General features: G+C 48.6%; 2 protein-coding genes across 4 annotated transcripts; both read left to right on the forward strand.

Annotated features, from left to right (window-relative positions):
* The first annotated feature begins 35401 nt into the window (after positions 1-35401).
* On the forward strand, positions 35402-42022 carry A4GNT (alpha-1,4-N-acetylglucosaminyltransferase). The gene is made up of 3 exons (XM_064517181.1): positions 35402-35522; positions 39437-39886; positions 40826-42022. The coding sequence occupies exons 2-3, from the start codon at positions 39482-39484 to the stop codon at positions 41435-41437; spliced, it is 1017 nt and encodes a 338-aa protein (XP_064373251.1). The 5' UTR covers positions 35402-35522; positions 39437-39481; the 3' UTR covers positions 41438-42022.
* An 845-nt stretch (positions 42023-42867) lies between these two features.
* On the forward strand, positions 42868-60704 carry DZIP1L (DAZ interacting zinc finger protein 1 like). 3 transcript variants are annotated; one of them, XM_026100584.2, is made up of 16 exons: positions 42868-43351; positions 48057-48611; positions 49443-49596; positions 50297-50421; positions 50835-50996; positions 51283-51420; positions 52035-52097; positions 52573-52713; positions 53983-54013; positions 54864-54914; positions 55040-55173; positions 56488-56680; positions 57405-57630; positions 58519-58694; positions 59172-59311; positions 60389-60704. In XM_026100584.2, the coding sequence occupies exons 2-16, from the start codon at positions 48108-48110 to the stop codon at positions 60557-60559; spliced, it is 2409 nt and encodes an 802-aa protein (XP_025956369.2). In that variant the 5' UTR covers positions 42868-43351; positions 48057-48107; the 3' UTR covers positions 60560-60704. The 3 variants fall into 3 exon arrangements, with proteins under 3 accessions (XP_025956369.2, XP_064373148.1, XP_025956370.2); XM_064517078.1 differs by lacking the exon at positions 42868-43351 and adding an exon at positions 45210-45641; XM_026100585.2 differs by lacking the exon at positions 42868-43351 and adding an exon at positions 45211-45641 and having other exon boundaries at positions 49512-49596.
* The last annotated feature ends 244 nt before the right edge of the window (positions 60705-60948 follow it).

Here is a 60948-nt window from a genome sequence, read left to right on the forward strand (position 1 = left end):
CATGTGATAGTGCAAGTCCATCGCCGCTATCACCCTGCTTTTGCCAAAGGCGAATTTGGCCCCCAAACTCCAACAGGCCCAAGCTGGCTCGCTTTCCCCATACTGAGACTTAGCCGTTATTTTCTCCTTACTTCCAGCTGTGTTTACAGTCACAGGATTTCTTACTGCTCATGAAAGTCACTCCCAGGGTGAAATCTGAGTTTGTAAATTATTAAAATGTTATCAAGAGCATGCAGACTTGCCCATTTTTTTCTGTTGGTGAATAAGCTGATGTATAATTCAATTTTTCCCCCACAGTTTCTTCAGTAATACTTAAAAATCACACACACACATGCACAGATTCAAACCTTATTTCCATTTATTTAGAAGTCTCTTTGGGCCAGAGGCTTTATATTCCTCTCTTTCTGTACAGTGCCAAGCAAACTTAGGGTGTTGTCATAATATGAATAATATATAACAATAATAAATTCAGAATTCTTAGTTTCTGAATGTATCTTCATAGCAAATTATTTTATACACTTATTTCTGGAAGAGAAAAAGCAAATGAGAGCAATATATGGGACACAATCATTACTGTTCATTATTACATAGGGCAGGAACCAATACTTCTAGTTACAGTTTTCTGACAAACTCCTCTACAAAAACTTGCTTATAATTTTGCTGGATTTTAATTCTTTGGACTGAAACTTCCTTGGCTAGGTGCCTAGCAGGATTCAACTTCTCTTGAAAAGTGAAGTAAGCAAAAACTTGTTTTTTGCCTGTCACATTTAAACAATTTTACAACCTTGAGAAGTTTCTGTGCTCCCAGGTGAAAAAAAAAACATGATATTTTCGCAGAGCAGTTGAAATCAAGGACAGTCTCTTGGTGTCCCCAGGGACATTCACCCAAATTTAGTCAAAATCAATAGCTACTGAAGATATCAGTTTTAAATGCCTGTTGTAGAGAGTTGTTGGAGACTGGAAGCTAAAACCTCAGAGGCTGGGTTATAACCAGAGGAGAAAAGCGATGCGAGAACCAGAATGAGGGAGAGAGGGCTGAAGGACAAAGGATTCAAGGTGGGTTGGAGGTGGAAAGGAGTCAGAGGGGGTTTGGGAAATGGCAGCGGGGCAGGAGGTTGGAGAGGGGAGGAGGAAGCCAAAGAGCACGGCTGGGGATGAGGAACGTTTTCCAGGGCATGGAGAGAAGCTAAGACGGGATGAAGGAATACAGGAGAACTGAGACGGGGCAGTGCTGTGGGCCTTGTGCTGCGAGGACGGACCTGAACCCGGGAGCCCTCAGCCGCTGCGAGGAGTGGGAAGACCTGGCAGACAAAACTGTTTTCCTCCCTCCAGGGACTGGTCTGCAAGGAAGAAAAATCACCTTCTTCTGTTTCTCTTCCATGGGCTCAGGGGGATGCATTGGGAAAGCAGCACAGCTCTATGAATTGGAAACTGCTCTTCCCACCTCCTGTTTGCTGGATTTCTAAGCACACGCACTACCTGAAGAGAGAGTGATACAATGAAATATTCAGAAGTACGAAATGAAGTTATTTAGGCTCCTTCCTTAGGCAACATGATGTGAGAGAAGCATTTCTGGAGGGACACATCCTACGAAGCCATCTTCTTACTTTCTAGATGTGAACAGGCTTTTCTCCACTGAAAACTACCTGGCACTGGATATTCGGCTTTCAGAGGGCTCCAGCTCTGCATGCAGCATGAAGATATCCAACCCTGGGCCTGCAGAAGTGCTGAGCATTTCCAATTTTAAATGAGGTCTGCTGGAGCTGTGCTTTGAACCAGTTGCACTAAAATTGCAGGGAGACCTGATATCTAAGACAGCCAGCTGGGCAGACACGTGTGAAATCCAGGCTTTGCTTTCTCTGGCTGATCCTTCGCTCTTTATTTGGTTTATCCTTCCTGTTCAACAGGTAGCTCCAGCATATGTTTACCACGCACTGTCCATACCCTAACCCAAGGTGCTTCAAATGGTCATGTATTCCCAGCTCCAGGATGCAGACACGTTCAAGGTGTTCTCCCATGTGTTTCCTCTGCTGCCATGAGGGAGGATTCCCTCCCACTGGTGGCATTTCCCCTGTCAGAACTGCCCTTTGATTTCTACCCCAAAAATCCTTCTAGCTAGTCAGCCTCATATTTATCTGGGACCTGTCACGGAGCTCATACTATGAGGTTTTCAGTGATACCTACTTTGATATTATTTTCCCCAGAAAACTGCTCTAATTCAGTCACTGCAACTGTGCAAGCTTTCATTAGGTCATCTAGCCAAGGAAGTGGTTGTGGCTTAGGAGCTGCGGTTTTCTCACCATGACTAAGATTTTCTTGTGCTCCTAGACCTTCCAGGCAGGCCAGCAAGCGTTTTGGCTGTGCACCCTCAAAGGACTGATACACACACTCGGTCGCTCACTTCCTGAGCCAAAACAGCATCCTGGTGGGAAGCTGAAGCATTAGCAGAAGCTTTCCCCATTACACATCTGGCAAGACTGGCACTTTGGGAGCATCAACAACATGCTTATGTGCAAACGCTACCCAAGAACACGCTTTATGGTGAAATGGAGCTTGCTAAATGCTCTCCTGTGTTCTGCTTAAGAGGCCCCCAAACTGCCAAAAAAGCTCACCAGAAGGTGTGGACTGCTCATTGGCATATGGCAGCGTGATGTTTGTGGTAGAAAAAAGAAGTGGGAGAGGAGGATATATGATGTTGTAATTAATTTGAAAAGACTGGTATCCAGCTAGCTGAAGCAAAGAGCACCCGCAGGACAGTCAGTGAAGAACAGCTCCCAGGTCAGACTGACGTTTTCTGTCCTGTGGGCCCACATTTCTTATAAAAATTGGCCTCTAAATCCAAATGAGAATTCATAATCAAAACTGATGCGAAGATGAAATTGTTCGTTGTCTCCATCAACAGCAATGGACACCACTATTAAAAACAAGAACTGGAGGATTTTCTTTGCTCTTTCTAATGGAAACCAATCTATTGAGATGTTTTCCACATTGCTGAGATAACAAATACGCTTTTTACTGCTTCTCCCACCCTGGTTCTCCCTTTCCCGTCTCTTCTTAATGAATCTTCCAGTATATGATAGGGACTGCAAACATACATCACCAGCAGGCTTGGACTTGAAACTTATTTTCCTAAAAATGTATCCTTTTGACCTAAACAGATATCTCCTCCTAGTAATAGACTGTTATCCCATCAGCTGGACTTGCAAGAAGAGGGAGACAAATAGCATTAATGCAAGCCATTAATTGCCTTCCCATTTCAGGCGAAGGCGAACGCGAATGCAGACTCTATCTAAGCATTTAATTACAAGCAGAAATTGCTTTTCTCTACCAAACATAGAAATGCTAAAACACACTAGCTATCTCTTATGAAAAGAGAGTAAATATTTTTGCAACCATGTCAAATTTTCACGTTTTTTTTTTTCACCCACTTGCTCCCTTTCTGTTTGCTAGTTTCTTGGCAGCCAGAAAAAATAATTAACCGGAACAATATGATGCAGAGCGGCATCACAAGCACTGAAGTTGTTTAGCCTAGAGAGAAGAATGAGAAGTGATTTGATTGTGAAGGATATCATGAAAAGTAATAAGAATATACTGTCATTTCCTATAAGCACTGGGGATGCTCAGCTGGAGTAAGGTCTTCAGTTAAAACAAAGTGAAGACAATATTTTTAACTCGGAGCCTGGTGCTGGCGTGGAGAATGAGGAAGAAACTTGACTAAAATTCAGTACGCACCAGGAGCAAGGGCTGCTAGCACCCTTTTATATTTCATCGTTGAGTAATTTCTGCTTGAGGTACGAAGCTGTTACATTGAGGCCTGTCGTTCTACTTACTGTTCAGAAAAATGCTGATTTATTGCTGTGGACTTGCCTGCAAGTCGTTGTTTACTGTGATATCTGCTTTCCAGATAAACGGATAAATTGGATAAATGGGGGTTGTTCTTTATGTGAAGAAAGCCTTGTCAGTAAACATGCATTATTGCTGTGATTAGCTCAAGGAATCATATACATTTTTCATGCTTTCCTAGTTCCACACTTCCTTTAATTCACTCCTAAAAGTCCATCTGTTTAAATGAGCTTGTAATGCCCGCTAATCAATAGTTCTCGTTCCCGGGCTGCTCAGAGTGATTCTGCGGGGAGCGGCGGGCGCGACGGCTGCCTGGGAGCCGTGGGACGGCGGGGGGAGAGGGGCTGCCACGGCCCCGCGGGAGGCCCGCGGCTGCCCCGCGAGCGTGTGGGAGAGCTCCAGCACGGGTCTCGTGAGCAAATCGCTGGTTAGCCTGGGGCTCGACCCCCAAATCCGGTAACTAATCACTGCCTGCCCACGTCGGGCTTCTCTGTGCCACCGTGCTGCGCTCCGGCGGGGCAGCAAAGCTTCGTAACTCCCTGGGGGCCAAACCCTTGCGGATAGCCCCAGGCGGTGGGACCTGCTGGCTTTAGGGCAGCCTTGATGGGACGCGAGCCCCCCCGGACCTGCGCGGGGGAGGGCCAGGAGGACGGGGCAGGAGAACAAATTGTCGTGCCACCACGAGGGCAGGCATGAGCGGGCGTCCCCGCAGAGCCCCTTGGGGTGGCAGCTCCGAAAAGGCTGTGCTGCGAGACCCGCCTGCGTGCAGGGCAGAGTCACGGGGACGCAAGCTGCCCCGCACCTCCCCGGCAGGGAAGCTGCCCCGGGCGGGCGGTCCGGGCTTTTGCAAGCTGGTGAGGACGGTGGTTCCCTGTCGAGCCTGCTTTCTGCCTGCGGTGCCCCGGCCCGGCACAGGATCGGCCGAGACACCTGCTCCTTAATTGCTGGAGCATCTGCCTCGCACTGGGAGCAGAAGGCAGCGTGGTTTATTTTGCAGGCTTTTGGGCTTGCTGCAGATGGGGAGAAGCAACCCTGCATCTCTCCACAGCCAGTTTCAAGAGCAATGCAGAGGCTTCGACTGGGTGCTACTCCCCCGGTCTGCACACAAACAACCCTCCTTTGCTCCAGCTGAACCTGCAGAACCTATAAAAAGATCAAGCCCTGTTTACTTGAGCCTTTGTAGGGACTTTTGCTGTTTCAAAAGCACTTATTTGTCATGAAAGGCTGATCACAGAGGTGGTTACTGCGGGCTGGAGGGCACTGGGCTACTGCTGAAATATGCAGCTTCCTCAGCATGAGAACAGGAAAGCTGGTCTCAGCTTTCCAAAGAGGCAAAAATTAATCTAATGTGACTGCAAACCTAATGAGAACTCATTTCTTTTTCCATCCCAGTTTGGGGTTGCTAATACCGTGGGTGTTTGTACAGACTTAATTGAATGTCCTTGCTCTTTGAGGAGGCATACGTTTTGCAGAAGTTTGTAGAACGAACAGAGCAGTTTTGGAGACCCAGACCCTAAATACAATCTTGCCTTTGAATTAGAGAGCTCGCGCATAACGTTTGCCTCATTTGTTAAATGCCTGGTTTATTTGCCTACTCGAGCTCATCAGTGCAAATATTTGCCCGCTCTCGTCACACTCATTAAAGCTTTTGCATTTCATCTGGAAATGAGACGAGGCGATTTTCTTTTGTGCACATGCCACAGTTTGTGTTTGTTTGCGCAGGATCCGTGCGCCCAGCCCTCGGCTCGTGCCATGTTTGCTGAGCTGCTCGGCTGAGCGGCGGATTTGCGCTCCCGCGAGCCGGGCTGCGCGGGGACCAGCTTCCTTGTTTGCTCTGCTGCTCTGCTGCGTTCGAGGACGCGTTCGGATGTCATCACACCGACACCGCGCAGGGGCACGTGTGGCTTCGGCATGGACATACGCTCCCTGGTCTTTCCAAATGAAGTGGATTTGGTGACAGGTGAGGGAGCCTGTCGAGGCAGTTGTGCTCTCCCAGGAGGCCGTGAAGGGAGCAGAGCCCAAATTTGAGTTTAATGCAACATGACTGAAGCCATTTCCCTTCTTGCTTTTCCTGGTACATGCAGAAATGTAGAAAGCAAACCCAAATATCACCCGAAGGCAGAGCACTGCGAGTGAAATTCAGGCTGCTATAAAGCCTTGGCATTTCTCTGCTGGATAGGTCTTATTATATTCTTGCAGAGGGAGAGGGGAAGGAGAAAAAGTCTTTGCTCTGAATGTTTTATGCTTTTCCTCCCCTGAAGCATTTCATGTCCCTGCTCCAAACTCCAAACTTGTTGCTGGGGGGTGGCGGGAGCAACCGCAGCGTCACATCCTTCTTCTCCAAAGGCCAAAGAGGTGCCAGCATTGTCACTACAAGCACAAGGGACTATTTAAATGCCACAGCTCTATGTGACAGTCCCGTTGCCTCTGTGTGAAGGAGGCAGACAGATGGACGTCCCAGATGCAGCCCACACAAGCAGCCAGCTCTTTGCACGGTACCATCAAAAGCCGAGATGCCTCTTGTACTGCACCGCAGCAGGTTCATTCTTACGCCCAGATTTAAAATTGCCTCCCTGGTGCAAAAGAGCCAATGCCTCCCTCTTTGGATGGGATGCTGCATCCCTCGCACCTTCCCAGCTAGCACAGGAGGATCTCTTCCCCCTCAAACAGGTCCTGTGGTCTGCACAAGGCCAGGCTGCCTTGCACGGCTCCCTGGCCAAGTTTCTGTCCATCTTTCCCTCCCCAGGAGATTTTGCAGCCTGCAGACGCTACTGCAAGGCTACGGGTCACCTTTGGTGCAAAGTGTAGGAAGTCCAAGCCCAGGTGCATTTTCACAGAGCTGGTAAAAATAACCGACGTCATAGGAGCAAATTTTCTCTCCTGGGCCACTAACTTGTTGCAATAAGTACAACTAGTCTGTAGCAGAGCATTCCCAAAGGTGTCATTTCTCAACCCAGATCTTTTAAAGAACCAGTTGCACTTTGAAGAGAGAGTCCATTTCCCCCGCAGTGTCTGGGCCAGCATAGATCTAAGGCAATACAAGATATAAGGGACTTTCTGATACCTCTGAGCAGCTGTTTGAACCCTAAGTCCAGACAAGCGAGATTCCGGAGCTCACTGAGAAATGTTAATTCTCTCTCTAGTGCTAAAGTTTAGCTGGAAAAAAATTTAGAGGATTTTTTTCCCCTTGTGTTCAAGCTACAAGCATTCCTTTCTTTGATGTAAGGTTTAGCTAAGAATAATTTACGAGGCAAGAAGTTTGACTCAGAAGATACTTTGAAGCTGAATAGCTTTTTTTTCTCACTTTAGCAAAACCAAAGCACAATAGCAAGCCATAACATTAATATATCCCATATAAAGTTTTAAGTGTGTATTCATTTAATCCCTTTACGGCTTTCTTCTCGTGACTGTGTGCATAAACATTTTGCAAGGGAACCTGCTCCGAGGCATTCCCCCCTGCCCATTTCCTCGCTGGCGGTGGGTGCGTCTGCCACGCTGGAACAAATCAGTGCTTTGCACTCCCTGACCTCAGCAACATTTCTTAGAGAAGAAATACTGCTAATATCATTTCAGAAGGTGAACTAAGTGATAACAGCACCATTAAAACGCGGGGAGGGAAGGCAGACAAGTGCGTCCACTCCCGTCCGCTGCACATCTGCTGACTCCGCGCATGCACGGCACGAGGCAGACTCCTTCCCTCTCCCTGTCTCCGCTAAAGCAGCGTCTGGAGCCACCACCTGACTTCCTCCGCATGCTGCTCACGTAGCACGCGCGTTATTTGTCTGATTTCTCCGCAGTCCCTCCCTGGCCTCTCTCAGCTCCACACCTCCAGACTTTCCGTACTTGCCCCCCGCTCCCCGAACCCGGTGACTCTGGTTTTCCTTCCCCAGGAGGGCTCGCACCAGGCTGCAGAGCGTTTGCTCCCACTTGACCAGACAGGCACGTGTGATATGACCTGCAGTCCCCTTTTCTCCTTGGTTTGCCCCCCTTTTCAAAGGATTTTAGCATCTCTAGACCCTTTTATTTATTGCTCTGATATTTGCCCTCAGTGCTAACGCTCCCGGGGACGTTTTTGCTCTTGGTGCAGCTACAGGAGCAATTTCTCCTTACAGAGCTGCTGTCCGTCCATCACCCTCACATCCACCTCGGGGAGCTCATGCAGAGCCCCACCAGGCTTTTCTGTCACATCAGGTGCTCTGAGACCTGGCTGGCACAGTGGCAGCTCCCCTCCGCATGGCCCAGGATGGTCCCCACGTGCAGCCCCTTCCCCCCCAGCACCAGCTTCAGCTCCTGCTACCTGCGGCTGCATTAGCCCAGAGCCCCCTGCTCAGAGCTGCACCTCCAGCAGGGAAGGCATCTGGAGAGTGCCCACCCCCAGAAAAACACTCCCCCATCCCCACACTAATTAGAGAAAGGCTAATTAGAGAAAGATTTTCCCCTGAGATCCCCAAATCCTTGCCCAGGGGGCCCCCTCCCAAGCACCCCTCTTGCCACTCACTTCTCCCAGAGCCACCCAGCCCTGGGCTGCAAGCTTGTATAGCAGCTCTTCCTAATTAGCTACTTAGGCACAACCGGGGAGCTAACGAGCCCCTGTATTAACACCCTCAGGGCTGCTGGTGTCTGATTCAGCTCCTTCATTACAGGCCCCTGTGGAATCTTTTTTTGCCTCCCTCTTTCCTTCTTGTTCAAAGGTACTTTTTGTCTTTAAGGTAAAAGGAAGCACTTTCAGGAAAACAATCACAGTAGCTAATTTTACATTGTTTACCAGGCTGAAGTAAAGGTAGAGCATCTTTTTTTCATGAATGTCAGCTGGGGCTTTTTGGATGGAGCCCCCTGATTGTTTATTCACGTTGCAGTGTAATGTCTGCAATGGCTGGGCATCCCTTCAAACTTTTGTTCTTAGTCTAAGTCATCCTGGAGGAAAAAGAGGATTCTTCTGTTAGTCCTGCTGCCAAAACATCTCTGCAGAGGCACTTCAGAAATGGCATCTTCCATGAATGCTGCATTGAACCCGATACACTATTCTCCATTCTGCAGAGAAAATGTTACACAGACATGTTTTCAGAGCTGGTCAGTACAGTGAGGACACGACTACTCTTCCCCTCAATCTGCAGTCTTTTGGTTATCCTCCATGTGCTGAGATTTATGGCTTGTGACTGACTCCAGCCAGAATTTTCTGCTAGTTTTGGGGCCAGCTCTAAGACAAAAGGCTAAAACTGGGAGGTCACGGGGGTCTGTCCTCTGCAGTGCAGGCCAGCTGTAAGGACTCGTGTTGTACTCTGTGAAGGTGATTTTAATCTGTAGATTGAAGCATCACTGTGTAACAATTGACTGCATTAAATGTGCTTCACCTTTTGATTATGCTTAAAATGAGAGTGAAAACCTCTTCAAGATAAAAATCTCTCTTTACAAGTCCCACTCTCCTGAACACTGGAGACAGGCACAAATGGGAGAAGAAATCAGCAAAGAGATTTCTTCAGACATGCAAGAAAAGTTTCTGAGGCAAGCCCGTGATGTCTGGTGTCTGCCATGGCCTCTTGGAGTTATTGTGGCCAAAAAGATGGGGAGCCACTGTTTGTACATTGGTTCAGTGGGGGTAAATGTGGGAGTCCTGGAGGAGGAATACCCCCAACAGGTGTGGGTGGGTGGCTATGTAATGTTCACACTGGTCTGACAAATCACTGCCTGGACTTTTCTGTTCCTTTTTGGTGGCTTTCCTTCAGTTTTCACAAGCTCAACATGCACTACCTCCTTTTGAGACGGTCCTGAGAGCACATCTCCCATGCTTGCTGCTGCTTCCATGGCTGCTGCGGGATGAGATGCCAATCCTGCTTACATTCATATTCCCCATGCATTTCCTAAGCCTTTCCCGCCTGCCTCGGCAGGTAATCTTTAAGTGACCATTTGGGGATTGCATCCAAAAAAAACCCTAGTTGTTATGCAGGAGCACCAGAAGTGCTTCTAGAATTAGCAGCTACTCCAGGTTGCCCTGTTCATTTTGAAATGTGCCACTTCAAATCCCTTCAAGGGCCTGATTTGGGAAGTAAATGGGATTCAGAGCAGGTGAAACATTAAGTAATTACAAATTATTGGAACACTTCATGTTATGAAAGCCCTTCAAATAATTTTAAATTACTTTGTACTAATTGTGATCAGTGCTCCATTCATTTTCCAACCCTCTTCAAATGACAAGTCATGGTATATTTTGGGAGCTGGAACCCAGTGCTTGGTTAAAAAAAAAAATCCCAAATTTCTTTTTGGATTAATATGCTTCTGAAAAAGATCAGAAAAACCTACTTACCAGTTGCATTTCACAGGTACTTCCATATTGCCTGGAGCAGCATATCAAAAACAAGGCCAGTGTATACAGATGATGCCCCTTGAGCAGAAGATATTCCCCAATTATACCACTTGGGAATAATTCAAAAATTAAGATGGAGGATTAGAGTAGAGAAGAACAGGCAAGTGTGCTCCTGGCAAGAAACGCAGATGTAACTGGAGTGTGGGAGAGTGCAATAGACACTCTACTAGGGCATCCTTCCTCCAGGACACGCAGGAAAAACTTTCTCATCTCTGAGCCAGCACCAGACTGCAGGCACCAATTTATTTTCCATTCTAACTTGTTGAAGAGCTGCCACGGGCTCCAGCATAGGCCTCCGGGAGGTCAGTGCTGCTGCAGACTGGGCTTAGGGGGAGACGTATTCATAAGCCCCTGTTGCTGGAGGAAATATTTTGGTTTGGGTGGAGGCCTAGGCACCTTAGGGTTGTGAAAGATTAGTGCCTCTCATGGGTGATTTCTTACCTGTCTGGTGTCTCTTCATCTTAGAGTGGGATGGATCGTCATCAAAATCATCCCCAATGAGCTGACTACGGAGAGCTGGAACTACGTGAATGCACATGACCCACGGCGTACATGAAACTAATGTAAAAGCTGACCTAGAAAATAGTTTAATTTCCCCTTAAACTAATAGCATACATCTATTTTTACTATCCCAACTATTTAAAAGCGTATTATCAATCAGTAATAATGAGAATAAATCATCATATCTGATGAATGCTTGAGGAAATTTGTCTTTAGGTAGCACGCATGCAGACAGCTTATGGAAACTTGCACTCTAAACTGGAAGGGTATCGGCGGTTCATCATCTTAAGTAGAGCGCGTTCTTACCGAGTAATAGAAATCTAAAAATCCTAAGCAAAACCATGCAGCTTTTTGTACAGTTTTGTTAGTTTTTGTCGAGAATGGCAACAGAAGAAAGACTTACTGAATCCCAGTGCTCCCAGCTCCTCACCTTGCCTCTCTCCCAGCCTGGCCTTTCTCTGCTGATTTTTCAGTTCCTAGCTTTCTGGGTTTGACCATATATCTGCACCCAACCCTGCAGTGCCACAAGGATGCTGTTCTCCTCTGCAAGGCCTTAGCAGTAATGAGTACTTGGCTTCTTGTTTAGCAGTAAAGATCTGACTCAGGCCATATTATTTTTACCTCTAGTTATTTATTTATATGTTTTTAGATGTTTTTTATGTGGTGCTGCATCAGATGTGTTATTCGTGTCCAAACACACCTCAGGGCTCTCTAGAAGGGCCTTGGCTGGAATGTGAAAGCATCCCTTTGTGCCCACCAAAAATGTTAGTGGAAATCATCTCGGTCTGGGTCTTCACACCTCCCTGCACCTGGAGAAACCTCCTCTCCCTCCTGCTGCTGCTCCTCTTGGCGGTTATGCAGCTCATTAGTCATTCCTCTCCCTGTGAAAATGCCGAGGGCTTATGAAGTTAATGGCTTGAAGTACCAAGCCATGTTGATAGGCTCCTTAACATCTCCTCGGGGAGGCTGAGTTCAAACGCCTGAGCCCCTGCATCTGGGCCCTAACTCATGGTGTGGAATGGAAACGAGTGACGCCCGTTTGCTCCTTTCCCAAGTGAGGTCTTCAAGGCTGAAAGAGGTCCAGCTACCGAGCAGCGGTGAGGATATCTGCTGAGGGACCAGCCTGCTTGTGACGGTTGTGTGGCTGGATGTGGCTGCGTCAGATGTGCCGTGAGTGAAGCGTGCCAGTGCTAGAGCCATTCTGAGCACTGTGAATGAGCTGCCTCTTTGCTCTCATGATGTAGCAACCCCACCAAGCACTTATTTTAAAATGTCCTTTAAAGAAGGCATTTAGCAGGATGTTTGTCTCACGAGCTGTATCCAGAACAAATAGTAGTGATGGCCCAGGCAGGCTTTGCAGGTGCTCAGCTCTCATTTGTCTTTTCTGCCAGCGCTCCATGAGGCCCATGCCCAGCTGGAAGCAGCAGGTATTTGTGGCAGGGCTGCTTGTCTGAGTTTGTAGAGAGTCTGAAACAATAATGCTCAGATGTGAGCGGCCTTCATCGGCTGGCCACCTGGAAGTACCAGCTTTAAAGCAGATAAAGCAAATGCTTAAATGTCCCCCTTAGCTCTCTTGTTGCTAGACTAAATGTGGTCATATGAAGAGAGGTGGAAAAGACGCTCAAAGTAGGATGCAAGGAGGGACTGCAGGTCACTGAACAAAAATGGAGAGAAAGAGAGAAGAAAGGATAGAGACAAAGCCAGGAAGAAACAGAAATAGAGGTGAAAAGCAAGGGAAGCAAAAAGCAAAAATAGGGTTTCAGAGAGGAGCCGGTTACATGGGCGGATGGAGAATGATTGCACTTAAACATTTGATCGCCCCTAACAGACGTCTTCCCTGATACTAGCACAAACTTCCTCCATTAACATTGTTTGCAGCTCTGCTATGCCTTGAAGGGAGAAGACTTCATTTTTATTCTCCCCTAAATGTCTTAATTAGAAAAGCAGCTGCAGAAGCAATTTTGCTGACCAGTTCTTTCAGGCTGTTTTGGCCAGCCAGCTGCTGCCAAATCCAGCGCATGAGGGCCAAATTCTGCCTCCTTTCTCTTACCGGTGGCAGTTGTTGAAACCTCTCCCCTCCTCTACCTAGTTGCCAATTTTCCCAAAGCTTTCGGGACCTTAATTATCTTGGAGACATCTTCTGCATATCACAAGTTGGTTGGAATAGGCCGCAGTTTAGAAAGGGTTAGGGGAGATAACGGAGAGAGAGCCAGCCAGCCAACCTCATTTTCTTAAGAATCCAGGCTAAAAATGTGGGGGAGAAACAACACAAAATTGGAAAATGTTCTAATTTACTAATTACAATAACAATAAAACTAAATCATTAAAAAAGAAACAGTTAAAGTTGCAAGCTAACAACTGCGTAGATAGTTATCGGTAACAGCATTTACAAAGCCCAAGTTCTCGAAAATCACGAAAAGGAATAGCTCAGGATATCATAAATTTTATACTGCTCCCATAACAAACCTGCACACGCTATATAAGAAAATGCATATTTCATTACCACTCAACAGTCTTAACTCCCATCCAGACTACAGACATTCTTTTCTGTATAATTTTATAATATGCACACAACTCAAAGCCTCTTTGTAAAAGAAACATAAAAATGATGCATGCGCATATTAAAGACTTGTATTTATCAGTCTCAAATGTAAGTTCACGTACACGGTTAATGTTATCATAAATCAGCAGCTCTCTCTGTTAAACCATATATGCAACCTTATTATCGAGAAATGCTCTTTGTGAACACTAGAGCAAGTAATCCAACCATCATCTGAAAAAATATTTGTTAAAAATATTTCCTATCAGAAGGAATCACTCAAAGGATATATCATGAAAGCAACATAAAAATAAAATCCACCAATTAAAAATATGCAAGGACTTGAGGCTCAAGGAGACGGCATTAGGAGGGAGAAACATGTATTTCATATTTAATAAGAGCAGTGCCCTTAGCTAGCCGAACTCCTCAGGTGGGTGCTTGAGACTTTGAAGCTCCTCCATAACATCAGGGCAGAAAAGAAAGTTCTGTCAAAACAATTTTTGATGAGAAAACTGGGTTTTCAAGCACAGCAGTAACTCCCTTCCCTTCTGTTGAAAATGTATTTCTTAGATTTTAGACCAAAAAAAAAAAAAAAAGTGTAAGAGCATGCCCTGGAGCCTGCTGCTTCCTCACAGGATGAGGATGGGGCAGAAGCAGCAGATTGTCCAACTTTGCTCTCAGGGGCCCGTCGCCTGCTTCTCCCACTGCCCCAGGAGGGCTCTGGCCGTGGTGAGCAGGCGAACCACGTCTCCTTTCCATCCCGTCCCCACTCCAGCTAAAGGTTAATGCAATTTTGACGCTTGCATTGAGGGAAGAGCAGCGCCCCGCAATCTGAACCACAGCCTCTTGCTAATATTCGGTGGCTGGGTGACTAACAGCTCATTAGTATTGAAATTGGTTCATACATAGTTCACTTGCAATTTAGGCTCCAATAAGCTTCCTATTTAGACTCCGCAATGCTTTGAATTTATGCCCAGCTGAAACCTGTTACAATGCTACTGCATAGACATGCAATTTCATAGAGAGATAAGATATAGATCTGCTGTACTCTGGTGATTCTCTTTCACAAGTGTACCTTGTCAGTCCATAATTTGATATTCTTCTACCGTTTCGGGGGGGGGGGGGGGAGGCCCTTTAATTTAAAAAAAAATCACTTTTCACCCCTTTGTTCTGTAATGACACAAATAGTAAAATGTTCAGATTACATCAGGGAATGGAAAAGCCCCATGGAGAAAAGAGTCTGACAAAGGCTTCATTTTCAGGTAAAATTGCATGGGGCTTGGGGCACTGCATACACTCAACGATGTTTTTTTTTCCCCTGCCTTTCATCCCCATGCATCCCTCTGAATGTTAATAGATTTTTACATGGGGACATTTAAAAGGACTGCAGAGAAATGGGGTTTTATCCTCTGTAATGTTTTGCAGAAATCTCAAAGCAATTTACAACTGTGAATAATATACAAGTAGTTTGGTGAGAGTGGGGCCAGCAAATCAGATGCTGACTCCAGCTGCAGCTCACATCCTGCTATAAAATCAGTTTTAATCAGGGTGCTTTTTGGTAATACTATGTATACACACACACACACATATACATATATGATTTTTTTCCTAAATCCATCTGATATTCTGTACTCTTGCCTGGATACCCATCAGAGACAAAGTGAAGGGGTTATTCCTAAAGATGAAGTCCTTAACAGGACTCTGCCAGAGGATGGCACAGGCTGGTATTTGAGAAGTGCCAGACCAGTGTTGTGTATCAGGATGCCATGCAATGAGGACAGGCTCTGCCCATCTGTGGAAGCTAGAAATGGCCTGTACAGAGCGTGTACGCGAATCTTCATTGGATTCAAGGGGAAACACGTGCCTGGATGTAAAGTGGGAGAATCATTTCTAAATAACACCTGTAGGAACTAGCGTTTTTGGTCATTGATATTGGCAAGGCACCAACTGGAGACAGCGTTCCCAGGTTTGTTTGCCCGGAAAATAAATATCTAGCAGTGGCCCTTCACCTCAGGCCACTGTGGCCAACCTTCAGCACCGAAATTCCCACATTCGCCCCCCCCTCCCCCCCCGTAGCTGCAGATGAGGGAGTGTTTTAAACAAACAGCAGACGGATGTGCAGCCAGAACCATTTATAGCCTAGAATAAAGGAATAGCCCATGTGAAACCCTGAGACCAAAACAACGTCTGAAGCTGGGTTTGCAGAGTGAATAGCAAGAAATGTGAAAATGCACTGCATGAAACCCAAAAGCCACTTTGGTTTGATTGCCATGGGAAGGGTTTGGGGACTTCTCATCTTGCAGCAATGAAATTTATTGTGTAGAGCCGCTTTTCAGTTTGCGTCTAGCTATAATGTGGACTACTGGATTTCACTTCAGATCTACGCCCTCTCCAAGGGTTTTCTCTGCTCCAGGATGACCAGGAAAACATCAGACAGATGAGTGGGTCCTTCGCATGGAGGCAAAGTAGCCAAGAGCTTGTTAATCTTGGTTCTAAGCCACTGTGCAGGATTTGGGTAGGACTGCAAATGATTTCAGCTCTGGCTCATTAGGAGAGTTCATCCTCCTTATGTCAGACTGAGTCAGCCAGGATCACCCCAAGCTGAGGACATTTTGGACTCAAGTAGGAGATCTACGCTGGGACGACATGAAGCAAGAGTCTTGACTGGCTGGCTATTGTACATGGTCAATGGGAAACGCAGCTGGTGCCAGTGGGAGAGAGGTGGATCACGGGGCCCTGGTTAGGGGGCTTCGTGTGCCCAAGAAATATTAGCCTGTCCAGGCTGTTTTTCTCCGTTTTTAGCTACAAGTCCTAAACTGCATGGTCTGTAAAGGCAGCTCCCCATGCCGAGGCCCAGAAGCCACGCTGTGATAAATTCCTGTGGGGCACCGGCGGGAGGCCACAGCCCTGCCCCAGGTCTTGGCACAGCAGAGGGGGAAGCACCCGAGGTCATTAGAGCAGTGTCTGCCTGCAAGGTCCCCCTGCTAGGTGCAGCTGAGGCACTGCAGTGCCAGAAGCTCTGTATTATAAGCAGCCTCTTTTTCTTCTCCATGTACAGCTCTCGATTTAAACCTTATCAATGCCGCTAAACTTTTTAATGTATATCAATTGGGTAAAGTTCACAAACAAAGCAGGGATCGATTGCTAGAATAATAAAGTATTGATCATGTTGATGCTAACCGATGAACCTTCAAATCAATAATGAACACAGATCACATTCACATAGCACATTCAGTTACTGTTAACTCAGTGGCACGCTCCTTGGCACGGCAGATGGGAAGGGAAAACCATTTCATATCACCACATGTTTTGAAAAACACTGTAGCAGGTACTGCTGAGCAAATACATTTCTCTAGGCCCCAAGCTCTTCTCCTCAAACACTCTCTGCATTTCTCTCATCACCCTTGTAGCCTTTTCCAAGCCTGCTCTAGCTGGAGTTTCTCTCTCAAATGTCGGCAGGGAGACACACCCCATTTCAGAGAGAGTCCTGCCTGTGCGATGTATGAATATTTGCCTACTGCCTTCAGAAGTTCCTCATCTGATATGTTTGAGGACTGCATTTGTGGTTTCATGGTAGGATCACATCAAAGATTTGTCATCCTAGACTAAAAACCTGGTCTTCTGCTGTCAGGTTCCCTGCTTAAAGCAGATATTTTGGCTCTGGGTTCCCAAGAGAAGGGGGACACCGATATTGGTACTACTTTTGATTGCACAGTATTGATTGCACCTGTACTATTTGGTACAATTGTGTATAAACTGGACTTGGATAGGTGTAAGATGGGAATCAGAAAAAGATTGCTAATTGTGAGGCTCTGTAGGTGGGGCTGCTGAAGGAAAGCCTCAACCAGGCTAGGGTAGGTTTGACCACCGTGAGAACGAGGTTATGTGGTGGTATTGCAATTGCAGGTGGCTGGAGCTTATTGCTCTCCGTAGCTGTGCTGCGGCTGCATACCCTAGGGCACTCCTGGGAAAATGCTCCTGAGGCTTCAGCTGAGCTGGTCTGGGGCCAGAAACGTTTTCCCTTCAATGTGGGTACAGCATAGCGGGATCCTGGCCCGCTTCTGAGGCTCTGGGCACTGCTGGGAGTTGGGATGGCCCTACAGACTGCGAGAAGGTGGCTGCGCTCGGAGGAACGTTCCCGGAGGTACACGGAGAATGACGTTCCCCGTAATTCCCCTGCGGCACCGCAGTTCACACCTCCCAGACAACGCAGCACAGCTAGGCTCAGCCGACAGTCACTTCCGAAGTGCGGGAAACCGCACAAATTTCCCCTGCTGATGGCCTGATCCATGAGATTTTACACCTCATGCTTCCCACAAAGTAAGACAAGCCAGAGCATGAAAATCAGGGAGGGGAGATTTACACCAAGTGATGGCTTCTCTCCTGTTCAGCTCCCTTAAGATGTGGGGGCATGTTTCCCTTTGCCCTTTGTTCCTCTCTATGAAAATCATGAGAAATTTTGTTTTCATGCATCGGAGAAGAAAACTGCCCCCCTGCCTGGTCTAGATGGGGTAGCAATACCAAATTGTTCCTTTTAGAAGAGCATTTACTGTTTCCAAAGGTTTAAGAGAGCAGGAGGCAGCTCATTCAGTTATTCACTTGGACTCAGAGCTGTTAGACACAGATCTTAATGGATAGTATTGATTGAAAGAAACAAAGCAGTGTTTTTCTTTTTTTTTTTCCATCAAGGGATTTCTAGGCGAAGATGAGAAGAGTTTGCGGCTTACACTCGTAACAGCAAAATACCATATTACAAGATCCCCAGAAGTCTCTCAGGATAGCACATCGGTGAGAGAAAGAAATTTGCAAGGTGTTAATGGGATAACAAATTAATAGTGAACAGGATAAGCAGGGGACACAGCCTTGTGCCAGGGCTCCTGAGGCCTCCAGTGTCGAGACTTCATCCATTCTTGGCATTTTGTCCTAACTGACACATGAATGCAATGGGAACCCACTTGGTTCCTGGTACCTGTGGGATCCTCAGTGGGGGTGGGGACAGAGAAGTCATTGTAAGTGGCAAAAATACAATTCTAGGGGAAATCAGTGCCTGCATTACCTAGAAAGCTAGATTAAGTCTGTCCTCTAACATGCGAGAACTGTGACAAAGCAGCAGGCTGGGAAACAGTTTTAAAAGCCATTGCCTGTCTCTCTATCCTCCCATGCAATGTTTCCATCCATCTGCCAGTCATTTTGTATGGTCAAAAGCAAGGACAGGAAAATCTGGGTCCCTGAGATGCAGTGCTGCATCTAATACTGTTTTCCTGTGATCCACAAGTGGATGGCCATGGTCAACAAGACTTCCTGAGCAGACCATCCCGATCCTGACAATTGTCCAGGCACAGAGATGACAGGCAAAACCAAAGCCAAAGTGTCATGGTCACCTTCCTCACCAAAAGACTTTGAGCCACATCTCCAGCTTCAGGATCCGTATGGACTTGGCTGAGCCTAGTTTTATCTACAGAATAACCCCCTGACCTTTCTTGTTGCCCTTGAAGGTACCAACCCCAAAATATCTGGGGAGGCAGCAAGAGTCGTGATGTCTCTGCTGTCGGTCATGTTTGATTCCAGATTTCCAACCATTTGAATCGGAACAGGGTATACCAGCCCCATAGGCAGCTTTTCACACCTCAGCCCTCTGTTCTAGCCATCTTGGGAGCCTTTGAAAGTTCACCTGTCTCTCATTAAATATTGATCTCAGGCCTTTTAAATGAGTGAGAGACCATGATACCACACTGCTCACAAGCTGTTCATTCCCTACTGGCACGAAAACAAAAACAAAAGGGCTTTCATTTCTACTCTACTTTTGACACGGGGAAGAGGGATGGATCACAGGATTGGACATTTCATTGCCTTAATGAAGCTGCTGGTTTTGGATGGGCCTCGAAGGTCACTAGAGTTTTAGAGGGTAGCTGGCCCCCTGGTCCACTTGTTACTGGTGCTTAGCTGTGATCGACATAATGCTCTTTAATACTTCACCCAGTGCTGAAGAGCTTCCTTGGCAATATTGTGTCTCTCTCTTTGATGAGTCATTTATTACCTCTACTTTCTTTCTTTTTTTTTTTAAAGGGCCCCCTGTCTTTCCTAGATCATGTTAACAAGACAGCTATGGAGAACTGTGGCCCTAGGGGTCTTCATTACTTCCTCCTAGATTTATGTTCCCTTCTAGTTTAATATAGTGTTTTGGGCACGGTTTCTCAATGATGAGGTCACAGAAAGTTGCCAAGGGTCACGTTCTCAGTCCTTTTATTATGGTTATATGGGAGAGGAGCTCTAAAACTGTGTTGAGCTGCAGCAGGGCCCCAGTACGGAACGTGCTGACAACAGAAGCGATATGAGCACAACCGCATTTGTGATTTACCCAGCGCTCCAGGTGTAAGGAGGTGCTGCAGAGTGCATGGGGCCAGCTCCAAAGGGTTCACAAAGCCAATGTTTGCTCCTACAGGAGAACATGTGGAAGGCAGAGACCAAATGCTCACAAAGACTCCCACTGCTCAAGGATCAGTCGAGCCTGTGCTGCCACGGCTTCACCTTTCAGGTGGATCAAAGGAGGGGAAAAGTGTTTGCAAGAAGGCACACAAATGGAGCCCCTCACCAAAGAGACTTGCTCACTGGGCTGTGATCTTTCAGAAACATCCTGGTGACACCAGATCCTGTGGTCTAATGGCCCTCATTTTCTTGGTGTTCACCTCGCTGCCAGATGACACTCAGCCCTCCCCTCCTGTATCAGCAGACTCAGAACTGCAAGGCATGCACATGAAATACCCTCCCGTCGGAGCCCCATCTCCTCGGGCGAGGAGCACTGGGACCTCCTCAGAGCAATGCCACCGCCCTTGAGGAGGGCCTGCAGGTGAACCCAGCCCGGGCAGGCAGCCTGGCTGGGTCCACAGGCTGCTACAACCTGGTGGAGGAGCTCTGTCTGAAATATCCTCACCCACATCTGGGACTGAGAAAAATCTCTCAAGCCAGATGTAAGACCCATTCTCATCTGGTCTTCCCTTGCAGATTATGAATGTAAGAAATTCCACCTCCCTACTGGCTTGGGGGTGAAGGAAGCAGTGCAACACCTACTCCCCACAGGTTATACTCAGTCTTGCTGGGATATAGGCTGGCCAGAGACCTCAATGTGGTCTCCCACACACCTCACCTACACCTTTGAGAACTGGTGTGTGTGTGTGTGTGTGTGTGTGTGTGTGGAAACAAAGTCCTCAGATAACATCTATTCTCTTTTTACTGCTTTATTTCCCGGTAGAGGCAGGTTTGCAATCATTGTTTCATTCCCATCCTTGCACCCACTTGCAAGGGTGTCCTAGCTGCTTCTCACTACCTTTCCCCATCCAGCTCAGTGACCCACCTCTTCTTGGCACCTCCAGCTCTGCACTGTCCTTTTCCTCAGATGATTTCACTCTACTGCTAGCAGAAGGCTTGCTCCTGGTTAGCAATGGAAATACTACCACCTTCAGGATCTCCCTGCACCTTTCCTCTCTTGCCAGCACAGGGGAAGCTTGCATCTTGCAAGCCCCGAGGGCTCTACACCACAGGTTTCCTGATGAGCCCAGAAGATGATTAGCAGGGCAAGATCTTCTACCAGAAAAAGCCCCCCATCAAACACTCAGCTGGGAAAAATAATCACAGCTGCATTCAGATGAATACACCCTAATTTACACCACTGGATCCACACTAATTTAGACCAGCTGGTGCCAGCCTTTTTCAAGACTACTATAAAAAGAGATTCTGACTACCAGTCCTTCTACTCTTGCAACTCCAATCTCTAATTTAGTGATAGATGACCTAAAAAAAGTTTCCTGGCTATCTGTAAAATGAAAGGGAGAGAAAAGCCATTTCACCATGTAGGCTAACGCTGGCAAAGAAGTGATTTCAATAGTACTAACAAAAAAAGCACATGTAGAAAATAACAATGCATCAATTTCAATATTCAGGAGCCATCATAATGGCTCATAATTGAGCGAAGGGTTGCAGTGGGCTGCAAAAGCTCACCTTTCTCCGAAACAGATCCTTTGACAACTATAAAAGTTAAAAAAACCCTCTGAAAACCTATTAAAACTAACAGAACTGTTCTAATTTTGAGGAATAATGAGCTCTTTCAAATTCTTTCTAAAGAATTAAACTAAACAGAAGAAAGAATTCCCATGGCAGGCCTGCCCTTGGCTACATCTCTGTCACACCACAGGTACAACCTGGCATTGAATGGTTTTCCTGTTAGGTGTCCTGCCTCGACTGCTGGATCTTCTCTGCTTTGCTTTGGATTAAAATGTTTATAGTACATAGAAAGAGCCTGAAACTGTCTGCTTTGTGTTGCTCTGCTGATGTGAAACCAGCTTAGAAATCTTGTCTAATAGGCCATTTAGAAGAGGTTTGCAACCAGTTTGTATCAGTCGGCCCTTCCAGAGCCATTAGAAATGTTTGGGATATGTTTAGCTCAGCTAGGGAAACCCACCTCTGCATAGGTACAAAATTTTGCAAATTTTTTTTACAATTTTTTTTACACAAATTTAATGTGCCTTCTTTAGCTTTTATTTTGAGAAAGAAGGTGGAGCTGGAGTGATTAGTGGTGATGTGTGGGGAGAGAATGTAATCCAAAGCATTTCTTGGCCCTATCCAATTTCTTCTTTAACATTAATGAGTGCATTTTATGCTTGTTTAAGTTGGAGAAATCTGAGTCAAGGCGTTAATACTTAGCACAAACACATTGCCTATTGTTTCTCAAGGTCTGAAAAGATGATCAAGAATTATTAGGATTAAAGGCTGATTTCAGTTGAGTAGTTTAGATGGCATTTGGCTGTAGTCTAAACTAAAAATTCAGGGAAGGCATAAACAGGTTTTATTACTATATAAAATCATGTCTCCTCCTTTTTTTGTAAACTGGGAAAGGTTATTTGGACTGGATATTCAATGAAAATAATGATGTCTTGTTCCTCACCTGACATATTTAAACGTGTTCCCTTCCTGTGTCACCTGCCTGTGTTCACTGTCCGGAAATGACTGCCTGTCCAGAGCGCTGCTGCCTGAGCCACGCGGGAACCAGTTTAGCTTCTACTGGCAGTGGCGGTTCGCAGCTGCAGTCACTGATACTTCTCAGAGAACGTACTGAAATGCGCCCAGACGCTGCAAACTAGTACTGGAAGATGTGGAGAGAGAGAAAATGAGATGCTCTTTGGTGGTACAACATTGCCACCTCATGGTGCAGGTGAATCTCTACAAAGTCTGCACTGAGGCTCCCATGAACAGTGTTCAAGGTCGCAAGCTCCAAAGGCTTGTGAGTCGCACTGCAGAAAATCCCAGCCCTTCAAAAGAAAGTAAGCAAACGTCACCAGTCTGCTTCCAACGTTGTGCCAAGGCCAGAGGTGGAGGGTCTTTAATTGATCAAACCGGAGTTTTTGAGGCACCCATCAGAAATATCTCCTCAGTCCCTGCTCTCCCGTGACGATCTTGTTGCTGCCTCTCCACTAGCCGCTGCTTTCTCCAGTTTAGAGTTCTTCTGCTAATTCTCATTTTCTCCAGCTTCACTAATAATTTCCCATGTGGCACCATATCAAATGCTTTATTGAACTCTAGATAGATTAGATCTACCAAATTTCCCTTGTCTGGAAAACCAATTATCTTATCAAAGGAAGATGTCAGCATAGTCTGGCACAAACTGCCTTTGGTAAACCTATGTTGCACTTCATCTCGTTTTTCTCGGTGCCTTTAATTAATGTTTCCTTCAGAATTTGTCCTACAATCTTGTGTATAGCTAAAGATAGATTAACACATCCATAGCTGGCTAGCTCATGTTTTTTACCTTCCTTATCTTCCCTTGCTTTCCTTATAATCCGTTTGCTTTTTGGCCAGTCAGTGCCATCCAATCCAAAAGACTCATTAGAAATCTCTGCTTTCCCCTTGGGACATCATGCCCCACTTCTCTCCAATTGGGATGGAGATGACCCTGCCACTTAGGCTTCAACTTGGTCCTGTCCTGAGTTCTGCTTTCACCACGCATGTGGTTGCTTTCATTTCCTCCTCATATTGCAGTAAACCATCTGCCTTCATTCCCCAACCCACCCTCACCTTTCCCACCAAAACTGCAGCCAACTACCTGCTTAATTTTGAGGCAGCGCTTTGATCATCCTTTATCTCAGCCTTGCTTTGACCTTGCTGGCTGGCTGCACCTCTTTCTCTCTACTTTTGGGTATATGGCTAATGATCCTTTTGATGTTTTGTTTCTTCCTTACCTGTGCAAGGTCAAACTCAGTCTGGCTCTAGCCTTCCCCTCACTTCGAAGCCGCTGCTCTTCGCTGAGCAGCCCTTTCAGCTGTTCTTGTCATCTCTCTGTCTGTGCTCCAGGTTGGGGAGATCTGGAGCCTATCGTCACCACTCATCCCTGCACGCAACTTCATGAGAGTTTAATTAAAAGGCATAACTTGAGGCAGCTCCCAATTGATCCTGCTAAAGTTATTTTTTTATGGCCAGCTTTTCTACTAAAACCAAGTCAAAAGCAACATCCTCTCCCCTTTCACGGTCCTTGTGGCACAGCAACCTGGTAAATGGGAAGGGTAAGTGAAGCGACTGTCCACAGTTTTCTGGGAAGCCTGGAGAAGCTGTTTAGGATTGGGGGGTGACTGATCAGGGGACGGTCTGGGACAAGCAAGACCATTAAGGAGAAGGTGCTGAGTTCGAGGAGAGTTGGGCCTAACTTGAGATAGTGGCACGAGAACTAGTGAAGTCTGACAGTTTTAGCAGGCAGCCTTCCAGCCATATCATACAGATTATATCTGGTTTCCTCACTTCATTAGAGAGAGCTTTTCACTAATTGTTCCTTTTGCTGGTTTATTGCTCTTGTCAATGTCAGCACTTTCCTTTTCATGGTCTATCAGCCCACGTCTGGCATTCCTCCAGGGCTCGCCTCTTACTATGTGCTAACTTCAAGAAAGGAGATTACATGAGCTTCTCTCAGACTTTCCTGAGGGTTTCTTGGCCTAGAACTTGTCCTGATGTTATGCCACCCTAAAATCTTAAAGGTGCTTCCTTTGGGAAACATGTGGAGTCCCTCTCTCTTGTGAGGAAACCTCTTTCCATCCCAAAGCCACTCTCCTCACTCTAATCCATGAACCACCTGTTGGCCTTCACCTTCAGCAAATCTAGGGCTTCTGAGTGTAAAGCATAAGCTTTAGAGAAAAGGGATAACTGGCCAGAGTTACAGCAGGCCAGTGGACTCCTGTAGATAACTCATGCTGTCCCCATATGCTGGGGACAGAACACAAAAGTGGGTGGTGCAGGTTGTGTATACGGTATACAGCACAGATAGGGTCTGAGCCATGAACACAGCTCAGAGACACTTCTGCAGCTCCCAGGTAATTGGAAAAAATATTCTTACCCTTGGGAGTGGTCCTGTAAATGTGCTAGCACAGAGTACTGCTCATGAAAACGTGTCATACTGTCTCTGACCTCATGGACATGCAGGCAGCCAAAAAAGAGAAATGAGGGCAAGTGCCCAATGAGTTTTAGCTGTCGAAATGTAATTCTAATTTTTCCCATCAGATAACGACATGACATGACTGAAGTTAAGCTAAAATGGAAGTGACCGTTTCCAGCAGATATTCCTTGCAGAATTATTCCAGAATATTCAGGGGAAAAATCCTGAATTCTGGATAGTGATATGCTGAGGGTATTGTAGTGTGGCAGTAGAGCAACTTGTCATCATACTGGGACCATAAATTTAAATCTTACCTAGCACTTGTGATATATGTCCTCTCCGGCTGACCCAGCCATCGATGGATATTTGGTCACATAGGCTGGGGAGCTGAAGATGCTCACAGTGATGTTAGCCAAAGGCATCCTCTTTGGCATTGTGAGTGCTTAAAAAAAACTGGAGAATGCAGCTATCCCAGCAGTCAGCTAGTTAGGCTTTAGCAGATCCTCAGCCAAATGTTGCATTTTGGCATGGTGGGATCCCATCTTTTTTAATCCATCCCATTGGATGCATATCAAAATATGCTGACAGCTAGATATGCCCTCTCAGAAACTCTTGCATTTTGCTAACTTTCTGTATACAGTGCTGTGGCAGCTCCTTGGATGGGGGCACCATGTTGTTCCCAGGAAAAAGGGAGGTCAGAATGGTGGAGATCAGGGACAGAGTGCTGGGAATCTCCAGTCACAATGGGGAGGAAGCAGCTGGGATGAAGAAGGGTTTAGTTACCTCTGCCACAAACCCTGCTGAGCTGGTAGGGGAGACCTGGGCCATGCTAGGCCAGTAGCTGTGGCACCACGGGGTTCCCAAAGTGCCTCCCCAGCTTCCTGAGAAGCTCTGCACCTCCTTCTGCCTTCTTTTCTGTCACTGTCAGATGGTGACCAGGCCCTCAGGTAGCTGGAAGAAAGCCATCTCTCACAGCTGATCTGCTCTGTCCGTGAGCTACCTAGATTTAGCTTGCAAGTGCATAATTTATGGTTAGTTGGTTCATCTCTTCTCTGCTCTATGTCAGTGCACAGAATTTTATGGACCTACTTGTGAGAATAAAAGCTACAGTACTGAATTTGCTCAGGAGCAGCGAAAGCCCCACCTCCAAAGTACATCTTATAGCTAACTGGTCAAAAAGGCACAAACAGGACATTGCAATGAATAGACAAAAAGTCATCAATAAGGGCTTTGTAGTGGAGCTCCAGGATCTGAAGCAAATGGCTTTGTCATCCTCCTTTGCAATCTTCAGATCAGGAAGCCATTCTCCTGAGATTTGTTTTGTTTTCCTTCCTCTGTACATAGGATAAAGCAGACAGAAAGTGTGAAGCTGTTATTAGAGGCAGAGCTCCAAGCAATCAAGAAAACTCTGAGAGAGAAGTGTGAGTCATACACCCAAAACTAAATGTACCTGAAGAAACTAGTAGTGTTATACACAACCTCATAATGACTTTATTTCTATTATGATTGTTGTTGTTGTTCTGGTTATTACACTTCTCACTTAAAAAAAAAGCCCTGTGGCAACAACTACAAAAATATTATTTGCTGGCATTATTCTTTAGGTGGTTCCTGTGCTGGAGGCAGCAAGTACTTACAATCACTCAGTACATAATGGAGAAATTCATTCCAATAATAATAATAACAACATTTATTATTTTTGAAATACAAGTCTGATGAATGTATGAATATAGAAAGCTGTTGTAGCTGGCTCTCTGCAAAATGGTAATAAAATCAAGTGTGATTTTCTGATAGACTTCTGCTGCAAATTTCAAATGCACTTATTCCAAAAGTGCATTCATCACTGTTCAGCTTCTAGTCCCTGGGTCATCTTGGGAGTTTGGAGAGGAGACTCTGCTGGAAGCAAACATAGGCCCCAAGCAATGACTGCCTCATGCTGAAAGTGGTTTATATGCCAGGGGCACATTGCAGAGTCTGTCCCTGCTGTGCCTTTTGATCCACCCTCTAGCAATGACAGCAGTAAGATCAGGCATGTCTACTCACACAGTGTGGGAACAGCATTTTCTTGCTGATGTTTTTCAGGAGATGGCTTCAGCCACTCCATCTCCTATGGAGCAGAGCACTCGCAGAGCACGGCAGAATGAGGGTTCAGCTCTGGGCAGACCAGTCTGCTTGGGCCGCTGCATTGGCAGAGCATTTATGAATGTTTTTTATCCTATTATAAAAAGCTGTGGGATTGTGAGCTGCCTTGTGATGCGGGAAACGAGGTTTTCTTGGAGGCCCAGCAGTCTCTTGCTTGGAGGTCTACTGTTCTCCAATGTGTGTCTTCAGGGGCACAGCTGGGGAACTGTGTGCATGTAGAGACCTTGGCATCCAGCAAAATAATGCCTGCAGTAACAGTAGGACCTGGGGGGATTTGCTCTCAGCTACCCTGCTTGGATACTAATGGCATGTGAGGAGCTGATGGGCTCTGTTTCTCAAGGATTTCTGCCTTGCAGGGACTGCGGCATTGGCATAGCTTGAACCACTGTGACTAAAATATAATTTGTAGTGTGTTAAACTGGTAGTTTACACTGGTTCTGGTCAGAGGTAATGGAACTGGTTTTAATAGGAGGGAGATTTTTAGAAAGCGGTTTTTGCCAAGTGAGGCCTAAAAGGTCTAATGGTGTTTGCCTTCTGATACAGCTTCATAAAAGTCCTGTGCTATGTAATGCCAGACTTAAAAGCACAGAATCACAGAATGGTTGAGTTTGGAAGGGACCTCTGGAGATCATCTAGTCCAAACCTCCTGCTCAAGCAGGATCACCTAGAGCATGTTGCCCAGAACCCTGTCCAGAAGATTTCTGAATATCTCCAAGGAAGGAAACTCCACAACTTCTCTGGGCAACCTGTTCCAATGCTCAGTCACCCTAACAGTAAGAAAGTCTTATGCTCAGATGGAACTGCCTGTGTTTTAGTTTGTGCCCACTGCCTCTCCTCCTGTCACCGGGCACCACTGAAAAGAGTCTGCCCCATCCTCTTTACTCCCTCCCTTCAGATATTTATATACACTGATAAGATTCCCCCCTCAGTCTTCTCTTCTCCAGGCTACAGAGTCCCAGCTTTCTCAGCTTTTCCTCACAGGAGAGATGTTCCTGCCCCTTCATCATCTCAGTAGCCCTTTGCCGGGCTCACTCCAGTAACTCCTTGTCTCTCTTGTCCTGGGGAGCCCAGAACTGGACACAGCACTCCAGGGGTGGCCTCACCAGGGCTGAGGAGAGGGGAAGGATCACTTCCCTCAACCTGCTGGCAATGTTCTTCCTAATGCAACCCAGGATGCCATTGGCCTTCTCTGCCACAAGGGCACATTGCTGTCTCGTGGTCAACTTGTCCACCAGGACCCCCAGGTCCTTCTCTGCGAGCTACTTCCCAGCAAGTTGGCCCCCAGCCTGTACTGGTGTGTGGGGTTAGTCCTCCCTAGGTGCAGGACTCTGCACTTCCCTTCAGTCAACTTCAAGAGGTTCCCCTCTGCCCATCTCTCCAGCCTGTTGAGGTCCCTCTGAATGGCAGCACAGCCCTCTGGTGTATCAGCCACTCCTTCCAGTTGTGTATCATCAGCAAACTTGCTGAGGGTACACTCTGTCCCTTCATCCAGATCATTGATGAATAAGTTGAACAAGACTGGACCCAGTATTGACCCCTTGGGGGACACTGCTAGCTACCAGCCCCCAACTAGACTTTGCGCCACTGATCCCAACCCTCCGCGCTCCGCCATTCAGCCACTTTTCAATCCACTTCACTGTCTGCTTATCTAACCTGTACTTCCTCAGCTTGCCTATGATGATCTTATAGGAGACAGTGTCAAAAGCCTTCCTGAAGTTGAGATAAACAACAGCCACTGCTCTCCCCTCATCTACCCAGCCAGTCATTCCACCATAGAAGGTGATCAGGTTAAGGCTAACCATGATTTTCCCCTGTGCGAATCCATGCTGACTACTCCTCATCACCTTCTTATCCTTCATATGCTTGGAAATGGCATCAAGAATGAGCTGCTCCATCACTTTTCCAGGGATCAAGGAGAGGAGGAGTGGGCTTTCGTAGCACCGCTAACTAAACTGTCCCATTATATACAGTGCTGGCAACAGCATGTCTTCAATGAACAACCTTTTTTTTCTTCTTCTTCTTCTTTTTTTTTTTTTTTTAAAAAAAAGGCTTTCCAATACAGAAGAGCAGTTAAAATCATATCAGGATTTTAGGGAACTAACTGATGATATATAAATTAATAACATATAGACTGGTTAAATTAAAGTGGAGGAAGGCTATAATAATGCACATGCATTTGCACGGTGTGATATCATCAAGAGCTGGTGAGTTCCAGAAAGCTTAACAAAGTAAAATTAAGCATATAAAAGTAAATGCTTCTATTATGCCAGATGTGATGGCTGCCTTTTTAGTTGTTATGCTTGCTTTATCACTAAAGCTCTGTGGACTTTACAAGCATTAGAAATATAAATATGGAAACATTTAAGCACAAAATACATTGCTTTACAATAGCTTGTAACTTGGCACAATTCAGCTCCCTGCATTCCATTCTCTGATATTTTTTCTTCCATATTTTAGTCCCTACCACCCTGCCTTCCACTGAACTGGCCAACAAGCTTGCCTCTGGGAGGTGTAAGTCTGGGTCTCTCTGCTTACAGACAAAGTGATATGAGCTTCACTGTTCTGTCCATATGCTCATAAGCTATAAGCAGCTTAACGTTTCCAAAGCAATATCTATTGATTTTTGGTAGACTAAGAAAGCATTATTTCGTAACTTGCCTGTTGCTTGGAAGGACCAAATGTGTTTTCTACAAAATTGGCATAATTCTAAAAAAAAACCTTCAAGCTTTTAGTAAATAGTGAAGTTTATACATGCTGGCGATTAACAACAGCAAGTGGGATGCCTATTGGGATTAGTGTTTGAAGGGAATAAGAGCAAATTCATATGCATTCCTCTCTGTATTAATGAACAAACCCACTGGTCCTCCAGAGGCCTTACTCACAGTGAGGCACCTTGGGGCAATGAAGGATAACCCTGTATGGGGCTGCATTAGCAAGAGCTTGCCAGCAAGTCAGGGGAAGTGTTTCTTCTCCTTGTCTCAGCACTTGTGGAGCCCTAGCTGGATACTGCATCCAGTTTTGTCCCCTATCCGAGTAAAAGAAAGATGTTTGTGAACCGGAGAGGGTATTGTGGAAGGCCACCAGGATGATTATGGAGCACGTAATGTATGAGGAGAGGCTGAGGGACTTGAGTTTGTTCAGCCCAGAAAAGAGAAGGTGAGGGGGGTGAGCTAATGGATATCTACTGCTATTTAATGGAGTGTATAGGGAAGACAGAGACGGACTCTTCTCAAAAGTGCACACGAACATGGTGAAAGGCAAGGCAATTTCCAGTCAGATATAAGGAAAAGTTACTCATCCTGAGGGTGGTTAAGCAGTGATGCAGGCACTCAGAGAGGTCAGGGTGTCTCCATCCTTTGGACTAGTCAAAGCCTAGCTGGGCAAGGTAACCTGCTCTAACGTTGGCCCAGCTTTGAGCAGGAGGTTGAATGAGAGACCTCCAGAGGTCCCTTAACCTTCAGTTTTTCCTTGAAACTTAAGCCCTGGTCCTACTGTGGACTACATGGAATAGAAGGCTCATTGCAGGCTAGTGCCCTCTGGAAGCATATACTGTTTTCAGAGTGATACAAAAAGAAAGCTGGGTTTCACCAATTCACAGGGGAGAAGAGTTCTTACTTCCTGCTGCTGTACTGGCCATGGACCACCAGCCACAGCTCCCAAATGAAGAGCGCCAGAGTGACATCACCAAGAAACGATATGCATTCTTGTCATTTTTTCCCTGCATGAAACATCAAATCCGAGAGCTGGAGAAGCCTATGAAGAAATATCAAGCAGTTATACAGCTAAAGACTGTAAGTCACGTCTCCCAGTTGATCAAAACAGAGTATGGATGGTGTAGCAGTTTCAAAAAGAACGTGCTCTCTCTCTGATCCCTCCAGGGCTTCAGCTGTACGAGGACAACCGAACACCCATCGGTGTCTCCACCTCTTGGCCTGCTGGCTGTGGAGTGGGAGGCTATCCAGGAACAGCTGCCCTCACAGCTGGGCTCTCTGCCTCTGAGAGCCTTTAGCAATATTACACGAATGTAACAATACCGTTTCCAGATTTTAAACATCATAACATTCCGAGACGGCTGTCAGTAGGGCTAAAATTTTCTAGAAAGAGGTCTTTGTTGCCATTTAGGCAAATGACAGCATATGTTGGCTCATTTTGAATGACTGTGTTCAAGAAGAGGGATATGGGAAGTGTGAGTGGCTGATAAGGTGCTAAGGAACTTATCTAGCCTCTATATTTGGCAGTGGTTACAGGCACAGACCTTAGCAGGTAGAATGCCCTTGGTAAGTGTTAGGAAGCAAGCTATTATTTAATACTATTTAATAACCACTTCTTAGCAGTGCTGAGAGTCTGTACAGAAATACTTTGAACTGCAACACGAATGCCAATGCCTGTGTGGGGCACTTGCCTTCAGGCCCTGGCTTCTCCGTTCTGAACAGGTGAAAAAACCATCCTTTTGAATGTTAAGCCCAAAGTTACTACTGCCAAATCCAGAGTGAAGGCTGGTGGGTTTGCAGAGAGCAGTGTTCAGCCACTGCTGAACCACCCTCAGGCAGGCAGACCAACACACCTCTCTTTTTGGAGGAGATCTCCAGAGCAAATGTGTTTAGTTTTTTGTGGAGCAAAATCAGAGCTGGTCACCAAGCTCAGGAGTGAAATGAATTGTGTATCAGATGTTGAACCTGTGTAGCCCAAGACACTGGATGAACGGCTAGAAGTGACCAGCATTGCATCTGAGCCAGAACTGAGCAGGTAGGCTATGGGACAAAGCTGGCGTAAAACTTCCTCTGATAACTGTGGCGGGTGTCCTATGCCTGCCAGGCGGTATGCAGTATGGCTAAAATGTTGCTTGGCGCTTGTTAGATGCATGGAAAGGTGAGGAGGAAGCATGACCTTTGGACTAAGCCACCTTCCTGGGAGCTGGGACCTCTGGGTCTGGGGCCCTGGTCTGCTACAGGCTGTTTATAGGACATCGTGGCAGCAGGTGATTTTATCTCTCTTTGTTCAGCTGCCAAAGCCTTGGAGAGGCAGGGGGACCTGGGCCTGTGTCAGCCCATGGATTCCCATTGCTCTGGGAAGCAAGAAATGGGCTCCCCCAGAGGGCAATGCAGAGCAGGACCAGGATTTCAGTGGCTCTCGGTATTTTATTTTTTGGTGTGTGTGCGCACGTGGGTGTGAAGCACGCAGTGATCTCAGCACGACTAACTCAGTGGTACACCATCCTCCAGAGCAGCTCCGTGCCTGCGGCCCCGGCTCAGCAGGCACCAGGCTCACTACCACGCGGGTGCCTGCTCTCTCGGGCCTGCACGATCATCCCAGCACCTTTCCAACAGGCTTTCCGACCCCAGGCTCATGTGCTGGGTTGGTGGGTTGCAGGCCAGTCCATCGCAGTGGTTTCTGCCCCACTGAGCCCTGGAGCAGGAGAAAGGAGCAGAGGCACAGCAAGACGCTGTAGCTGGGGTTGGAGAAGAGGGTGCAAAGAGGTTTGCCTCCATTAATCTGGCATTTTGCCAAGTGATGGGACAAGCCCAGTCCCCAAAAGCAGATTTCTGGTACAAAGATCCCTATTTAGGAGATCAGAGCCCAACCAAATCCTGGGACCCTGCCTATAAAGCCTGCAGAAAGGTGCAGTGGGTAGATAAGAGAATGCCCTGAGACAAATAACCCTGTTTTTACCTTAAGATGTTTTCCCAAATGCTCGCTATCCAAGATTAGGGGTAGTGTAGGATGTACTCCTATGCAGCCACCTCATTCAGTGTGTTTATCTCTCTTTCTCCTGCAGGCTGAGCCTCAAGTGCATTTCGCTTTTTCTGTGTCAATTAATTGGGGTCATGTTGGCCGTTGTCCTGGCCGCTCCATCTGCCCCACCACCTTCTGCGCCGGACTCTTGGAGCAGGCAGTCACTGGCCATTGTGCCGTCTCTGTCCCACTAAAGCCAGCTGCACGCGGACCTGCTCTTGCCCAGTGTGCTGCCGCCATGTGCACGCTGCTGACTGATGTGCGCACACATCAGAAAAGCCTTCTCATGCTCTTACTTCTCCAAATTTGAAATGACTGTTTTCCTCATCAGGTTGGAGATATGCAACGCTCCAGGCAGTAATTTGACGCCGTCCCTTCTTGCAGCGGTGGGGTGCCTAAGAAATTCCTCTTCTAACTCCAGGGCCAGGAGGCTTGGTGGCACATTGGGGTGATTAGTGAATCGGTGTAGTAGGGGGACACTTTCATGTTTGACTGGTGCTGTGCAAGATAAAAGCTGGGATGAAACTTTTAATAACAGATACCATCTGTTTCTGTGCATGCCCCCATGTTCATACATAAATGTATTCTGTAGGCTTGGCAGACTCTACGTATGTGCACTGAGAAAGGACAGTATTCATCTCTGGAGGAACTCGCTGCTTCAGGGGCTGCACGCAGATCATCCTATTTCCTTGCAGATTAAATTGGAAAAGATGGGCTTGGCGAAGTGTTTGGTGAAGCAAATGTGCCCATCTATGTATTTCTGACTCCTTCCTGAGGAGAGCCGAGGTGTGTCTGTCAGGGCTCCTTGCTTACGTCATTGTCGGAGGAATTTTTTTGTAATTCGAGCCCTCCTTGCATTTTTGCCCAGGGCATTATCTGCTGATTAGGCCCAGAATATCTAGATAGCTTTCCATGGGGACTGTTTGCTTTGCCTCGTTGCGGCAACATTAACCAGTTTTACATCCTCCATGAACTTTCTGCAGCAGGAAACATGTACCAGGGAGCGCAAACAAAGCCGGGGGCAGGCCCACACACTTTGCTCCCAGAGGCTGGGCAAGGTAGGGTGCCCAAGAGCTGGCGAGAAGCAGAGCAAACGGCACACCCTGGTAGATCAGGTGGCTGATTTTTAAGGGCAGGCAGACTGACGTTCTGCTGCCTTCCTCTCCGCATGTCCTTGCGCCACCAGCCACTGCGGAGAGGATCAGCTGGGCAAGATGTGATTGCCGTTGGTGGACAGAGATGGATATTCTGGGTGGCGAATGGGCCATCCTTACCTGCGTGCCTCACTGCCCCCATTTTGGTCCTTGCAGGGTGAAAGCTCTGGGGTCACAGGGTGGCTGGTTCTGCCCAAATCCTTTTGTGCAATGTGCAGGGCCGTTGGCAGCCACTTGGCTGCACAAACCTTCCAGCCTTGCTAGTAGATACGTCCCTGACGTGCAACCTTTCCTCAAGTCAGGAGGAGAAGAGGAAAAGGTGCTGCAGGGGAGCTGCAAAGAGCCAGAGCAGGGCTGTGTGCTGGCCCTCAAATGCTATGGGTGACCGCAAGCAGGGGGTTTGCAGCACTGTCCCAGTAGGTGCTCTGGCCTCCTTGCACCTTGCAATGCTAGCGCAGCTCAGCCAAAGGCACAAGGTGCAAGCAGCACTTGGGAGCAACTATCAAGTGGACACTCTCCCTGGGCAAGTCCAGGACAGCGAAGGGGAGATGAGAGGCGTTCGGGATTGTAGGTGCGATGGAGCGGGGATTTAGCCAAGGCATCGCAGCTCCACATCTCCGTTACACGTTCTACTTCCGACAGGGCTATCCCAGCACAGGGCACTCACTGCAAGTCAATATGCTGCCGTGGTCCTCCTGGAGGGCTTTCTGAGGTCTCTGCTGAGACCTTGTCAACACAGACACACTCAGCATCCAAGTGAACTGGGTCTATTTAACAGCAATGAGTTAAACACGTCAAAATCCACAGCTTTTTCATTCAGCGTAAAAGTGACCACAGTTTGGCTGACCCTTCATGTTTCCATAGTGAATTAATCCTCATTAATCCCAGCCATACAGGCACCTAATGCTTTTAGGCTAATGGTAAAGCGCCACTTGTATTAAATAAACTCTGAGTGTGCTGGCAGAGACGAACTCAAACCTTCTAGATACCTGTGCTGGGAAAGCCCTGGGGGGATCCTGGCTGTCTGACATGGCTCACCCCAGCCCTGGGGTGCCTGATCATGCTCCTGTGCCACCCCAGGCATCCTCCTCTGCGTTGGGGACAGGCTGTGGGGACAGGCAGGGGCTCTGCCCTGTCACCAAACCTCCCTGCCTGGATGATCTATAACCAGGAGCTGGGCAGGTATCTGAGCTCTTTAGCCCGTTAAGGACATGCGGTGTTATCTGGGATGTATTTGTGTGTAAGGCCCTGTTGCAAAGCCTTCCTTGGAAGTATTGGTAGCATTGCACACAGCTCCACCAAAATCTTTCTTTGTATGGCAGAGAGATCTAAGATTTGATGCAAGGCATCATCCATAAGCATAGTTCTAGATACAAAGCAAAAAGGCTAAATATGCTCTAAACCACCTGCTGTCCAGAGAGACACGAGTGAAAATAGCATCCCCAAAGGTGCCAACAGTCTGCCTTGTGGTGCCCACTTGGCTCAGTCCCACCAGTATCTCATCACACTTGCAAAGTGGCAGGGCTTGTGTTTGGCCATCCAAAAGACCTTGCTGCCGTCGAGGCATGCGTGCCCCTGCATTCCTGCACCCTTGGAAATGTAGCGCTAGCTGTTTCCTCGGCGTTATCTCAGCACACCACGAATGCAAACAACGGAGCTGGTGGAGAGTAAGCCACGAGTCTACTCCAAGCCCTGGCAGGTGAGAAGGTAGTGGAGAGGCAGTGCACCTTCTCAGGCACTAGCAAAGGGCTCTCTGCTGGCTGTGGATACTTTCCAGCGTGGTTCAGCTTGGTTTCGCTTCCCAACAGACTGCATGCTTTGCCTGGCTTTTCCAGCCAAGAGGTGAGTTTTGATTTATCTATAAATATGTCAGTTGTAGAATCGGAAAGCAAACAAATACCGGTGCAGTAGGAAGCCCCTTAGCTTGTGTTCTTTGCTGTGGGCTTAAATAGCTGCACTGATTATACGTGCGATGAATATGTTATATTCTACAGGTTTCCTGTTTGATAAAGGTTTCCAAATGTGCCTGGTGTTATATCTGCAATGAAGCTGGCTTTGAAGTACACACACGTGCACTAACTTGATTGTAGCTGTAATTTACTTGAGCAGTTTTGGTAAAGACATGAAAGTAAGCCTGCGCAAGTTCAAGTGATGCCATGTGCATTATAAATGGTGACTGCCTTGGGCTTACGCTCTTCCGGCAGAAACAAGGACAGTCACCGAGTCTGATGAATGCAAACCCAAATGCAAAACCTATCAAATCATTCAGGCTTTTTCCACAAAGTCTCTATTCTCAAAGGAAAGCTGCAGTGTCAGGGGATAGGCAAGAGCGGGGGAATCTCTTTCTTGAATAACGAGAGATGCCCAGGAACAGTGCAGACAAGGATTAGGTGACAGCTGAGTCTGGCCTTGATGGACTTGGGGAACATTCCTCCGCGGGGACTGGATGTATCCTTAGGAGCTGTGTGGGCAGGCGATCCCCAGGTGCGACTCCCTCCTCTGCCCGGCAATCCCCGCTCTGTGGGCTCTGCCGCTGCGGGTTGGGGGGCCGGGGAAATGCAGGTTGCTCTGCCAGCTCTGTCTGAGGCACTTGAGCAGCTTCATTGACTCGCTCCAGTGCTGTTTGCTGAAAAATCCTACTCTACCTTCCTTCACCGCGTGTCTTGCGGGCGACTCGGAGGAATTATCACACAGCACTAACAGTGCTGTAACGCACTGGCATGCATAGTAATCTTGCTTGTAGTCTCCCACCCATTTTCATACTGTGCTTGAAATACTGAAATTGCCCAGAGAAAAAAAATATCTTTACAAGGAGGGCCATCAAACCAGCATGCTGTCTGCAGCATCCAAAAAAGTAACCAACTCAGCAGGGTAATCTATTCAATGCCTGGGATTTATTTTTAACATGCAGTTCTGCAGTCCTTTTAACTTGAGCAGGGAAGTGAACATTTTGATAACAGCAGCCTCCAGGTCAAATGTGATGAGAATTCATAACTCACCACATAGTGGTTTGGGAAAACCAACCAAGCAAAACAATTTCCCAGAATAAGACGATGAAGATTCGCATTTTTCTTCACAATGTCGCACATAGAGCTGATATCTGTTGGAGTGTCTACTTATTCTCTCTCCACAATTTGCAAATAAAATGCCTTCTGGACTATTTTAAATTTGAACGGCTATTGCAACCACAGCTTTGCTAGGTTCCTCATAAAGAATTGAGACACCAGCTCTTCAGGCCATCAAAGAAGAAATATTAATCCAGTAATGGGAATATTCTGATGTTTCCATTTCTAATCAGAGCAAACCCTTGGTTTTCTGCTTCAAGCAAATACAGCTGAGAGAATGGCATCAAGGTTTGAAAATTGCAGGGAATACAGGGAGGGTGCTCCAGTCATGAACTTCCCTGGAACAACACAGGAGCAATGACAGACCCAGTTTAGTTCAGAGCTGGAATCTGGGAAAAAATAAGCATGAAGATCTGTCCAAGTTGAGATTGGCAAAGGAACTACAGGGAGGCAATGTTTTATTTTTATTTAGTCTTAAAAGAACTTGAAATATGTCAGAGGCACGTGTCTGAGAAGAGACAGCTAGGCAACCTGGAAGGAAATTTAACATTTCAAATAATGTAATTGAGTTTAATTTTGTTTCTTCTGCTATTTCCAGTACCCTCTCCTGCTCAGTCGCACCAGTAGGCTCAGTGACTGGTATTTCTATTGCACCTAAAGGCTGCTAGGACTGCTATGCTCTGCAGTGTGTTCTGCTTTATCTGGAGGCTCAAAACCAAGTAATTTCCAAACTCTTTGTGTTTGCTCTCCTTTCCCTGTCTTCTGTCTAAATTTGATATCCAAAGGGAGGCCCTGGTGACAGGGTGCTGGCTTTTACAGCAAGGGCAGAGGCTCCTCTGCAAAGTGTTGGAAAAGAGAAAAAAGCGGGAGACCAAGAGAAGCAAACAAAAAACTTCACCTGACATTTTCTCCCATGCCATCACAAGAGCCTGGGACTTAATGAGAAACTGTGTATGCTGTGGCATTGGAAAACAGCCCAATTTTCTATGCAGCTCGGAAAGCTGTACTGATGGGAACAGTCATTGCTTTTAATATTTAATTCAATGAGATCAGTCTCTTAAAAATGGATCAGAAGCTGCCACAGTTTCAAGCACATGCTCAGCACTTCCAGGGGAAAGTCCGTGGGGTTTGTTATGCTGTGAACTTATCTATATTCTGACCAGGTTACATGGCAATGATGTGCCTCATTGATTAACCGAGCACCCAGAACTGTGGCTCCTTCCATTCCCTTGCGTTAAGTAGGGTTTAAACATTTTCAGGGTGTCGCTTGGACTTTGGGTTGTCATTCAAAATGTCTCCCATCTTTTGGAGCCTAGATCACCAGACTGGGCAAATCTCTGCAGAACAAATATGGGCTGGTCCAGTGCAACCAAGTAACACTTCAAAAGGGATTTTCCTTACATTTCAAGCTGGTCAAAGAGCATAATGCAGATCGGGCTCGATCCTGCAAGATCGAGCAGATCCTCTCACCTGCAGGAACTCCTGACTCCCTGGTACCAAAAGGCCTTGGGGTCATAGTGAGCCTGGGAGTGAGGAACTGGGCCAGGCCAGTGGAGGTGTTAGATGAGTCTTGCCTAAAACTTGTCCTTGCTTCACCTCTTCAGGTGAGTCCTATTGGTCTCAAACCCTATCTAGGACTGAGCAAAACCTATCTGGGACTATCTGCCTGCAGCAGAACCAGTTTTTCTCTGTCCATCGGTCTCCTAGCTGTCCTTCTTGCCTTCAGAAGTCCCTTTGTGGGCTCCAAAGAGTCTGGGTGTCTTCATCAGGTAGCTGGGCTTCAAAGGAGCCTCTGTGACCACCTAATTGCCACCATGATGGCAAAAAATGAGCTAGAACTGTGCATTTGTCAGAAGTATAATCCAGGTGCTGCCTACATTCTTCACTTGTGCAAAAATATACATGCCACTTTCTGTCCTTATAGTTGCCTCTCTCTGGTACTTCTGCAACCCCTGTCACTGCAGGATCCGAGTCCCTCTCAGCCTTCAGGATAAGGATTGAGGTGTGAGCAGACTGGAGGTGGACTGAGAAAAACAGATGTAGGTGCCCACAGACTGATGCTCCCTTTGGCTGAGACATCCAAAACAGTGATCGCTATCTCACCCTTCATCGGCACTCATGGCTCCTGAGCCACCTAAGGCCATAAGCACGTCAGGATTTGACAGTGAAATCACCTGGACACCTGCTGCTCCTCAATGGGCACCCAATGATGCAATGACATGGTACTTGGGAGCCATTTGCTGTAACAGCCTGCCCCAGGAGAGGGTATGGTGGTCCTTGCCTGAACAGGGCTAGACAGCCTTGCCTTGTTCTCTCCACTCTTGCGCTTGACCGTCTCATTTCTGCAAACCCAGCTACTGTGTACCTGCGCCATGAGACGTAGGCCTTCTTCAAGGCACATCAAGTACCTTCTTTATTCCCCTCCTTTATTCCCTTTGGTTGGAGGTAAGGAGGTGGGGAGAGGAGGGACCCGAGCACCTGCACCCTGCATAGGACAGAGCCTCACTGTGCCTTGACCCCCTCACCAGCCTTGTCCTGAAGAGGAAAGGTGTGAGCCTCAGCACTGGCTTGGAGGCAAAGCCACCTTCCACCTTCATAACTATGCTGTCTGAAACCCTGTCGTGTCATTTCCCAGTCCTGATAAGCAGTAACCCCGACGTTAACATTTTGCTCTTTGTTGTCTCTCCTTAGCATACATGTCTGAGGCACGACTCCAAAGGCCAAAGGAAAGCAAGAATGATGAAGAAAATCCAGATATGCCTCTGCTTCTTCTTTGTCTCTGGCATTTTGTACGAGATATCCCTGCTGTCTGGCTGCATCTTCTCCTGTATTCCTCTGTCCAAGCACTTCCTGACACCTGAGCAGGTTCTGAGCCTCGGCAAAAGCATCATCTTTCTGGAGACCACGGAGCGCCTGGAGCCCCCTCCGCTGGTTTCCTGCTCTGTGGAATCTGCTGCCAGGATTTACCCTGACAGACCCGTCATCCTCTTCATGAAAGGACTTAATAACGAAACGGCGTTGGACTCAGACTTCAGCTACACCGCCTTCTCGCTTTTATCATCTATGAACAATGTCTTCATTTTCCCCCTCCAGATGGAAACTCTCTTCAAGGACACCCCTCTGCTCCAATGGTACAACCAGGTAAGAGTTATGATTGGGGAAAAGTAGCTCTGAAGCAGGCTTAAAACGAACGGAGGAGAACGGGCATAGAAGGTTTGCCCAACTATATGAAATTGCAGTTGCTTTCGTTTTGTGTGGTTCAGAATAGAACCATTTTTGCCACATGTTGCAATACATTCATCTATCTTTTTACTGAACACTTCATCAATATTTTTTCACTATCTGGGGAATCAGATCTTTGGCAAACACAACACTGGCAAAAATAGACTGCATACGTATTTTGATAAAACATCGGTTAATCATCTTATTCAACAGACACTTGTTTAACAAAATGTGCTGTCCAAGTCATCTGTGTGCTTGTTAATGCTGCCACACACTGATAAAGCCTGTGCTAGATTAGATGGGAGAGAGATTTCAGTTTTCATAAAGACAATGGGCAAAACCACGGGTGGGAGCTTTCAAGCTCCACCCGGAAAATAAGCTCTTTGCAAATGGCTTGGAAAGGTTGTTCTGCTCCATCTCTGGGCAGGGCAAGCAGTGAAGGCACGCTTTCTTCAAGCTCTTGCAACTCCCAAGAAAAATTTACACCGAATAGTAACAAAGCCAGTGAAAGCCCTTCAGCCTATTTCAAAGAGCTGTGAGTGATGAGGCAGCGAGTGCCTTAAATGGGTTGTGTCACACTGAAATAGCAGCCCGTGATTCATAGCATTATTGATTTAACATTTTGAGTTTCCTCAAAAAAACCATAAAATGTTCCTACATTCATTTATATTTATAAAATCATTGTTCTGAGCTCCCCCATTATCTTATTCCAATAAAATTTAATAGCTGTAAAGAGAAAAGGCTGCTGCTGACATTTATAGGTGTTCAGTTCAGTTTTACAGTGCAGTTAACAGGACAGGAGGAGGCAGTTAGTTCTCTGTCAGCAGGATCACCATTTCACGTCTCCAACTCTTGCAGGTAAACCCAGAGCAGGAGAAGAACTGGGTTCACATCAGCTCTGACGCCAGCAGACTGGCGCTCATTTGGAAGTATGGGGGGATCTACATGGACACGGATGTCATCTCCATCAGACCTATTCCAGAGGCAAGCTTCCTGGCGGCACAGAAATCCCAGTTCTCCAGCAATGGGATCTTTGGCTTTCCTTCCTATCACAGATTTATTTGGGACTGCATGAAGAATTTTGTTCTAAAGTACAATGGGGAAATTTGGGGCAACCAGGGGCCCCTTCTAATGACAAGGATGCTAAAAGCCATCTGTAATCTCACAGATTTTGTAGGCCTCGAGGACCACAGCTGCCAGAACATCTCCTTCTTAAATCCCGAACGTTTCTACCCTATCCCATACCCAGCCTGGAGAAAGTACTATGAGGTGTGGGACAAAAGCCCTAATTTCAGCCACTCCTATGCGCTGCACTTGTGGAACTTCATGAACCGTAACCGGAAAGTGGTGGTCGCGGGGAGCAATACGCTGGCAGAAAAACTGTACAAAACATACTGCCCCACGACATACAGTCATTTGATTCAAAGGGCAGAAGACAGAGACTTCTCGCAGTATAAAGACTTCGCTTGACGTGACATAGGAGAGCAGGGTGATCCTTCCAGCCCTCCCTCGTCCTGGAGCTAAAACACTCTGTGACCTTTGGCATCAGCAGCCTGTTCAGTGGTAGAGGCCTTTCATAACCGCTCTCCTTGCTGTCTTAGGACACCGAGGAGCATATACAGAATGGTCGTGGGTGTCCATCTGACACGATGCTAAGGAATCCTTTGCCTGAGTGGTTTCGGAAATTCAGTTCTGTTTTCTTATAGGTGTTTGCAAACCAAGCCTTACTGAATCAAAGGGACTTACAGGCCTTACTGATAAGCTTTTTACAGGAAAAAGTTCCAAGGAGATGCACAGCCTCCTGGTAGGAAGTCCAGAAGCACTTCTGCACCCCTTTGCACTATTGGCAGCTATGCATTTCATGAAAGCTCACGCAGCAGGTCTTGGGCTTAACTGAGGACTCTGATGCAGGTGTAATGGAAGTGCAGTGCAAGCGTGTAGCAGTGTATGGATGACATACGTAGCGCAAACTGCTGCTGTCTTTTCATTAAGATAGGCTCTTTTTTTCTGACACAAACTTTACTTTACACCCTACGTTTTTGAGAGGGACCTTATAAATGTAAGTAAAAATAATATGGTTAATAAATCACCAAGCCTCCGAGATTCCTTCCCCCTACATTCCTCTGGAAAATGATTGCTATTTTTAGAAATGCTTTTCCTCCTGTACTTTGACTTTAGCTCTTTCCAGGAAGGGGCTGCGTTTCTCCATCCTCAGGAGTCGGCTCTGTCCATCTCCCGTTATCACCTGACCTCCCCGGTACAGAAATGAGGAGTCACATTTCCCCTTTTACCCTCAGGTGAGAGGAGGTGCTGAGGCACCAAGACGACGACAGGACTGACCCTCCAAGGTTCCCTCTGAAATAAATGGATTCCTAATACCTTTGAAAATACGGTGCAGCAGCTTGACAACAGCCCCAGTCACCCGCAGCTGGCTGTGCTACCTACGCTGCCTTCTTATCTCCCTTTTGGGTTCTCCGACGCACCACTCCCTGCCCGTGTTTCCTTTTTTACGTCTGTTCCCCTTCCCTCTTTCTGGCATTTTCCTCTCCCACACCCAGAAGGTGCCAGTCCCAGGGAGTTTGCTGGGACCCAGCTGCTGGTATTCCCATGGGCTCCTACAGTCTCCAGCATCGCTGTGTAAATCCACCCAAACCCTTGAAAAGCCCAGCTTGCGACTCCCTTCTGAGTCTGCCTCAACAGCTGTTTATAAGCCTGGAGTTGGGAGCAGAAAGGCGGGGGCGGATTGGTAGTCCGTCATCAAATGTTTGCCATCTGTACAATGCTATCTTTTGTAAATACAGCAGCTAATGAGCATGCTGCAATCTGCAGCCTCATTTCTGCGGCTAGAAATCATAACAAGATTAACCAAAAAAGGAAAGCCTTCTGCACGCAGCGGGTTTGTGAGCGCTCAACGCCGCGCTGGATGCGGGGCGCGATGCTCCCTCCAGCCCCGCGTCGGCCTGAGCAGCCGTGCTGAAGGCGGCCGAACTGCAACAGCGGGAGGGCAAACGGGGCCGGACCAAGTGTTTCATGTTGTCAGAGCAACAGCGTGGCGCGGGGAGGATTTTGCCCGCTCCCTTTCGGGGGTGTGGGTTTCCCCCGCGGTGCTGCCCGCGGAGGTTCGGTTTCGCTCCGCACTACGTTAGCAGGGAAGTAGCTTTCACCTGAATGTGGCCCCGTGAGCAGCTTTTTCTGGACGGCTTTGAATCTCCCCGGGGCAGGGGGAGACGGCGGGGAGGAGTGTAGGGTTACAGCCCGGAGAGCCCTCCCCGCTTCACACACGGCTCTGGACAGCCCCTCGCGCTGCTTTGAGCCACTTCTGACCGTCCATGTTCATCGGTCTTATCCTTGCAGACTCCCTGCAGTTGCTCCCTCTGGGAAGAAGTAAGTATTTTCTTTTTTCTGCTGCTCCTGTAGTTGGGAAAATGAAGGCAGTGTCTACGCAAGGGAGGAACGGTGCTGGGGGAAGTGTTTCCACTTGAGCTGTTTGAGGTCTCTTTTCACATTAGCTCATCAGAGAAACATTTCCGAGGCTCTGCTCGGTTACGTATTAGCTCCTCTCTCCTCTGCCTAGCGGGCTGGTCCTGCCCAGGCTGACTGCTCTCCCTTGGCTGCGAGCGCAGTCGGGACGTGTAGTAAAATGCTGGTGACACCAGCAACAAGCACAGCCGATCTCCGCGCTGCTCTCGAGCGAGGAGATTTTCCCGATATCCATCTGAAAGAGATGCTGCTGCTCAGAGGGAGTCCCGGCAGCTCTGCCGAAAGCAACATTGCTGTTGGGAAGGCCAAATTTTGGCGAGAGGAGAGGCCGAGAAAGGGAGAGAGGCGCAGGCTGCTTTCATCCAGAGCGCGGAGGAGCTAGGGAAGCTGCCCGAGCAGTTTGTACACAGAGAGCCCAGGTCTCCTGACATCTCTCTACTCCATGGTAAGGTGTTTCCCAATGTTTGCAGACTCCCAGATAAGCAAGGGAGCAGAAGGATGCTGGCACTGGGGTGGACTGGGGCACCTTTTTTCTCTGGAGGGTGTGAAGAAGTCCATGAAAAGTTCAAAAAGGCGAGGGAGACCCCAAGGTGGAGGTGGGGAAGGGTGGAAGAAAAAGGAGGGGGAAGAGATTTCCCTGCCAGTGGCTACGGGTTACAAAGAAGAGGACCATGCAATGGCTGTTATCTGGTAGAGCAAACGCCCCGGCTTCCCCACGCTGCCTGGCTTCTGCCGGGGCCGTTGTGAAGCCAGCATCCCACCCGTGTCCCCTCCACCTCCTCGCTGTGATGACTGCCAGCATTGATGCACCAGAGCAGCGAGTCCCTGTGCCCCAGGGCTTCCTGCTTAATGCAGGACTGGAGTTTTAGGGTCACCCTTTTGCCAGCCAGCCCCCCTCAGGGAAACCAGTTTCCCTTGCAAAGAGAGGGCTGAGGTTAACTTCCCAGGGAGCCCAGGAAAGTGCTGTTCTTCAGCTTTTTCATTATGAGGGCCTGCACTATTTCAGCCCCCCTAATCTGTTTGTCAATCTAGAATATGAAAGCTCATCACAGTTTCTGAAAGCCAGCTCTATCAGCATTTTGATGGAGCTCGTTTTTGCACAGTGGAGGGGAAATGTTGCATCTGAGCTCCTTTAGGCTATGCTGCCTGGTACTGGTTGCTACCTTTATGACGGACTCTGCCTCCCTCAAAGCTGCTGCCTTCACCACCCCCCAGGCAAAATCTTAGTCCTAGTGAAGGTCATAGCCAAATTTTCCTCGTCTGTGATGGGGAAGCCTTTTGCCAACAGCTCCTTCACACCAGCTGAAGTAAATTAACATTGCACCATGGAAGTCAAACTGCTTTTACTGATTTACGCCAGCTGAGCCTCTGTCCTAAGCATATTAAAGTAAAAACTGAAGAGAAGATATAACTCTTTGGACCTGGGTTTCTGAGTTGCCTGATGTTGTGGTTTTATTGTGCCAATGAAAGTCCTACTGAAGCAGTGGTGGCACTGGCTTAGGCTTTATACGTGGCATCATGCATGAAAAAGTTGGAAGAAAACAGAGGGGAAAACACACCAGGCAACAGGACGATCTCTGCTACGCTGCTAAGCGACAAGGCTACGATGATGGCTGGGTTAAACGCCACTGCCTTTGGTGCGTGAAGACGTTGTTAATATTAACGAGCTTGTGCAACGGTGCCTGCCCCCAAGGGTATGCCGTAGATCGTTAGGGGACTTTAATTTGCGCTCTGGCAGCGAACAGGGCGATTGCTGGGAGGGAGGGAGCCGCAGCCAGAGCAGGGCTGGTTCCCCAGCCAGGGCTTGTCGAAAGGTTCTTACATCTCCTGCTTTTTTCCAAAGGCAACTTCCTCCTCTGCTTCACCTGCCTGTGATGGGAAGGATTTGTGTTGGAAGGGGCTCTGAGGTCAGCCGGCAGCTGGCAACCCTGCCCAGGGCAGGGTTTATAAAATTAAATATCCCCCTAGCAGTTCTGGGATCCTGGGCAAGCACCTGACTCCAGACAGCAGCAGGGAGGTGGGATGCGGGATCTCCCCTCCGTGGGCTGCCCCACGGGATAAGCCTCCTTCTAGGAGTGCTTAATTCACGCAACAAAGTCTCCCACTGCAAATTCAGCCCAGCCCTGGTATGCCGGATTTATGCTCTGAGTGAAGCCCATCCCTATCCACTGGGAACGTATGTATGTGTTTGCAGGTATGATACTCCTCTAGGTTTTCCTACCAGGGAGCGACTCGGTATTATGCAATCTGTACAGCTGCGGGAGGCTCGCGGCTACCTCTGCCCAACGGGAACGGTCCCATTTCCTCCTCGGGTAGCTGCAGCAGCAGCAGCGGCGAGCTGATAACCCCAGGGTAGAGGCTTTCCCTGGAGGTTTCCGTTTCACAGCGCGTGGGTAAACAGAGCGCTGCGTAGCAGCCCGCTGCCCGGACTGTGCTCACCCGGGCCGCCGGCCAGGGCTCCAGGGTCCCAGCGGTGCGAGGGAAACCTCCTGCCCACAGCTGCAGGACCATCTGCCGTTACCTAGCAGATTCACGCAATTTGCAGCCAGGGCTATATTTGAGCCTCTATATACATACATACATACATATATATATATATGTAATGTATACATATACGCACACACATGGAGTTTACTTTATCTGATGCAATGACTTGGGTTGTTAGACAGTACAGTGCTGCAAGTGGTATATCACTCGCAATAATAACAATAATCACCTTTTCTGGATAGAATTACTGGCTATACAAGCTGGGTAAATGGTATTTTGAAACTCCGGGTTGTGAACCTGTCATTGCTTTGAGTAAAAGCTCTGATCCTGAATATGTTTTGTAAACCGAGGAGGGGTCTTGTTGATGGGGTGTTTTTAGGTATGCAACAGAAAAGACGAAAAATGAACCAAAGCCTAAAGCAAACCCCTGGTTAAGGTCAATGCCACCTGGTTCACAGCTGCTCCCAAAGGCTTGCAGCGCTCTCAAGCCGTGTCTCCCCGCAGCATGGGGACAGCTACAGCTGATCTGCAGGGCAAGCCCTTTTTTTAGGCTAGCAGCCCTGAATCGAGGCCTTCCTGTGTCCTGCTGCATTGAGGCAAGGAAAGGGTAAGAAAGAGGAGTAAGTTTGGCAGGGAGCTAAGAAGCGCTGGTAAGACCGTGTGCAGCTGGGGGCTGGCGGGGCGGCGCGTTGCTGCGGTACACAGCACTCCTAGTAACGCCCGCACACCTAGTTACGCGTCCCGGCCGCGCTCGGGCTGTGCAGCAACGCAGCCCTCACCTGAAGGCATGGTAAGCAACCTTTCTGCAAAGAGCATTTTTAAAAAAAACCTAAGCATTTTTAAAAAGCTGCGTGCTTTCTGAAAAGCTGCTTAAAGGTGGCAGGTAGGCGTAGCAGCCGGAAAAATCAGCACGTGGTGGGCAGCTGCAAAACCAGAACTGAACTAATTCAAAAAGGCCCAACACTTGCTCTCATTTAAGCTATATTTCAGGGTCCATAGTTTGCACATTCCCTGACAGAATTCCTCATTACGCAGCCTAAGAACAATACAGAGACACTCAGAGATTTAAAACTATATAGTTTAAATACACTTATATAATTATGGTTTAGGACACAGCTAGGAAAATGAGCAAATAATGAGGAAATAATCTAGATTTAGATCAGAGCAAGGTAACATGGAGGGTAGCAGAGTGTTGTGGTATTCAAAATTTATCCAGTATTTAGCATGTGTTGTTGGGAAACAGCATAATTCTTTTCCCCTGGAATATGCACATTCAGGAGTTTGAGTGAAGGGGTTTACAAATTCATTCTGAACAGGTTATTTTAAACAGGTGAAATGGAGCAGTTGTAGAAAAATTTCTGTTACCAAAAGTAGAAGCAGTGTTGTTAGCATTCACTGACTTCTAGGTATTCTTCTGGCTGTAATACACCAACAAACTGGCAGAGGTTCCCCCCCCCCCCCCCCCAGAATTTGGCAAAAGCAATAGATACCAGTTCTGCACAGGGAGATCTCTACTATATAATACAGCTGTTTCCATCCCAGCAAGAGCATATATATGCATGTGCAAACTATTGACCCATTTATGCACCAACCACATGCCAAAATTTTAAACGCGGGGCTTCAGAAATCCCTTTCTGGGGGGGAGGGAGTTATATGGGTGCTCCGTGTCTCTTTTTGTTGCATGGATATACGTGTGGGCATGGCTCACAGGCCAGCAGATTTGATATTAATCATTTTATTATGCTACTAACTGCGTATTTAGGCACCTCAGTAATTTCCATAGGTGCTGAATACACAGAGGTCTGTACAAACTTTGGACATATCTGCAGACAGATAAGGCTGTAAGACTGGATATCAGCAGGGATAGCTCAAAGATATTTTAATTTGCAGACAAAACAAGAACTTTCTTGACTTAAGGGGAGTGTGGGTGTTTCTATTCATCTGAAGAAAAAGTTGGAAGAAGGAAAAAGGAAGAAGGAAAAGGGAAAAGGAAGGGCTTTTGTTTTTTCTTGCCTAGGATGTGCTCTGACAAGCTCTCTGATGCTAGAGGTGTGTGCAGGCTGCTGGGGGCTCTGGCAGAGCCGGGGTCAGCTTGCCATAATGCATCCTTTTTGCTTTCCAGCCCTTTTTTGCAGACATTTACCACCCGCTGCATCTGCCCGGCCCCCCAGCAATGCCAGGCTGTGGTGCCCCGCTGCCCTCCGCCACCAATGGGGCCACGCTGGCCGGTCTGGTGGGAGTCCCCCCCTTCCAGTTCCAGCCCAGGCGGGCCAGCGTGGACTGGCGGCGGTTCAGCGCCATCGATGTGGAGCGCGTGGCCCGGGAGCTGGATGTGGCCGCGCTGCAGGAGCACATCGCCAGCGTCACCTTCTGCAACCTGGACTCGGAGCGGTGTCCGTCGTGCGGGCAGCCAGTCGACCCCGTCCTGCTGAAGGTGCTGAAGATGGCCCAGCTGAGCACCGAGTACCTGCTGCACTGCCAGGAGAGCCTGAGCGCTGCGCTGGCCCTGCAGGCTGGGCGCCTCCAGGCTGCCCTCGATGAGCTGGCCCACGCAAAGCAGGAGGCGGCGAGGCGGGCGGAGGAGCTCAGAGGGGTGAAGGAGGAGAGCAGGAGGCGCAAGAAGCTGATCGCCACCCAGCAGCTCCTCTTGCAAGCTGGGGCTAACAGCTACCACAAGGTACGTGGCGGAAAGGGGATGGTGGGCCCCCTCGGGTCTCGTAAAGCCACCGTAAAGCACATCCCGAGGCTCTTCGCTGCATCCGTAACTGGCTGGCGTCTTGGGACTCTGAGGGTTGCCAGGATCAGACAGGGGTTTCATGGCCCCGCCTGAGCGTATGGTCCAATAAGGGCCATAAAACTACACCTACACCTAGTCCAGCATAAAGTCAGTCTGGTACCAAAGCCGTTACTGGGAAAGGTCAGTCCTGCACGCTGGTGGCTACCTGCACTGATGCATGGCAGGACCCCACCTCTGCTGCCCAGCAATGCTGCAGGTAACTTGGGGCCTGCTTGCCCCCAAACTTGCAACCAGCTGAGCACCAGCTCCTGCTCAAAGGAGGGGGCTTTTCGCAAGTCACCTTGCCCCAGGAAAATACCAGCCAGCCCTGCTGCTTTCCCTGTCCCCATTTCATCACATCTGCTCTGGGTTTGTTCCGTGGCAGCTTCACGGAGATTGCAAAGTCCTTGTTAGCTCAGAGGGCAGTTTCTTTTCTTGGGAAGGGCTGAGTCAATTATAGGTAGTCAGAGCAGCCCAGACCACTGGGGAGGAGGGTGTAGAGGGAGATCTTACAACATCCATGGGTCCTGGGGGATATCTTGTGGCAGGGAGACTTTAAACACCATATAGCCCTGTGAAAGATTTCCAGAAGCTCCTGGATTTGGTGGCCCTTTGACTTCACACAGGAGACACTCCTAATAGCTTTGATCTAATATACCTCTAATGCATAGGCAAGTCTCCTAAGATCTCCCCTTTTGCTTTAAACTAGCAAAATAATCTTCTTTCCCTTAGGTCAGGGACATGGGAAGCACTTCTCTCTGCAGATGCAAGTCCTCTCACTGGCTTGTTTTCCCTCCTCAGTGCCAGTTCTGCGATAAAGCCTTTGTGAACTACTCCTTCCTCCAAGCCCATGTTCAGCGCAGACACACTGAAGCCAGTGAGGCTGGTGAGCACAGGCAATTTGTCCCATCACTTCTTTAATGGGAGGGTTATCTCTGTTGGATATGGATGCATATCCGACTGGGGGGGTGGTTTAAAGACAGTTTCTTATGCCATGCCATTCCCAGTTCTGTATTTCCGTGAACATTTGGTGAACAATTTCTGCTCACCGCCCTTCCCTCCTCCCTCAAGCGTGGGCAGGCAGAAACAGGGACTGCACGCCCATTTGCAACCCGTCTCTGCCGCTTGTTTTCCCTAAGGATCATCTTCACCCAAAGAGCCAGCGGGACCGTGTGGGCCGAGCCTTGGTGGGGAGCCTGGGAGCCTTTTTTCCCCAGCTCTGCCGCTGCCTCCCTTGCTTGGGCGGGAGGGGGGGTTCGCCTTCCCTCTGCCCCATCGCTAGCAAGGAGCCGATACTCCTTTACAAAATGCTTTGACGCCTGCGGTGTAAAGCGCTGTATAAAAGCCAGGTAGCCTTGTTACAGCTTCGCCCTTACTGGGTACTTGAACTTGGCAGATGCTGGCTCGGCTGTGTGCTGGCAGCTTGAAACCGCAGCCTGGGGCCGGTGCAACACGACAGGCCGTTTCGCTCCATACTAAAGCAGGATGTTTCTCTCCCCTCCTCGCCCCTCAAAGCACAATCACAGCAGTAGGACCTTGCAAATCACGCCCTTTTCACCGTGCCCCTGCTTCCCCGGGCTTTGCAGAGAGGCAGCGGAAGAAGCAGGTGGAGCAAATGGAGGATGAGATTCAGGAGCTGAAAGTGAAACTGAGGGAGACGCAGCAGCGGCTGGAAGCAGAGCGAGACGCAGAGAAACTGCGCCGGGAGCACGTACGGGCGCGCGGGCGTTGCCGACTGTTTGGAGAAGGGGGGGGGGGGGGGAGAAGAGATAAATTGCACGGCAGTTTTAAAGCACAAATGAAAAATGCAGTTAAAAATGTTTTATAGTGGGAATCATGCTTATTTCTTTGGAAAAATTGCCCAGAAAATTCCTGTGGGAAATGCTATGTGGAAATAAGCACTGCTACACACAGGAAAGAGTGCCTGCCCCTGGGAGGCTGTACTATCTTAACCTTTCCTTTGTGTACAGGCAAAGCCTAAGTTCTGAGCAATGACTGGTGTAATGAGGTGGTCAGTGCTCATCACATGGAAGCCAGGGCAGAAGCTCCAAACTCTGTCCTGGCCTTGGTGCTTCTGCTCTGCAGCCAGGACACGTCCCGCTCTGAATTTTCCATTTCCTTTAGGAAACAGAGAAAGCTCGCCAGAGAGAAGAGGAGGGCAGGAGAGATTTTGAAAGGTGGAAAGAGGAGGAGAGGACAAAGCTCCACCAAGAGCTGGATGGCTTGAGGCAGCTGTTCCTCACCGAATTCAAGGACATTGCCAGCAGGAGCAGTGCCGTGGAAGGGGTGAGCGAGCACGCCAGGGTCCAATCCTGCGGCAGAGGCTCCTCGGGGCAAGTGACTCGGCCTCACACATGTCTTGTTGAGAGGTGCAGAGCATGGGGGACATCCGAGCTTGCTGCCCTGCCTGGTCCACACAGGCTCTCAAAAAGCCTCCTTTCCGTGCTGCTGGTGCATCCCCGGGATTTGGGGAAGGAGGCAGCAGCTGTCTGAGGTGGGACCGGTGGGAGGAGCAGCACTCATGCTGCTTCCCCTCCGCAGCACCAACAGCTCCTTCTTCTCCCCCCTACAGAAACTGCAGGAGCTGCAAGCCAGGAACATGGCAGTGTCCAACCTGGGGACCCTGCGGGACGATGACCGTGAGGAGAAGCGGCAGTGGGCAGCGACCCGGGCAGAGCTACGGGACGTGCGGGAGAGGATGGACGTGCAGGTGGGGAGTGTGTTGCAGGTGTCTTCATTATCTCTGTCATGCTCCCTCAGGGTGCATTTTGATGGTGATGAACCCACGTTCATGCATCTCTGTGCACGTCTGCTGGCATGTGGGTCAGCAGAGGTCTCGGCTTGGGTTCAGCTAGCAGCTAGGGACCAGCAATGACCTCCTGCAGAATGACAGCACCTGACAGTCCAAGTCCAGAGAGGGGACCTGAAGAGTGCAGAGGGCATGACCCCATCCCAGGTGACCTGCTTGCTGCATGAAAATCCATCTCCACCAGACCATTACAGAAACTCTCTGTGTGGAAAAACATTTCAAGTACCAGAGGAAAAAAAGAGATTTCCTTCCCCACATATCAGTTATCTCCTTCTATAAGGGCTGAAGAAGAAGGGGCTTCAACATGTTTGGTGTCTCTCAGCACTGAGAGGGTTGGGAAAGGCCTGTGCCAGCTCTGAGGCTCCCCAGCACGGCCATTACGGTGCCAGAAGGTCCTCCAGGACCTGAAGGAAAGCTAGGTTCTCAAAGCAGGAACACATTTGGGTGCCCCCACTGGTGAGAAACCCACAGCCTGTGGACTGAGGAGGGAAACCGCTTTGTGTTTAATTTGGCAGAGGGAAGAGTGGAAGCAGAAGCTGAAGGACCTGCGGAGGGAGCACCTGGTGCAGGAGGCCCAGGTAAGTGCCACGTGCCTCCTTGCCACCTCCTGGGTGCCTCACTCAGAAAAGGCTTGGACACTTCCCTCGTGCTTTTTCTCCATCTTAGCTTCAAACCCCAGAGACATTAGGTCTCCTCAGAGAAAGAGGACCTGTATCCAATTGCAGCTGATGGGAAGACACAAGCTTGCCGACACAAGGTCGGCTGTGCATCTTCTGCAAGGTCAGAGCTGCCCTTGGGAGGACATGTCCCTGCTGCTGCTGGCTGCCCCCCAGTAACAGCAGTTGTGGGTCAGGCCCTACTCAGACTTACACTGAGTTATGATCCAGAGGGAAAAGCGACCACTGGGAGTCTGCCAACAGGCTGCAGGTTGTTTTAGCAATTCAATAATGGACAAAAACCTAAAGAGTTTCCCTAGTTGGTAAAGACAAGAGACGGCTCTGAACCCAATTTTAGCATGTTAAACTCTTCTCGTTCCTTTTTTGTCCCTCTCAGCTGAAGAACGAGAACAAGAAGCTCCGTGCTGCCCTGTCCCAGGACCAGCGGGCAGTTACGGACCACTTCCGTCAGGAAATGGACACGCTCAGTGCCCGGCTTAGAGACCAGACTGAGGTCATTAAGTCACAGGAAAAAACGGTACATGACGCCTTTGCTCCACCCCTGGCTGCAGCATGTGGTGTCCTCTGTGTGTAGGACCTGGGTGTTACGTTCATGTAAGCTGCTCACACCCATCTGGGAACGTAACTCGGAGAAATGAAAGGTGACCAAACGATGGAGAGATCGTGTTAGGAAATGGTGGGTGGCTGTGGATGCTGCCAGGCCTGGAATGGGCAGTGACATGGTGATACCAGGGTGCTCGATCCATCCGTCTGCGTGGTCTCCTGTTAGCTGGGGAAGGCACCCCACTCCCTACCCAGTCTGCCTGACCCTAAAAGCAGGTTCAACATGTGTGATACAGTCAGAAAGAACATGTCAGATGTATTTTCCTGATTTAGGTGGCAGTGACCAAGTGCTGGGCCGCCCAGCAGGGATCCCCAGACAGTGCCTGAATTTTACACCTTATTATCCCTCTTCCCATTTCTTGACCCTCCTTTTTGCCACCCTTGTGCCTCCCTTTCTTTGTCTCAATCTCCTGCTTATGCTTATTCAGCTTTCTTTACAGCTTGGAAGTGCTCAGGCTAAAATATGGCAAATGAAATAAAAGATAAGTAGGCCTTGATTCATCAGAGTATTTAAGAAAAACTTGTTTCTTTAACTCTAAGCGGGCTTAAAATTCTTGCTTAGTTAAGCCTAGGCCTAACGTCAGGCTCATTGTATAACGCTTTGCTGCACTGGGATCTTTTTCCCACTCGTTAAGCACAAAGCATTACTTGAATTTTGGCCAACACAAACAATGCCCCCGAGGGGCTAGATCACCACTGCAACACTTCGTGTTGTGATTTGGAGCATCTTTTACTCTTTATCCGACCTGTAAATAACACATGGGTGTGACATGAGGGCATCCACTGTGCTAGTGTTCGCATTATGGAAAAGGAAGAACCTAGGCTTGGAGGTACGGTCTGTTTGCAGGAAAAAATATTTGGTGGGTGTGTTTGCCCAATTTAGGCCCCTGCTCTCACACACACAGCCATGCCATGGCTGCTGATGGGCTCGTCTGCGACCCAGCATGACCAGGAGGACAGAGCTGAAACTGGTCTTTCTCACTGGTAGTAGGGAGTCTGTCTAGGAATGAGCTATATTGTACTCTCAGCAAAAAAAAGCCTTTCATCCAGGCTTGCCATAGAATTATTTTTTGCTCCTTTTGTGGTGCTTTTAATAGTAATATTCCACTGAGAGAGGATAAGTTACCCCAAATTATAGAAGAAGAACTGATCTCTGAATGATGCCCAGCCTATTTCTTTACAGATCAAGCTGCTGTCTGCAAGCAAACCTGAAGGTAATGACTATGTATATTAAGGTGAATCAGTTTGGGTCTAGATAAATCTTCCATAGTTGCCAATAGCCATTCAGACACACTGTCTTCTTTCTGTCCCTCTACAATATCTTTGCTGGTTCAGGCAAGCAAGTGAGGAAAACATGCCATATCCGCTGCAGAGAGCTGGCTGTATGTCCGTTCACATGACACTGGAGCAGACATCTTCCAGACCCTTTAATATCAGCTGCAATAGCACAGACCGCAGAATTGGCTTGCTGGCAGAAAACTAACTCTCTTGGGTGCCTTTTGCATTGTAGACATACCCCAAAGGAGTTAGATTTCAATCAGGAGCTCACAACGAATGAATGACCTCTTCCTTCCCTTGCCTCCTCCTCCAAAATGATGCCAGTAGTTATTTGCATGAAAATAGGAAGTCAAAACACTCTGTGGTTTCTTCGTTTATCTGGGTTTTCTCTAATCAAGAGCCAGGGTAAGAAAACAGGGACTTCTCAGCTCCCTGATGCCTGTAGCACAGCAGCAAACCCAGATGTGTGCTGCTGTCCAGCTACTTTTCAGGGAAAAAAAAAAATAGCAGCCTTGAAACAGAGACACTAACAGGAAATCCCCAGCAGGTATAGCATTCACTCCAGACCCAAGGGGTGGCAGAGGGCTGCATGCGAGCACCGCTGGCTTTCCCTCGGGGATGCTCTCCAAGGGCTTGTAACCAGGCCCGAGCCAGTGCTGGATCTCCAAGACACAGATGTGTCTGCTCTTTGCTTACATGAGGAACAAGCTAGAGATCTGAGCCTGCTCCCACACAGGGGCCTCGACTCCCCCCTCAGCCCTCACGGGCTCTTTTCCGTCTGTGCAGTGACCGGGGAAGCACCCAAAGTGGCGTCTGCAGAAGAGTCATCAGAAGAAGGTGGGTACTGGTGGGATCCCTGTCCTCAAAGGGGTGAAGGGACCCATCAGCTTCCTCCCTGGTGGGCTGGGGCGCATTGCTGCACTGGTGCCAGCACTCGCTTCCCCAGGCCTTGTTTTACTCAGACACGGACGATGTCCCGCGTGGGAAGCAGAGGCTCCTGGAAGCTCTGCGGAGAAACCCCCACCTCCTGAAGCAGTTTCGCCCCGTCCTGGAGGAGACGCTGGAGGAAAAGCTGGAGAGCATGGGCGTGAAGAGGGTAAGTCTGCCTTTGCAGTGCAGCCCTGCTGCCAGTCCCGAGCTGGTGCATGGAGATAAAGACTGCTCTGAACTGCTTTGGGTTTTTTTGAGCAACTAAAGCACTAATAGACAGTAAAACAGTCCCTGTCTGGAGTAGTTACACCCCAAGCAGGAGACTGGCAAGGTGGAGCCGGAACCACACAGCAGCACAGGCAATAAATCATGGTGCTCCTGTCTCTGTTCAGCGAGTGTGACTGTATCATCACCTTGCCCCCTGCTCGAGCTGTTACAGCTCTCACTCCAGCGAGTCCTTCTCGCAAGCAGCCATTCATATGCTAAATAAACCAGGCCTTACTGTCTTCCAGGAAAATGCCTTGTAAAAGGAGGGTCTGTGAGGGCACAGCAGTCTGTATCATGGGAATTTCAAGGGGACTTTTACTGTCCGAGCCCTTTTCATGCCACGTATATTAAACAGTATCTCCTGCAAGTCTCCCCAGGCTCCTAGTGATGCAACACTACCACCTAGCACCTCGCAGAGCCCGTGCAAAAGCAGCGAGCATGCATGGCCGCACCTCTGCCGGAGACCTTCGTGTCTACCCCTTGCTCCTTTGAACAATGTTTCTGAGCAAGGCAGTGGTTGTGTTTTGTCCGTTGAGATTTGCAGGTCCTGAAGGCACAAAGAGAAAGGAGTGAATTAATGACTCCTGGTGTGATTGTTTCCTGGAGGTGCTTTTAAGGAGTGAAAGCCTCTGACAGGAGACCAGAGTGCAACTGAGCGCTCCTGGGTTTATTTTACACAAGCTGTGGCCCTGGCTTCCCCCCCCCTCTTCTCCCAGCATGTTATTAGGGAAGGCTGAGGTGGGCATTTGTGAGAGTCAGGAGCATCTGAGGTGTCTTATAACAGGTCCAGAGGCATACAACCCCCCTTCACTTCTCATCATTTCACATCTCTACTACCCCAGGACATTCATGGTTGCAAAACCTGCTGGAGCTATAAATACCTCCCAAGTGAACGTACTCGTACTTATTCTGTAGGCTACAAATTGCCTGAAATAGCTGGATTTACTGCTCAGTGGTCATTTACCCAGGCAGAGGAGGGCTTTGCAAGCAGGGGACTAAAGCCTCTTAGTGGCCTGTTTTCATGGGATAAGAGCATCCGTACTAAGGACAGGGTGGGCATCGGGCCTGTTGCAGCCCTTCTCAACTCAAGTGGGGTTCAGTGGGCTTGGAGCTTGCAGGAAGCTCGTGCAATAGAAGTGCTGGTGAGGACACGTTTCACTACATAGTGCTGTGGGAGAACAACGTCAAGCCCCTCAGCTACCCTCTGTTTTAGGTTGCCAAGGGGATCCCGACTCAGACCTACAAAAACCTCCAAACTCTGGTCAAGATTCAGCAGCAGCAGAAGGCTGAGAGATTTCCAGAGCTCCTCCGCTTGAGGGACAAGTTCATCCGAGCAGTCATGTGGAAAGTCAAGCAATATGAGAAGCTCGACGGTACCTTCCCTCAACAGCTCTCTGTCATCCCAGGTGAAGTGATCTCCTGTCCTCTCTATAAATGTACAGTGGGGCTGCAGGTCCCCACCTACCCATGGCCATGGGATGCTGTTCCCTCACCCAGTGGGGCAGCGAGTTGGAGAAAGGGCAGGAAAGGACATTTAGGGTGATATAAGTCTTCGCAGCTGCTCTTTGCATTACTGACCCTGCCTGGGCTGGCCTTTCATGCTCAAAAGATATCAGCTGTCCCAAAGAAGACCCAGAAAAGATCTCTGGCCTTCTGCCCAGAAGCTTATGCTTAACGAGAGTCATTTTGGCACTGGGAAAAGGGCTTACAAAAAGCCACAGAGTCCAACTGGTCATGCATGAAAGGGTGCTTCGCAAGGATTACCAGTAGAGTAAAATGTAGGTTGAGTGGTGGGAAAGGCCTGCCTAAGCCTGCCATTCCTCCCTTCCCATTGCGGGCCGGTTGAATAGCCCGGGCAGGGAGTTCGTCTGTCTGCATGTCTCTGGGGAGAGTCACAGCCTGTCGGGCTGCGAGGGCAGGGGATAGTGCGGCTCTGCCCGCGGGGCCCCCAGGACGTCCTGAGCCTGGGGATTCCCTTCAGTGGCATTCTGCAAATCCCTTTCCCCCCCTTTTCCTACCCAGTGTTGCTTCCCCAGTATGAGTGGGCAGCACGGCTTCCCCAGGAGCTGCACGCACAAGACTGCCTGGTGGTAGGTAGCGATTTTCCTTGCTCTTAATATTGCCTTCCAGCTCGAAGCAAAAAGAGCCCCTGGCCACTTCATCGGTCACTGCCATCGTCACAGCCCACGGTGAAGCTAGCTGCATCACAGCCTGCAGCCTCAGCAGCCCCCCAGCCGGCTCCTCGGAGCAGAGCCCGCACCACCCACAGCCCTCCGGGGACACCCCTAGGAACCACCCGGACCCTCAAGGCCAGCAACCCCACCAGCCCTGGCCTGGGACCCGTCCCACAGCTGAGGTGAGTCCCATTGCTTCCTTTCAGTCTCCATGCAGGTGGTCAGAGCCCCGGACCCTTGGTCACAAGCCTGGCCCCAGCTCCACTAGGTGCTATACAAACATAGATGTCCTCAGGAACTGCTGACCGGTGGGTGATGTGACACCCCAGAAAGGTTTGTTTGGAAGAGGAGTTTCCCTGACCCTTCGAGCAGACTCAAGGAACCCAGTAAAGTCAGACCTTAGGTTTTGCATCCCACCCTGTGGTGCTGGAGACAAATACAGGGCATTTTACACTTGTGTTAGGCTCTTTCTTCCCTTCCTATCATATCTTTGACGGGATGAGAAAATTCTTCTGGGTTTTGGAGCAAGAGTAGTAAGGATGCAAAAGCAAAGCCTGCAGAAACTGCAGACAACATGCATGGCCAAGAACGGGTGAGGAAAAAGAATTACTTGTTTGCTCCAGGAGGAAAGAGGAAGCCAGATGTAGGTTTTAAACTCAACCCAAGCAAGATCCAAACACAAGGCAAGTATGTGAGCTTGGGCTTGAGTACCTGTCAAAGAGGCCAGAAGGAAAGCGCTTGCAGTAGGCAGGTGTGACTGACTTGTCCATGGCAGGGGGAAACAGTGTGCATCTCCATGCAACACCCTGCTCGAGGACAGATCATTACAGCCCCCAGACTATCGCAGGACTTCCATGTAGCTGCTGCAGGAGCAGGTAGAGGGGGATACCAGTAGCAACAGGCCCAGTTTTCCCCCAGTTGTGGGTCTGGCCATAAGGACTTGTCTCCTGCTGCATGCTATGTCCAAGAGGTGGGTGCCCTGCTTGCTTTGAGTTGTCTGAGCCCTCCAGCCCCAGCTGTGTGGGACACAGCCCCGACTGACCCATCTCTCTCTGCGCACCCCGCTGCAGCCCACGTTCCCGCTCGGAAGTGTCGTTGGGATGGGAGCAAGCTAGCCTCTCCCCCACAAAGCGGAGACCTCCCACGAGCACGCAGCAAGAGCAGGCGCTCTCAAAAATGATGCCGGACGATGACACTGAATCCGATGGGTCTGCCCTGGATTCACCAGAGGAAACGGTTGGCCCAGGTATTGCCTGTTTTTGTAGTGACCGCTGTAGGTCATGCCGAATAACTGCCCATTAATTCAAATGGCCCCTCCAGCCACCTCTGCTGCGGTCAGTGCGTGGCTGCGGGCAGGCGGTCGCGGTGTGCTCCTCGCTCTGAGCCCTACACACCTGGGTCCATGGTGGGTGGCTGTGTTTTAACGTCAGGACGATGTGGTTAAACTACAGGGACAGGCCTGGTTGGCACCATCAGTGCCACCATGTCACTTTGTTTCTGGGGCTGAAGAGGGAGAAGTCTTAATCGTCTGTCCCCATGCTAGGACACGTGAATGGACACTGGTAGCTTTATCCTTCGGCAACTTCTGGCCCTGCCTGGAAGCCTGTGGTAACATCCCTTCCCACCAGCGATGGTGGGGAGCAGCTGAGCTGTGCTGAGCAGGATTTGCTGTGTGAATGCCTGGCTCCAGGGCTCCCATTTTAATGGGCTCTGCCCCATGCAGGGACAACCGTGTCTGCGATGGTGAAGGTCTTGGAGAGACGCCTGGACACGACAGCACAGAAACCAGCCGGGGGTGTGAAACTCTTCCCTGAGAAGAGCTCTGGGTCACCCAAAGCCAGCCAGCCCGCCAAGAAACTCCAGGTACTACCCCAAACAGCAAAGGGGGGGGGGGGGAAGCCTGAGGAATGCTATAGCAAAATGCTTGTCTTCATGACCATCCCATTTCCCAATGAGCCTTGAAGATTTGGATTTAGACACAGTGATGCTTTTTAACACTATTTCAGAAAAAAAAAACCCATGTTTTGCCCCCTTCTTAGCACAGTGTCATAGGACACAGTCTGTGCAGCAAGGAGTTCAGGCAGTTTACAGTGACAGAGACTTGGCCCTTGACCCCTTTCTCCAGTTACAGACATGTCCCTCCCCTAATGTTTGTCCAGTCACCCTCTTTGGAAAAATCAGTATTCATGCTATCGGGAGAACAACAATAAATGCTAGGGAATCAAATTGAGAAAAGGTCTCTGGAACAAATCCAGAGATAATTGCAGTGATGCAATGGCAAAATTATTAAATTACTAAACCGGGACTTAAATGTAACCTCAATTTATGGGGGAGAGTTGATGTAATTAAAGTACTGGCAGTGTTGGAATCAAATTGCTTTTTTAGGGAGGGAAAAAAAAAAAAAAAGAGAGAGAGAAAGCACTTTGCCTAAGAAAGGCCCAGCACAAAAACAAGTTTTTTTCATTGCAATGAGAATGAAATTCTGGGCCTTCATCTAGCAAAGTTTAAAAAAAAAAAAAAAAAAAAAAAAAAAAAAAAAAACCACAAAATTTATGGAATGATTTGCAATTCAGAGTAAAACAGAGAATCGGTCTGACCAATGTAAAAATTATGTAAAAATTAGAGCAAAGAGTGCTAAACTTGGTGCATCTGGATGTCACCCAGATGCATCATGGGATAAATTAGGAAATAGCCCCAGAAAAGCAGTCAAGCAGCTCAGCCCTTCCTGTGGCCTTCCTCAGGCCCCTGTGCCCACAGCCCATTCCTGGGCACCCAGCTTGCCAGCCCCACGTGGCCTCTGACCTGCAGAAAACAGCAAGAAAATGCAACAGAAATTCTGGTTGCTCCTGAGTTGCTTGTACGGGCCTCCGGGTGCAAATGCGGCCTGTGGTCCGGCACCGTCGCTCCCCTCACCGCATCTCCCCTGCACTCCCTGTCCAGGTTGCAGGTGACAGCAGTGACCTGGACACCTCCTCCCTGGAGGACCTCGTGGCACCCCGGGAGCCGCCGGCGGGCCATCGGTGGCCATCAGCGAGGCTCGGTGGCGATTCGGCAGGCTCGCCCGGCACCAGCGCCTGGAGCTCGGGCAGCACGGGGACCAGGGGCTGGTGACCCCCTCCTCCCGGGCAGGGCTCCCCGTTTCCCTGGGCCCAGGGGAGCCGCGCTGCAAGGTGACGTGACAGGAGAAATGACAGTCCTCCTTGGGAACAAGCAGCCGCCAGCAGCCACTTGATGGTGCCACAAGACCAGGAACAGGCAGCCACCGCTCGGCATCCTCCACAGGCTGCTGCCTGGGCTGCCGCAGTTTCTCTTTCCCAGTCAAGCAAATTACCCCAGTATTGGGGCTTTCTCAAGCAGCGCATAAGGTCTGCATCCTCCCTGGCCAGGTGCTGTTGTTCAAACCAAGGGAATAAATGCTTATCCATATAAATGAAGTACATTCTCCTACATCTCTCTGTATTTTGTATGTTTGTAGCTGTGCGTGAGACAATCTCGATCCT

Source organism: Dromaius novaehollandiae, chromosome 9 (genome assembly GCF_036370855.1).
Source record: "Dromaius novaehollandiae isolate bDroNov1 chromosome 9, bDroNov1.hap1, whole genome shotgun sequence".
Classification (NCBI taxonomy): Eukaryota; Metazoa; Chordata; class Aves; order Casuariiformes; family Dromaiidae; genus Dromaius; species Dromaius novaehollandiae.

Coding starts and splice junctions, on each gene's coding strand:
- DZIP1L (XM_064517078.1), top strand. Junction 56,681..57,404: donor ACAGCTCTCTGTCATCCCAG/GTGAAGTGATCT, acceptor ATTGCCTTCCAG/CTCGAAGCAAAAAGAGCCCC. Junction 58,695..59,171: donor AGAGGAAACGGTTGGCCCAG/GTATTGCCTGTT, acceptor TGCCCCATGCAG/GGACAACCGTGTCTGCGATG.
- A4GNT (XM_064517181.1), top strand. CDS start 39,482: ATGATGAAGAAAATCCAGATATGCCTCTGCTTCTTCTTTGTCTCTGGC. Junction 39,887..40,825: donor TGCTCCAATGGTACAACCAG/GTAAGAGTTATG, acceptor CAACTCTTGCAG/GTAAACCCAGAGCAGGAGAA.